Below are 72,089 nucleotides of genomic sequence, written 5' to 3'. Positions count from 1 at the left end.
ACCTGTCTCTGAACTTGCAGCGCTTTTCACCAGATGAACAGACGCTGTGGCATCTTTAGCATTTCTGAGGATGTGAATAAAGCAGAAACACCTTAGGACAAAGCCCAGATCCACTGCAACCAGGAGGATTTGGGTCATTGATTTCAAAGGATCATAAGGCTTCATAGCAACTTGTTAGAATTTAATTTCAGACCTTTAATTAAAGGCTTAGTACCAGACATCCCCTTGCTCAGGGCAGACATTAAAGGTCGTTACTCGCCTAAGGATTTACAGGCTTGTTTGCAGTTCTCCTTCCTTCTGCAGTGAAGGCAAAAGCTCTCCTGATAATGCCAGGAGAGCACATACAGACAGCTCGGCAGGGTCCGGCACCCCATCCCACCCAGACGCATCAGATGGCTGGAGCAAACCAACAGAGGAACGGAGCAAAAGAAAAGGTAACGGCACTGTGGGTTTGCTGAGGTGAGGCGGCGCATGCAGTCAGTGCTTGCTGCAGTTGTGTTTGCTTTGGCAATAGGGACAACTGATCTGGTAAGCTGCGATACTGCGTTTGCCAGCATTAGCTGGCAGCGATCCAGAGGTGTAGCAGGAGGATTAGGGAGTGGTTTTGAGATAAGGGTGGGTTGCTTTTTTTTTTTCCTCCGCTAGAGTGCAAGTGAGAGAAGCTGGCAAAAGGGATAAAATGTTAACTCAAAATCTTTCCACTCTCTTGGCTGCTGGAAATGATTAATACAGTTTCCTGAAAAAAAAGTTTTTTCTAGATCAGCCAAAGGCCTTAGATGTGAAAAAAATAAAGAAATGTTCTGATTTAAAACAAAACAGCTTTTTATGGATGCCACAGTCCACACTTAGAGCTGAACATTAGGGTTTTCTCCGCTAAATTTGCTGAAGGAGAACAGTTCATGGTGAAATACAGCTAAACACCAACACAAGCACCAAAAAGTTTCTGTGCAATCAGTTTCACGTATCCAGATGCATTTTCCCCACACCTCTGTGTGTAAAACACACAAATGATCTAGTCTGAGCAACCACTCGGAAAGTACCAGGAGCACTGAGCGCATGTGGACTACCAAATCTGGGAGTTTCAAAGAAGAGATTGGATCCTTTTTATAAAGGTAACAGGAGAACAGATTGTGCCACCCTTTCTTAATGTACTGGGTAGAGCTGCTAGAAAAGAAAGTGTTTCTGCATTAAGAGAGTTCCTTGGGCAGCGTAAAGTCTTCATCCATTGATTTCAAAAGGCCAACATCAGTTCAGTCAGACAGGGATTGGTACAAGGAATAATGCTGCAGGACCCCCAGGTAAGTGCTTAGTTGGAATTACCCAACCAGGGAGTCAACAGCATTTGGAAAAGTGATAAAAAAGAAATTGTTATTGCTATGACTGGGAAAGAATAGGCGTGACTGCTTTCTTCTCCCAAACTTGTTCATCTGTAGGGACAATCCGTAGCTAAATTTCTGCTGCCCTTGAAAAAACAGTGATTCCTGTACTAATTCATAGGCAAAACCCACTGCAACATAGATGTCTGTTGGCACACTTGGAAAAGGAAAAAACACCAACACAAAACTATCTGTAAACAGCTAACTGTACAAAGTTGTATCAACATGAAGAAAATTTCCCCACCTGCAAATTGTAGAACTTTATCACCAGTTTTGTTGTGATAAAGTTACATTGGTGAAATAAATCTGCAGGGTGAGCACATGCATGTACATGCCTCTCTAACTTTATTGTGATTTTAGGTACCAAGTACCATGGTGGAGAAATGATTGATATCAGTGATGATAACTCAATTCTACATCAGCATAGAGTTGTCAATCTTTTGACACACTAAAAAAAAAAAAAAAGCCTGAGAAATGTTCTATTGATGTTCTGTAGAGCTTCTCCTTTCTGATGTTATGTATTATTGCTGCAGCTTCTTCCAAAATTGTAAGGATTTTTATTGTTTACAAGGTGAATTATGCCTTCATATCTTTTGCCTTACTGTTTTCCCAATTGCTTAGCAACAAGTCTCCACAAAGAAAAAAACCAGAACACTCTTTCTTTTATGTTGTACATCAGCAGCATCTCTGGTACAACAGTGACCTCAGAAAGCTTAACACCCAGGATGCATTTGGTCCATTATGTTAATCCTGATGTTCTGTAAAGAGTCTATACACATTAGTATTTAAATAGTGCCTTTCTGAATCTGTAACTCTTCTAGTCCTGGGGCTACAGCTTTATAAACACTATCATCCACATTCAACATTTTTAAAACTACTACTCATTTCCAGTTTTTCCTTTTCAAGAGAGATCAGCCCAATTCCAGAACTTAAGGTACGTCAGACTTGTGGTAGGTTGAAGAAAACTGTAGTTACCGATCCAACAAGTCGATATGCACAACACTGGAAACAGGCTTCTGTAGCTGTAACCAATATATCATATCTACAAAATTAACGTTACTCTTGTTGTTTTAGACTCAAGACAACCAGAGATGCCCACCATGCAAGAAATATTTATTTGTACCTTGACAGATACATGTTCCTTTGGCTTAGAGTGAGTCCAATGTCCTAAACTGACTATTGATCTTCCATCTAGTGTATAAGGATAGGTATCAAACTCTCCTATGTAGGTATTCTATGCTCCCAAAAGTATCTGAATGGAGAAAGACAGACCAGGTGATAAGTACGTACAAGAAATACAGGGAGCAATCAGAGAAAATCTCCCAATCCCATGTGAAAATGAATTACACCTTCTCAAAACAACACAAAGGGTCAAACTGGAATACCAAGGAGGTGCCAGCCCTGCACTGCCAAGGGAAGAGTGCTGCATTACCTAATATCATTTTCTATCTTTAATTTTAATGAACATCAAGCTGATATATTCAAAGAAATGCATTCCCAAATGGGAAGGATAAATAGGTTTACAGACTTATATTGGTTTTAGAGTGCACGGAGTCAGATGGCTTCCAATAGTGGCTAAGGCAGCTTAATCAATCTTTAATATAATTCAAGAGATACGCCACAAATATGTGGTGTGTATGCACAGGCCAGAACACCTGTGCATTGATTTGGCAAGTTTGCTAGTGTCTGGAAGTTATAACAGTAGCTTGCTATGATATTTTGGTTTAGTGGAGGGCTTCTGCTATTCCAGTGACAAAGACTCTAATTTTTCCATGCTGAAACCTTCTGCCTCTACCACCCTGACTCCTTGGTGTCTATCTTCAACTGCTTCATACACCTCCATGCACTAGGTACAATCCTAAGAGGGGTTCCTCTATTGTGGAGAAATTAATATATTTTATTGAAAACCTATAACCATTTTCAAAGCAGTAAAAGTCCTAGAAGGTTGTGTACATTACTAAGGAGCCCACATTCCCAGCTTATAAACCCCTGTGATTTAGCATTTGGGTGACAGCTATTCCATCCTTGCTAAATTAAGATAGTGGTGCCTTTCCAGCATCTGGCAGACAGCATTTAAATGGCTTTTGGGAGTGAGCACATTTTCCAGATGAGCCGTTACTGTCTCCCTTTGTCCATTTCCACAGCTCACATTTTACATTTCCAGGTATATTTAAATTGTTCATGCAAAGTACAGCTTGCCAAGAAAAGGGGAATGTCCAAATACGCTATTGGAGTTGGGCACCCTTACAGGGAGGTCTGAATATCATCATATGTGCAGGATGGATATTGAGGACCTAGAATGATAAAGTTATTTAAACAGAGGGAAGATCTTTCAGATCCCTTGGGGATTGTTCTGAAAGGTAAACCCCATATTCCTCTACCTTGAAATCTTCATCAGTCTCCTCTGAACTTATTCAATGCACTTAGTGCTTTCAGAGCACAACACATACATTGCGCCACAGCATAAGAGATAGGTAAGCAATAATTATTAGGGGATCTGGTAAGCACAAGATGTACAGCAAGACTCCAGGACATAATTAATTGCCCATAATCAGCCCTACTACCATTGCTTCAGTGCAAGGACAGAGATTTTCCTCTTCTGCCTTTATGACAAATCTTATTAGTCATATTCACACAGTGGTGCATGCTTCAGTTTTGCTACGTGAAACAGCTATCAAGAAGTAACCGTGCTGTTCTGTACAGTTCAATTCCAGGACACTCAATAAAAGTTTGGGCAGAGGAGTAGTTTTGGTATATCCAGCGATGTGGTCACAAGCACTGTTTAAGAAACACCCTCAGGTTCCAACCCTTCAGGAATGGAAAACACATTATTTCCTGCAGTCATCACCCACCTGACTCCACGTATTCCCCTTGTTCATGCACAGAGCATCACTGAGCACCACGTTGAGCAAGAGAAGCTGAGAATTAACCTTTCTCTACTCAAGGCTCACCTGTTCAGAAGTAGGGAGAGCAGAGAACAGAGGTAGCATATGGAAGCTGTGCTCTATACTCTTACAGTCAATGACCATGCAAACCTAGAAACAGATATGGGTAGTCAAGAAGAGCATGGTAGCTCTGTTCTCTGTGTTAGAAAAGACTCCTGACAAGAACCATGAAAGACATTGATTTGTGTCAAGAGAACCAGGCACTGCTGGAGACTAACATTCAAATTACAGTTCAGCTGCATATGGGCTGCACAACATCACATAGATTGCCTGGATCCAACAAGCTTCCCTGGCTGCAAATGGAGATAATCACTGCCCTTCTCTTCCCTGCAGAGCTTAGCAATGCTGAAGTCCAGTGAAGACTACAAGGTGTTACCAGGCAAATGAGGACCACAGAAGCCTCTAGGTGGATGGAGCTCAACACCTTACACATCAAGCAAAAGCATTCACATGTACATTCAGTGCAGCTCACCTCTGTCCATTCTGCCCATTCTAGTCCCTGGAAAAGTGCCTACGTATTTATGGAAAGGTACATGACTCTCAAGGATACCTTTCAGAAGCACACCAGAGCAAGCCAAGGTGAAAAAGCTCTGTCTAATAGCAAAGACATTTCTAAACTAAACCAGACATCCCTTTACACCTCATGTACAAGCTAAAAGAGCATCTGATGCAAACAGTTCATATTCTCTAACCTTTTTCCACATTTGCCAGTGCAGGTAAAGGCCAGAAGGACTTATTCCAATAGCTTGCTTCAGTGCTGTAACAGTCTTTCAACCCAAAAGCTGAAAGAACCACCACCCCAGGCACATACTACAGAGCAACGTTTAAGCAGCAATGTAAAAGCCAATATCCTTATTTGCAAAGCAATCACAGCTAAGGAGAGTATACCTGAAGGGTATGGGCAAGGCAATATGGGAAGATGAATTATTCCCCAAGGGAACATCGCATTCCATGCATATTACTTTTACACAGAGTTGATTATTTTCAGTACCGTGCAAGGAGGCTGGCAAAGAGTACTTCAATGGCTGTTATTAGCGCTGATTTACAAGAAATCTAAAGTAATTTTTTAAGTATTGCAGGTTGGAAGAAATTAAAGTGCAGCAATCTGCACACAAGAATAGACTTAAAAAAAACCAAAACAAACAACAAACTAAAACCAAACATATCAAGTTTCTAGCTGCAGCTCCCATTTGAATTCATTCACCTGATAAACAACTTGGATTTTCCTGCCTTCATTAATCCTGCCCTGCTTTTGCTCACTTCTCCATGTAAGTGCAATGAGTCTGTGTTGACTCTACAGACCAACTGATCAGGCAATGCATATGTACTCAGTTAGGATCATGCCTAGTCCTTTATTCTTCAACTCAAGGGGTCTTTACCCACTTTATTGTTTGTTCAGCACAATAAACCAACCTTAACCTATTACAGAGTAAGGCTTCCTATCCTGAAAGATCAAAAGACACCCCACAAGTTTAATAGAGAGGGGAGGTTCGCATCAAACAAGGCACAGGGGGAGCATTCTGAGGCAACTCTAAAGGCATATCGAGACAGCAGAAAACAGTGTGTCACTGGCAAGGTCTCCTCACCCTTTGAGCCAGTGGGCCACAAGGCAGTTCTGAGCTGGAAGCAGTAGAAAGACTGTAGCAAATGACTACAACAGCTCTAATGAGTCGTATATCTCAGCTGGGCTTCCTAGTCCAGGCAAGACTCCCACTAATTCAGGTACATGGTCTCTGAGCAGAGAATAAGGTCCTGCCAGTTGTGAAGGAGAGGTGTGACTTGGCTACACCTGGGTGTATCTACAGGCTCTCGGTTAGACTTGGGGTGACTCACCCTGGGTGTTTGAGACAGCATCTAGAGTCTTGCAGAACAATTTCTATGGTCATGGTTTTACCACCTCCTTTATTCCTGAAGATGTTGTGGGCCATGCTGACCACAGGGATGCAATACCTAGAGCGCTAGCTCAGTGAGGAGATGCGCTACATATTTCAATGGAGCTTTGCAGGGTAATCACAACATTTCATGCAAGGCTTACACCACTGCAGGGATCAAGCCTGACTCTGCTCGGGTAAAAAAACCTGAGAATAGGAAGCAACAGAAAAAGTATTGCTAACCTGAAGAGCTGCCACTAGATTTTAGGGAACTGGAGAGAAGATGGACAAACCCGGGAGAGGTATTAAGATATACCCTGTCCGAGCAGTACTTTGGACAGCTTGTACTTTAGCCCACTGTAAGGGAGGGAGGGAGGAAACCCATAGCTATTGTCCCCATTCCTTGTCACTGACTGTATGTGACTGTAGGTACTCCAGCTAGGTGAGTCATTCAGAAGAAATCAGTAATTCGATACTGTTGACCCATTTCCCTTTCACAAATCACTTTCACTGTGCTGGGGGTTTTTAACTTTTTTTACAGCAACACTTCCACAACAGTCTTTCTCAACTTCTGTCAGAGTAAAGGCTGCTCATGAATTATTTGTTGTTCAGTACATAAAGCGTACCGATTTGTAATCAAATCTAGAAGGTGATGTGGAGGTTCACAGGTCAACTACAAAATGAAAAGCAAGTCAAATTAATTTTGCTAACTTTTACTTAAATACGTTGCATGAGACTATCAGATACTTCACTGCTTTCATTAAAAGTGTTTTTAACCAAAATATTTTGTTTATCGGTAAATGTAAAAAATAATTTAAAAGGTTATAGAAACCACAATAGCAGGCTCCAAGACATACTTGCTGAAACATACCTTTGTGGGCATTTCTAGTCCACATGTGATTGGTGGTCCTTCTCAATCAGCATTTCTAACACATTCTTTGAAATAAAAATGCACAACAATAATACTACATGTGATTTTGTAATATTTGTATCCAAGATATCCGAGTAATTTGCCAACAATACTGAAAATATATACATCTCATAAGCCTTTATTCTTTACAACCTATAAAGGGTACGGCCATCAGTTTCAGCACTTATTTGGTACATTACTTCTTTGCCATGTTGCTATCATAATCATAAAATGTGATTGATGTACCTTTATCCACTGTGTCTTTGAGACAGCTTTATTGGCTAAACTACAAATGCTCAAACTCAAAGACCATGTTCCTTTTACAGAGGAATATTTTATCAGCACATTTCAAAATGAAAAATCTATTGCAATTCCATTTCTAATCTGAATATGGCTTTAGAGTTAGCCTTCAGACAAAACTTCTACAGCAGTGTATATGCTAAGTGTTGCATCTCAAAGAGTTTCATACTTATCCCTTCTAAAGATCTATCATCTCAGTATTTATTTATTTATTACAGCTCTGCCAAAGTCAGGAATAATCTTTCACAAACTGTTTTTTTTATTTTACTGTTGGCAAGACAATAGATCATGTACCCAGTTTTTATTGCATATGTGACTATAACTATATGAGATAATTTGCAGATTTCAAAGCAGAACAGCAAATAATTATGATGATAAAATAATGTTGCGAACGGAATTTATCAAAACTCATTTATTGCTCAAACTATCAGCAAGCACTTTGAATTTGGAATAAAGCAATAGTGGTCTAACTGCTTATGCTAATAGTTATGCCCTGATATTATCGCTATTCGTGTAAATGTCAGTATAGACAGCAACTGGGAGCAGAACTAAACCTGACCTTAGGCTCTAAAACTGTGGGTCTCACTATGTACAGAAGATTGCCACCTGAAAATTGCAAAAATATGAAGGTTGGTTTTGGTTATTTTATCCAGAGAAGAACAGGGGTTGATTTTACTTCACCAGCTAAAGACCTGAAATTATCCTTTCCCTTCTTGCAGAGGTAAAAACAAAATGTCCCCATGTCTTTGCGTTGAATTTTGATAAAATCAAGGCTAACATGTAGCAAATCAACACTGTACAAGTTAAAGGTGATCTCATGTTTCACTTTCAGAAAAGCCAGTGTGAAGTTCAGCATGAAATTAGCCCATGGAAGTACAATTTCAGTTTAGAGCAATCACGAGTGACTGACTGAGAAGGTCAACTGCCTTTCATCCAGTTCATCTGCAAGATGAGCTGGAGAGCAGAACACATGGTGCCAGGCGGAAGAGGATGTTGTGATGTGATGGGGGCATAAGAATTTCAGCAAGTCTCACACGGAGGATGAAAAGGAGGAATTTTCCATGGGACAGGAACTGGGAGAAAAAGCTAAAGTGGCACAGTGTGAACTGACAGGAGGCGCAGCATTTCTGAAGCACAAGGGGAACTGGAGAAGAGTGGTACTTCACCTGTGATGACATGAGACTGGGATCAAAGATGCACAATCCCAAATTCTCTATTTTAAACCACTGGCAAACTCCCCAGAAAGCATGAGACAGTTTAGGTGTTAAAACCTCGGTGTGACTGAATCAGCCCTATACCTAAACAGTAATCAGCTGTGCCACCAGAAAAAGCTGGTGTTGCCTTAGGGATCACAGGAACACTTTCCTATTTTGCTCTAGCTGGGAATCTGAACACCAACGCCTATTAGTTTATGCCAAAGAAAACCAACCTCATCTGCTGATCAAAGCTTTAGAAGCTTGAGCTCAATTTAAACCTCATCTTCACATTTTTTGTGGCCCATGAGTGCTACCAAAAGGATCAGAAGAGGCCAGAGGAGAATTAACCACTGATTATTAAATGAGAGAGACTACTCAATACATTTCAATCTCTCCAGTTAATGCTGAGCAGAAGCATGTGGGAAAAGGTGCATCTTTCATTAAAAACACTACACTACAGTAAGGCTTGATCTATTATTCAATCGATGCTTTTTTGAAGCAAACGGTCGTTTTACATCAAACCCTTTTTCTTTTTTGTTTTCTGTTTAATGTCATGTCTACAGAGCAAGAGGGGGCACTAAATATCCCTGGACAGCATTTATTCAGCTTCAATGAGAAAGCAGGGAAAGGAAAAGGACAGTCTATTTATAAGGCTATAGAAGACACAGAAGTGGAGCCTTCTGCACTTTCTGTGGGTGCAGAAAGATAAAAGGGCTTTGTTTAAATTTATTTTTTGGACAAGACCACAAGGAAGTTATTTATACTTCTGGCCACATTGAAAGTCCATTTTTGCTGACAATAGAGACCTCATAGGTATACCTACTTGCACCTTTATGCAAGGAGAAGAGAAAAGCTGCAAGAAGTAAACAGAGCCAGAGACCCTGACAGTGTGGAGACTGAGCAGGGAGAGCTGACAAGACAAATCAATAGAGTTATCAGGTGTCTGGAAGAAAAAGGCTGCTGCAAAAGAATCCTCTGTTGGAAAGGAAAGGCATAGGGTACATGGTTACGTATTAAATGAAAAGGCAGAGAGCTCTTAAGGCACTTCCCATGATGGTGAAGATGGAAGAGTGGGATGAAAAAGTGAAGCAGCTTGAAGTGGGAGAAGAGCTCCCTGCCTATGAAAGGGAGAGATGGCATCAGTGAGAGACGCATGTGAGCAAAGGCAGGAAAGCAGGAGACAAAACAGAAGGCAGCTTTGCAAAAATAGCTGCCAGTCAGAGAAGATGGACTGCCAGGGAAGCGTGTGTGCATGTGCACATGCGGTGGGGAGCTGCATGGAGTGACAGCATAGCAGTAGTTTCTGCAGACAAATCATTTTGGAGGGTGATTAATGTGTGTATCCCAAGCAGTACCACCAGCTGCCTCAAAACAGAGGAGTTTCAGGTTCTTCCTTTACAGAGACCAAGTACAGAAATTTACATCAGACCCTGTCCTAGAATAGCCCAGGCAGCAGCATGAGACTCAGTCATTAATCAGGAAAATGCCTCCTCTTTACAATCCTGCTTTGCTACCAGCAGAGAACAAAACTAGATTAGGAACTGAAGCCCTGTCTGCCAAAGTCAGTGGGAAACAACATAAGGACTTTAGATGGCTTTGGATCAGGTCATTGTAAAGGACAGAACATACTGGGATACCGGGAAGTGGGACACAGGGGTCAATAGTGCTAGCTAAAGGACAGACACAGAAGTATCTGGCAGAAAAGGATGCTTGATGCATATAATATTGCAGGTTATATGTGTGTGCTGTGTTTGGCTCGCTACCTTTCCCCATCCACAGGGCATCAGACCAGTGGCAGCACACAGAGCAGACTGGCCATTTCTGGTCTGGGAAAGTTTCTGGTCACAGAATGTCTGAGGCTGAAAGGGACCTCTGGAGATGGTCTAGTCCAAGCCCCATGCTCAAAGAATTTCCAGAGAGAGCAGGTTCCTCAGGTCTGCATCCAGTCAGGTTTTGAATAGCTCCACGGATGGAGACTTCACAACTTCTGTGGACAACCTGTCTTACCCTTCAGCTAGATTCACAGTAAAAAAGTTCTCATATGTTTAAACAGGATTTCCTGCACATTTGTGCCCATAAGGCAAGGGCAGGATGCATCTAAAAGTGCATTCACATCAGGATGGCCCATGCTACACTGACCTCTTGTCTTCCTCAGGATCACAGAAAGAAGAGTTGAACAAATGCAGATTATGTGCTCCCACTAGGAAAGGCTTAGTACTCAGCTAGGAGAATGGAAGACATCCTTATGGTCAGACCACACTGTTGATGTTTTAAATAACATGAGATGAGAAGAGATCTCTGTCCATCTCTTTTGAGAGAGGATCAGCTGCCCACAGCCATCCCTGAGCAACTGTCCCTTATCTTCTGTCATGGGGAGTGGTAACCATTGTGCTTCATAAACAAACACATCCCATCCCAGAGCCCAGCTCACAGAGGAGACCAGGGAGATAAGGCCACAGCACTACATATCATATATTTAATTATAGCAGCATTTCCAGATTCCTTTGTCCAGGTTTCCAGGAGAAAGGGGAGGAAAATCACACATGAAAAAAATTGGGTCACTCTTATTTGGGACTTACTGTGCCACTTTGGTCAGATTTTCCTCTATGCTGGATTCAGAAATATCACCGGAGCCTCCAAATTTGACCATACAATGTTTGATTTCTTGCAAGAAACCTGTTTGTACAATGAAACCATGGATACACACAGAACAAGCAAGCTGCAGGGAACACGATTTCAAGGGGAACCATACTTTGGTTCATACTACCACCCTGCACAATGGAGGGACATACTCAACACAGCTACAGTTTGCCTAACTTATTCTTTTGCTTTGCAGTGAGGTTAACTGCATCACATCTTAAGTCTCCTGTTAAGCACTGGAAATTCGTGGCATCAGATGCACGTGTATTGTGCTGTATTTAGCAGGACTCTAAAATGGATATGCGAACTAAAAGGTATAATTTCTGTCACTCAAAGGATTATTTAGCACAACTTATTTGGGCAAAATGGGAACAAAATATTGAAGACATACCGAAGTATTTAATTTCTACCACACATTATATGTAATTCTGTCTCCTGTACTTCAGCGTTGGATTGATTGATTTACGTATTCAGGTATACTAAATGTGCTTTTGATTTCTAAACCTAAATAAGCAGAGTTTTCTTCACGGGATAGGAAATGCTTCAAGACACCATGGAACCTTTTCCACCAATATTGCCTCACTCTCCAGGTGAGCTTTCTTTGTTTCCACATCTGTTACAGTCCAGATTCCTGCAGTCAATGACTAGCCAAATTTGTTTATTTTGGAGAGCAGTAACATTTGCAGAAAGCTGGTGTTCTAAAGCTTGCAGAATCTGTTCCCACCAGAAAGCATCTTTTCCTCATTTTTATTCAAGTCTGCCCCATTCTGCTTGTGTAGGTGGGACAAGGACACATAGAAGAGGAGAAGGGAAAGTTTTGCAAAACTCTGGTGAAGCAATAGTACTAAGGACAATCCACCCAAGGGAAGAGCTCTAGCATTTTCCCACATGCTGTGAAAGCCTCTTCCCAGCCTGCGCCAACTTGTTCCAGATACATAAGCAAGCTGTTAAGCAGCTCTTGTGGACTTTATTTCCCTAAATTTAATAATGTTTTAATATAGCATTGACAAGTTTGTGCCTAGCAATTATTTAGAAGCTGCCTCATGGTCAGGTTTTGTAGCTTATTGTTGCTGTACAATTTTCAATTGTGAACAATTGATAAAGGGCCAGTATTAAAATTACCTCACCTGAAGTATCTTCTCTTATCATGCATTGTGGTATGAAAAGAACTGGGAAGAAATAACATTTTCATTGAGTATTTATGCCTTTCAAATTCTCAGATTATTGAAGAACAGGAGGAACAAAATGGCATTCTCATTGTGCTGGTTCCTTTTATCATCTGGATGTTCAAATCAGACAGTAAGATGCATACATACATTTCTCTTCTAATAAATGGCTGCTCATTGTGTTTTACCGCATTACGTAGTGTCTTCTTTAGAATACTGGCACTTTGCACCTATTGTAACATTTCTGGGGGCAAGATTTCAGATACAGTGCAGTGCATAACTAGAACTAGAAGCACTACAAGATTCAAGGACTGGAAGCTGAAGTTAAAATGTATTCAGGCAAAGAGAAATGAGCAAAACATGAGGTGTATTTAACCAAGCCCAAGGTAAAGTATGCCAGGTGTTACCATCTTTCATTTGAGAACTTTCAACCAAGACTGGGTATCCTATAAAAGATATGTTTTTCTTTAGAGCTTTAGCAGAAAAAGGCAGAAGAACATTTGAGAAATAACCCAAGTCACATTCTTAAAAGCCTTAGAAATGTCCTAGCTGAACTCCAGCATTGCACCAGTCAGAGCTTTAACATTTTAAGGCCAGAATCCAAAAGGACACAGGCATGACGTCAAGGTCTGCAGTATGTAAAAATACTGTTCAAAGAATAAAATTCACACTACTTAGTTACACATTGCACAAGGATTCACACTTCAGTGCGCTGAATAAGTGATACTTAAAAGTCAACCATTGCTGAAGTTGAAAGGGCATGTATCCAACTGCCACACTCTTGGACGTAGGTCTACATCTTGGGACTGCAGGAAAAAAAATTAGGGAAAAGAAAATTCAAGTTGAAGCTTTCTGCACTTAGCAGCTGACATGCCAGTCATGATTTCTGTCTTCTGTACAACAGTACACAAATTGAAAAAACAGTCTTTTTGTAGCCAAGAACCTAAGAATTGTAAGGTCAGAAGAAGAGCAAAGAGGACAAAGACCCATTCATTAGGTGCCAGGGAGTCAAGGGACAACAGGTAGATCTGCATACCAATTTCTGCCTCCTTGGGGAACATCATTACTTCAAAGATATGCCGGACTGAATTATAAGAGACATAGTTCAATGCTTTTTCTCAGTGTTTTCTCAAACAAATGTCACAAATCATGTTCTTCTGTATTCAGAGCTCCCCGGAATTACGGCTTAAAGGTGAAAACCTGATGAATGCATGATCTATTGAGCTGAAGTCCAGCCTCTTCTTCTTTGATGTTTCTCCTCCCTCTTTTTAGGGTGTTTCTTCCCAGACCTCTGTGCCCACCAGTTGGAGCATTTTCCCTTCCCTGTTTTTTCCTTTATTGGAGCTCATTTGTGATGCTTTCTGGTACCATGCCAAGTAACCTGACCAACACTGTCAATAGTTTATTCTCACTTGTTTCTCCCAGGAAAGACATACAATTCAAGGAACATCTTGTTTTAAATAAACAGCAGCAACAAAATCCTTGCTCTTGGAACAGACGTAACATTAAAGATTAAAACGGCTTTGGCAACATTCTGGCTGAGAGCAGCCTTCCTGTTACTGCTCTTTGGTCTCAGCCACATCAGTGGTGGTGGTGGTCATCCCCTGCATCTGTTCCTCAGTATGTTCCCACAACCCAGAGAGCAGCTTTACTTCTACTGTGTCATTTCAGGAAATGAACAACTTTGTTTTACAGCTGCTTTTGCACTGGAAATGTACCAACCATTATACCAAGCACTGCTCTAGTCTGTCATCCTGATTTTGGAAGTCAAATTATTCTCACTACTCTCTGACTCCTACTCCTGTTACAAAGCCCAGATTTAACATTAAATTCCCCCATTGCTAAGCAGAATGGAGAGCAACTCTCCCACTTTGAAATCTGCAAGCAACATTACTACATACCCAAACATCTTATACTTCAGTTTTCCTCCTAAAACACTTTTTGTCAGCAATAAGCCAGTAGCATCTCTTTTCTCCAAGGAGTTCATGCTTATCATCAGCATATTTAGCACCTGCACAGCTTTTGTTGCTACAGCAACCCCTCTTCTTTCATTCCCCACCCCATACTTACTTTAATCACAAGTTTTACTAATTAGTACAGGCTTCTCTCACAGTTCTCTCTCAGATGTGAAAGTCTGTCACCAAAACTCACCATTTCCATTCATTATAGACTTCACTAGCCCAGTAGGGTACAGGCCCAAGGAAGATTTGTGCTGTTGACCAAGATTCAGATCTGGAAAGGCAAGTGATTACAGCACAGGGAGGAAAAAAAAAGGAATAAAGATGTTCTTTTGCTGAAGTTTGAGATGAACATGAATGTTCATAAAGATTTTAATAGCATTGCAGGTGAGTTGGAATGGGGAAGTGATAACAAACATGAAAAACCAAAAAGATTTTCTGTTTGTAATCAAGAAATAAAGACACTAATTCCTATTTGCACTTCTTGTTAGCCTGATCTCCACCCACTGCCATGTCTAGAGTGCATTGCTTCCATGTACTGGTCCCAGTGGGCCAGATCACAGAGATGCACCAGAAGTAAAAGATGGTGAAGGAGGAATCCTATTCACTCGCCAGATGAAGTCTGTGAACACAAAGTCCCAGTACGCTCCCAGCCAGAACCACAGTTTTGTGAGGGTCCAGAGGTAAGCTCTGACCTACAAAAACCTGCATGAAATAAGACCTGCATACTTGAGGGATTGCTTCATTCCCCAAGCACAGCACAGTTGGCAGATTTCCTCTGCCAAAACCAGCCCGTTGCTGGCCAGAGCCTCCCAAGGTCCCCACACCTCTGCGAGCCTTCCTTCCCTGGTGTCAGAAACGGGTCCCACACAAAGTCTGACTGCCTGTGGCAAGCAAAGCCAACCTTGTCGAGCAGGCATTCACTCAAGGCTGGAGCCTGACCTTTCTTTGGGGAAACAAAGATCTGAGAAGTTTTTACAGTAACGAGAAATGTGTTAGATAGCTTTCTAACACAGGAGAGCAGACGCTGCTATTTCTGTCTTATAACCTTAGAGAGTAGCCAAGATTTTTCCAAGGCTGAGCAGAGATTTGGAATGCCTCTGGTTTGGAAGACCTGTTAAAGAAACGCAATCTTAAGAAACGATGTGGTAAGCAATCCTTCACAGGGAGGCAACAGCACTCATCTCGATGCACCTGGGAGGCATCCCAGAAACCAGGGCACTTTGATTTGCATTTTAAATGGTACAATAAAAGGAAAAATTTGGATGTATAGATCCATACCCTGAATGAAAATATTCCAAGAACATCATTTCATCTTTCCGTCACTTTAAAGGGTTGGCTTTCTGGAAAGAATACTGATACGTTTGATAGAAAAAGACAATTACTTCACAATAATTTACTAATCTTTTATGGTGAATATCCCTTCAGTTATCCTAACTGCTCCACATACAAGTGTAACTGCAAGGAAAATTCCCTCAAATATTCAGTACTTCATATAGCACATTACCGTGTTGAACATCCCTCATGTTTTTTAAACATATTTTCAGAGATGTGTCGTCTAACAGAGTACAATTAGCTTGATGAGATTTAAATTACACCAACAGACCTCATTAGGAGAAAAAGTTTATAAAGTCTTCAGTGGTTATTCAAAGGCTCATGTTAACATAAGGACACAAGGCTCCTGAGCTCCTCCATAGTCAGTAAAGAGAAATTATGTTCCTGTAGAGAGCAAGAGTCAGTCCAGGGACCTAAGTCAGATGTCCTGATTCAGCCTCAGAAGATCACATCTCTCACCATCAACTCTGAACAAACCCCGAAGTTGCCACCTTCACAGAAAGAGAAAACCCTTTGTGGTGGCCCACAACCCTCCATAGCTACTGATGTATTTTAGGTTCTTCGCTATTATTTCAAAACCTGGTACAGAAAGAGGCACTGTGATAAACTGGATGAAATTCATAGATATAGTTATCTTCCATAGAACAGTCATGATCAAAGCAATTAAAAATGTCATTTCCCATATTTCATAAGTAGACTGTGAGCCCTGTGATATCCAGTAATGGAACTCCTGGTAAAACAAAAGACTGAGTCTTGAGCCAGATTGCTTCATGAATCTATTTGGTTAAAGCATAAGGTGAGTCCATTATACCTGGTCAATAACAGGATTAGCAAAAGGCAGAGAATAGGAATCACTGCTCTGAACTGAAAGCCTTCTCTTACATTCTGAGTTATTTTAAGAAGGAAAAGATTTTTTTTTCTATTTTCTCTTCTTTATAGCCATTATAGAACATTTCAGAAGCGAGTAGGGAATTATTTCAACGATTGAAAGGTTTGATAAGCTGTTCTACAATGAGGAATTTGCTACTATATAGAGAACAAAACACGACAAAGATTGTAAATGGGTGAAGTTTGGTATTTAAAGCTCTAACATCATGTTATTATACATCTATCAGTGCTTGAAGTCTCCTGAATTCACACAGAATATAGTTTCTTATGGCTACAAATGACAGCTACGAAGGGTTAAACGTTCTTATGTTTCTTTCTCAGCCTTTTACCCCACTTTGAGCCTCATCTAATGGCCAAGAGCATTCTGTGGATTAGGAACAACTGTCTTATCCTTTCCTTTGGGAAGTAGCATTTTTGAGCCCTTATTCCACATTTTTCATGGTTTGCCCCCTGCCCCCTCTGTGGTCTGGCTTGCAGTCTGCTGCCTTCTATCAAGGCAAAGACAAAAGCACCCAGTACCATGTCATCTGTCATTCAGCAGACACATCCAAAATCCTCATGGCTGCATTGATGAATGCTTTTTCTGCACAGCCCTTCTTCTGACCATTCCACTACCAGCAAGTTCTTGCAAGCAAGTGGCCAATATCTCATTTTAAAGGCCAATATATTGCCCTTCTCCATTTAGCAATAAGAAAATTGGTATCAGTTCTTTGGTACTGTTTAGGTGTTTCCAACCCAGTTTGTACTTCACTTCGGTTACACCAAGGTGGACAGGAAATCTTTCTGTCTTCTCGTCCATTGGTAGTGTTGCCTCTAAACTTTCCTATGGCACTCTCACAGCTTATGTCCTCCGATGAACTTGGCATACCCAAGTCCAGTACAAATGCCAATGTCTTTCTGCTGCAGTTCTAGTAGTTAGTGCGTTTGCTCAATCAGTCCATATGCTCTTCCTTGCCTTCCAACACCAGACCTAGCTCCTAAAAATGATGAGCTTAAACAGCTTAACTTTTGAAGGGAGGTGTCATAACCCTGAAATTTTTAAATTTATTTTTCTTTTAAACAACACACCAGTATTCTGTTGGGCTTGATGCTTAGGATCCCACTGATAGCTTTATCAGGCTTTATATCATGGGAAAAATGTTGCTACAGCAAGGGTTCCCTATAGAGGAAAAAACAAGCTTTATACTAGTTTTTGTTTGGGTTTGGGTTTTTTTGTTGTTTTTCATTGGGCTGGGTTGGGTTTGGGGGTTTTGGGGGGGTTCTTTAGTTTTTGTGGGTTTTTTTCTTTAATTATTAGATGAAACAATCTAATTGGAAAAACAGACAAGGTTTTTGACATTCTTAGTATCAAAGGACATGACCCTGCCATCTGTCTGCTTAGTAAGATCTAATTATTTCCTCAGTTTATTAGCTTATTTCTCAGACTGATAACCCCTTGACTGTTAAGAATGGCCAAAGCTATAAGAGAAATGTGTTCACATAAACCAAACAGCGTTAATCATCATCACAAGAATTTGTTTAAACTAACTCCAGCCTAAACCCCAGTGTGTTAGAAACAAGATTAGCAGCAGGCAAAATGCCACATCATCTTTAGGAACATCTCCAAAACCTCTTTTAATCTTCACATATACATATTATCCATGTATTGTGCACATAATCTGACAAATATGGAATAGTTGATTTATTAAGATAAATGCATCGCTTTGTGTCACAGTAATATTAAATTATGTTTGCTTTATTACAGCAATATTCTATAATTAAAAAATATTGCACAACATCTTGTATATTACCAAGTTTCTTCATCTAGCGAGAAAGGACCCCAGTTTAATCAAACTGGTCCTTTGCAAAAATTGTCTGCGTTTCAGACCCATCACTTCATGATCTCTACTATTTTATTCCCTAATTAATAAATCAGACATTAAATAATTAACTAGATATTAGCCATGTCAAGGGCAACTTCCTTTTGCTATTTATTCCATGTCCTACCAATATTCAACCTCTGCTTTTCTTTACTCTGCAAAGATTTTTGGTTAAAATCAGTTAAGTTATCCATAACTTCTTGTTTCTCGCCTGCAAATTCACTTGTCTCCTGAGAGAAACAGTTACAGTTCTAATTTGTTCATCACATGTTTTGCCAGTTTTCAATTACATATACCAACCTCCAGTGAGTAAGACTAGCCTTAAGACATTTTAAGAAACAATCCCTTCTTCACTTATTTCCCCACATCAACCTGAAACTTCAAGATCAGCTTTTGATTTCTTCTTGGTGAGAAAAAAGCTATATGCTCCCAAGTTTTAAAACTATTCTGGTTTAAAAAAACAAACAAACAAAAAACCCACAAAAAAACCCCAACACTGATTTTCCCCAATATCTATCATTTGTATACAACAAAGGATGAACAGGAAAAAACCCAACAAATACTCTCAGACAACAATACCATGGAGGCATCTCCACTGTGTGAGAAATCTGAATTGCTCTCCTGAACCAAGGTGTCTGCATCTGTCTTGGGTGTTAGAGCAGACAGTATGTCAGAGATGTCCAATTAAAAGAAACTAGAAGGGACTTCAATTGAAAATGGCCCATACGAGCCTGGAAAGGCTGATCTTCAGACTAGATCTAGAGCATAGACCTAAAACTTCAACGGGAGGAAAGAAACCTTTACAGCACTTGCATAGCACGTTTGGCAAATCTGGCGATGACAAATGCATACAAAGTAAATTAAAAGAACACTGAAAAATGCAGAAACAAGAGCATGGAAGACAAAGTGTAACCTGTATGGAACAAAAAAAGCACCACCTGAAAAGCTTTCGGTTTTTCCGGGTTTTAAAACAGAAGATTTGTAGAGCAGAAGAGCATTTGCAACAGAAACAGTAGTATCTTTTCACCTGAAGAAATGCAAGTTTCCAAAATGTTATTTCTGGTTCGAATCATTACCTTTTTATCTGCAACACTGTGAAGCTGTAAAATGGAGAGAATTTTACTAATGTCAGAAGTTGCATAAGTGTGAAGAATAAAAAGATCCAGTCCCCTTCAAGCTTTTAATGCCACAACAGTTTAGTCAAGAGATTCCCCATAAGCAGAAAACAAAACAGTTTGGAGACCCAAAGTGCATCACATCATCTGGAAATTTGTCAAGATGTTGACCAGAGAGTCAGAAAACAGATGCAAATTGTCCCAGGAATTTAAATAGATGGCAAAGGAAGAGCAAGAATCAGGTATCTGAGAACAGCATCATGAGAAAGGTGGTTGTTTTCAGTGACAACTCTGCATCTGAGATGTGTTTGGCTGAAGGTTCAGACATCAGTTTGAACGCCACGGCTGAAGGAGTTAACACACAGTGGGTGTAATACTTCAAGAACACTTTATTTTGTGTTTATTTGGAGCATGAGCTGTTCTTGAATTAGATCTAGATCCTACTGATAACTTGAGACAGACTTTTTGTCTGTATGGCACCAAGCACAAAGGAAGGTCCCAGAAGGACTAAAGCCAATTAAGCACTGTAGAGCGTGATGTCAACAGAGCACCTGTGCACAGACAAAGCCATCCTCATTAGAGGTTTGTTTGAACAGGTTGAACAGACATCTTCAGAAAATGGTCAGAGTTAGTTGTCCAGAGGGTCTTCAAAGCTCTAGGGTTTATTGTATTTATACAGTATTTACGGTATAAATTTATACAAAACTATTGTATAATATTTATGGAGTATGAAGTCAATGCTAAACTGTTGTTGCCATCTTGTTCATTCCTCCCCAAGGGTCATGCTAGCAATTTCTCAGCGCATGCTTGTTTTATGCTACCAGACTAGAGACCAGAAGAATTCTCTCTGAAACAGAGCCAAGCCTGGGAAGGGTTGGACTGCAACATGAGTCAGAGGTGGCTCCATGCATACAAGGTCTAGGGGAAGACACAAGGAAGGAGAGGTGGCAGAGGTAAAGTGATCTTCATGTAAGATGAGACCCAAGACAAAGACATGGAACATCAGCTGCCCAGCTTGAGAGACCTCTTCCCTCATTGTCTTTTAGCACTAAGACAATTCCAGGGATGTTCCAGGAACATGAAGGCTTTTTGGCTAACCAAGATAGCAATCAAACGCAGTCACATTAAGGAGCGTAAGTGACAGAGCTGCTAACTGGCAGCTCCCCGTAGCTTGTTATGCTAACAGGAGTTCAGCTATTGCTATAACAAGGATAGCATTACTGACAGATCCCCCACACACAGGATACTGAAATCCTGACCCTTGTGAAGTCGGTGGGTGTCTGTCATTAAGTTAAGCAGGGACGTGACTCCGTCAGAACGTGCTAAAGTTTCTTTTTTTATTCTCCACACACACGCATATGCACCCCTTCCTTCAGGAGTACTCATCTCAACAAAATCATCCTTTTCTGGATCAGTCACGCGTAGAGTACTGAGAGCAAGAAGTGTCCTTCAGCAACTCGCTTTCTATGTAGGGCTTACAGAAATAGGGCAGCCCCGTCTCTTCTGATAGCAGCACATACATCCCCAAGGTTTGCTGAAGGGCTTTTCAGCCAGGAAACTCCTAAACAAGCTGCAGTCTCCTCTGACAGCTGGGGCAGGTAACATGCACAGAGATGAGGAACAACTCCAGCACACTGAGCAGATGACAGACTGGGCCATCTTGCAGGAGAAATCTCTCTGCCAGGCTCTGTTAATCCAAAGCTCCTATCCATGGCATATCTCTGCTGGTAGGGTCACTCTTCCTACTTCTCAAACCATACAGACCAACTCAAGTGATGATAATCACACACAATACTTCACGAGAAGCTGTAATACCAGGCCATGAATCCATGAAACACAAAGCTAACACAGGGGAATTCAGAGTATCTACAAGACTCAGGATTTAGGTTCGTGGCCTGACATGTTTCTTTGGGTGCTCCAAGTAGTGCCCAGTTTCATTGCTCCTTTCCCCTCCCCTGAAGCCACCGATGCATTGGCTCTCACTACCAGGGCTCTGGCTTTCCCCAGGAGCTGCTGCTCCACCAAGTAACACCCCGTGTGCCCTTAGCATCACCAGTGCCGACTTTCTCAGGAGATCTTCTGGGCAGGACCACAATGTGGGCAGCAAAGCAAAACTCACTGTGTTTACTGAAACGTATGCATTTCCTACTCTTGGCTCTGTCAGGACCACTACTGGGAATCAGTTAAATAAGACACAAAAGTACCTGCCATCACAGCAGAGAACCCACGGGTAAACTTCTGCTCATTGTACCTGCATGAGCCTCTCTCTGCTCTTTGTGCTTTTAAGCTAAAGCTTGCATAAAAGCAACGTGCAGAAAAAATGCCTGCTCTTCAAGCTGTGCTGCAATCAGCAATTCTGAAGCATTTGAAGTCAGTGGGGGGAAAAAAAGGATGTTTTTATTTCTGTCATTCCCATGCTGAGGGATGCCAGAAAGGCCGTTCCAGAAGTATAGTCATGCCTAAGTGGACTATAAATCTGAAAAACAACTCTGAATGCAGCACCCCAAAGCTGAGCTGGAGACAGCCGCCCTCTAAAACTACTTTTCAGATGTATAAGCCATCGTTTACACCACAGGAAGTTACTACTAAAAAGCTTAGCATTTTGGTTTGGCAGACTCCAGGAGGAGCATTTATTATTGACATGGTGGTCGTTATTATGTGAACCATATAAAGAAGTGGCTTAAATATTACACAATTCTAACATTAAGGCAATGAATGATCTGAAGAGTCTGTTGTGAGCTCAGATCAGATCCTGAGCAGCTTTCTGGTAAAACACTAATTATTGATTTGGAAAATTAAATTTAAGCATAGATCCTCCCATGCTCACTCAACGTAACAGGTGAATCAATTTTTCCCTCCATCCCTGCAAGGGACCTGTGTGTGTAGAGTATTGTATTCATCACTAAACCTGATCATCTGCCTTTTGAAGTCAAAGAGAAGCTTTCCGTTACTTATAGACTCTGTATCATAACAGTTCTAATAAAGAGCCACACCAGGCAACTGATTATCTGATTTTATCATCCTGCCGCTTTCCAAAAGTATGACACAGACCACATAGCACTAAAGGTTATCACCAAACATGTCAGCTAACATGAGGGGAGGAAATCTCTTACCTATGGAATTTAAACTTATTACATCTAGGCACAACTGTTTTTATAAATCAATGTTTCCAATGAAAAAACACATGATTTTTCTCTTTGCTTGGCAGAAAATACATTTAAGAACACAGCAGCACTTAACCCGTGTGCTTGTCAGCAGACCAGGATCCTGTGCTGTTCCTTCTCTGATCTCAAAGAGTTTTTTATCACCCACAAAGCACATCCTGTAAGAATTCAATCCATCTATAATAGACTGGCTTTGTTAACACAAACCAGGGATTCACAAAACCTGCCAAATTTTCTCTAGACATGGTCCCAAAGCATATGCTTTTGACAGCAATGTCTTCTCTACTCCAGCAATGATTTAATTTTCCTATTGAAAATTCAAACCTCATCATTCATTTAATCTCTTTTGGAAAATAAGCATTTCTCCGTCACCATTGCCCTATTTTGCCTTCATTTCCAAACAGAATTAAACTTACACAACAGATGCCACTCGACAGCATGAGTTACATACATAGCTCCCCCAAAAGTTTTGAACCCCTCAGCTGATTTGTCACAGGAGTAAGATATCTCAAAAAAATATTAAGACTTCTACAGTTTCAATAATTACATATTTCAATAACAGAGAGGAAAGATCCCCAAACAGTACTGCCTTAACACGAGCTACCTTCTCATGAGATACCAGGAAACTTAGAGACACCCTGATTTGGGAGAATATCAGAAATATTTCCTAAAACATTAAATACTTCACCTGCTGTTTCTATCTTGTTAGCCACCAAAGTACTCTCCGTAGGACAACAGGCTTTAATGTATAGGGATAAGGAGCAAGGGAGAAGCTGTCTACCCATCCATTCATCACTGCCTGCCAATTCCTCTCATTATTGTTGTGATTCTTTACCTGTGATACTTTATCCACACCAGAAGTACACAGAGTACAATTGATAAAAATCACTATGCATCAGTTTGAATCATCCCTGTATTTGGACATCAGCATAGGAAGAAAATTCAGAAATACTTCTGGAATACAGGAGTATTCTCATCACTGTCTGCATGTTAACCAGCCCGTGCCCAGCTGGGTTCAGTCTTGCAAAAGGCTGTCCTAAAATCCAGAGCTTCTCCACTGTTAGGTCATAACCTAAACAAAGAGGAAACTGGTTCTCTATCTGCTGTGGATCTCTGGTGTTTTCTCAGCTCTGATGCCACCCAGAAGGCAGCAAGGTATGCAGGCAGAGTAACTTGCATAAAATAAAACCTGACATTAACTAGGGCACAGACCCAAATCCAGAGATCTTCCTCTGCCCCACTGGTACCCAGACTTTCCTCTGAAACCGCAGGCTAATGTGAGACTTGGCCAACTGATATTTAATTCTTCTGCACAAATGGGGACAATTTCATGGTAAGTCAGTAAGAAATCTAACTCAGAATAGCCTTTTAGCTCTGTATTTGCCCTTCATATCATTTTGAAGAAACAGGTCTAAATTTCTCTTTGGCAGAAGATTTAAAGAAAGTGAAGGTGAGCACCTCCTGGACACTGGCTTTAGTTACAGACCTATTTGAAAAGGTAGGACTGGTGCTATCAATGCATCTACACACACAGAAGGAAATGCCTTTGCTCCTGCTGACATCCACACCACATCCGACTTTGACTTGTGAGTGGAGACTGGCGTCTATTTGCAACAGAGAGTAAAACCCCAGCATTGCTGAGAGCAGCGAGGTGTTTGCTGGCAGGAAACAGTAAGGAGGCTCTGCTTTAGACCACACTCTGTACAACTACAAGCAGCACAGAGAAGACAAGCACTGCTCATCACCTCTCTCAATCCAATAGCCAAAGGGCATCAGATGAACCTTGTCAGCATCAGGCAAGCAAGCAAACAGAAGCAGTTCTCAAAACAGATTAATTTTAAGCCATGTAATGCCCTGCTGCTGGAGCTACAGGCATCAGAAGGATGCACAAAGTTTAAAAAGCTGCTAGAAATTTTCATGGAAGGAAAATCCACCTTGGGCTATTAAAGATGAAGGTATCACTGGTGGCTAAGGAGCAGTAAGGACCCAGGACAACTTTCCCCTGAGCACCTGCTGTCAGAGGCAGGATGGTGAGCTAGACAGGCCTTTGGTCCAGCACGGCCACCCTCTTCTTTTTTCCTTGGCTTTTAATTTTTAAGTTTCTGCCTTCCTTCCTAGTTGAATACAGAGGATGTGCGAATACATGTTGAGGCACCTGCCTCAGCTGCTGACTAGGCAACAGGACATCTTAAGTTAGGCATCACACTGATGACCTCAAGGCCTTGAGGAAATGTAGGGCTGAGGTTTAAATCTCACACCCTACAAGCAATCAGAAGAAATGGTGTGTCCAAATACCTTCCCACATGCTGGTCCCAGCCACTGATCTTGCTGCTTGCTAGTAATGTTTGCAAACCACAGTGACCACCTCTAACATAAGGAGCCGGGTGGTGCCTTTTGTCAAAGAAAGGTATTCTGGGTCCATCTAGGCTCATAAGTTGCTCTCCCTTTTCCATCAGCAGCCTGAACAAAAATTAAAATTGCTGCTCTCTCCCACTGGATTAATTGCTACTCTAACTGTAAGGCAGTGAAAGAACATCAGAGCTGAAACATGTAGCTTTCACAGCTAAAACAGGCAGGCAGGAGTGGGGAAAGGCAGTGAATGTATCTCAACAAAGCAACGAAAGAGCATAGAAACTGCCAGGACAGAGAGACAGGCAGCCTGGCTGCAACAGGTTGTCACTGGCAGAGACTGCTGTGACAATAAAGCCACGCTTCTTCCTGACTGCAGCACAAATACCGAGACACAGCCAAAATGTTCACTGGAAGGCATCGGTTCCCGGAGGATGAGTTACTACAACTTCATTTCAGATTAGTTATAACACACTGGTAGGGACATGCATGGGGCAGAGGGTCCCTGCAGAGGTTCTTGTTAACCCACATTCAAGCTCTGACATGGAGACAGGATGCTTATTTTGTAGGGCCAAGCTATGTTAACATAGGCCAAGAGGGCACTGGAATTCTCACTGCTACTGTGTCAGCATCAAGCACTGCCTTGCTTTCTCTGTCATAACCTCCTGGTTTTTCAAATAAACAGTCTCCCCTTCTCAGTAGCTGGAATTAATCTGCCAAAGCAAAGTCTAAACAGGAATAAAGGCAAACTGAAGTGTCTCGTGATTTCAGGTATTGTCTGTCAATTGGACCCAGACACTAAAATTCCCCGGACAAACTAGTGCCTCTCCTCCACAACACCAAGTTCAGCTCTCAGAAGCACAACTGGAAAACAAAGGCTACTCCAAAGTGCAGAAACAATACCCAATGGAGGGCTGCAAATAACCTTATTTGGCTTAAAAATATGGCATCTAAAACTCAAAGCAAAAACTTCACATCCAGCTCCTGCCAAACGTTTCCGTATCAGATCACTGGAACAAACAGACCTTGCACAAGGACTACATTGTATAAAGAAGTCCCATCCTCTAGTTCCTGCCTCTTGCAGATGCCCATTTCTTTCCAAACGAGAAGGCAGAATATGGGAGGGCATTTAGAAGGAAGAAATCACCTAACAGGTTTCTCTATTCAATATTGTGGTTTCTGTAATGCTGCTCAACAGAATATCCCAGACTAAATACCACCAGCCCTGAGCTTTGTTTGACGCCAGTCCATATTCACTGGATACGGATCTGTTTTATTTTTCTAAAAAGCTATTCAACTAAAACAGTAATCCTTTTCTGTTCTGTTTGATCTTGCTCAAATATTTATAACATTCCTGAGCAAAACCACATACCAATAGTATACATTCTTTAGATTTCCACAGTGACAAGAGACCGTCAGATGCAGGAAATCTCTTCTGTATCTAGGGCCTTCCCCTTAATACAAACACAGCGTCTTCAAGTCCTCTCCCTTAATGAAGCCTATTATTATGTAAGGTATTTCATGCTGAATGTGAAATAAATAATTTCATTGTAGCTTTTCTTAAATGTTATATCTGGGTATCAAAAAAACCTGCTTTTGGCAGATAATTTTTTATGCTATTATGAAACAAAAGCAAATTGAACTAGGATTAAGGTACCAGCCTATATTTCTTTTAAAGTCTTAATTACAAGTTCATTGATTTTTCTATAATGATACAGAATTGTACAATAAAAAGGTTTTGCAAGCAATGCATTTCATATTGATGTTGCAAATACCAGGAGTGTGACTGTGATGCATGTTCTATTATGCTAAGTGGAAATTAATAGATGAGGTCTTGTTGACATAAAACATTTTAAACAAAGGTAAGCAAAAGATGGGCAAAAGCAAAAAAAAAAAAAAAAAAAAAAAAAAAGAGAGATCATTATGTCTGTTTCATGAGCAAGAACCTGACACAAGTTTAGACCCAGGTTATCTTCCGTACCTCACCAAATACAAATCATCTTCATCTGTCCTCATTTTCAAAGCCACCCACATCGTTGCTCTCCTCATTATCTCTCAGATCAAACAAAAGCCCAGAACTACCCAGGAGCCAGTCTACAGTAGTTCTGATTTCAAACCCCAGCCCCTCTTACATCCTCCCTCCACCATGCTGCCTACTCATTACTATCAGAAGCTGCCTGCAGTCTTCCAGAGAACCCCTGCAGGCCTCTCCTCCCTCTTTCTCCATGCTGCTTCACCTGGGGAGGGTCACAGAAAACAGCCACAAGCACCACCAGCCTGGCTTTCTGTAACCAGTCAGCACCTCAGCTCAGTCCACAGAGGCTCTAAGGCAGGAATGTTCTTTTTGCTCCATGTCACAGCGAACAGTGAGCCACGTTGTCAAGTTTAGTGGCTATCCAAGTCTGGTAGTGAGCCTTCCCCCTCCCCCCACTATGCAGTAAAGCAACATAAAGGGAGTTTAGACTTGTAGACTAAAGTTCCTTCTCTAATTTGCAGCACATTTAGCAGGAGAGGATAGCTATGCCTTGTACCTTTCTTTTCCATACATCAGCTGGTGATTCAGCCTGGCAGTCCCACAAAAAGCATCTCAGGCTAAAAGTTAACGCTCTAGCAGAGAGCTTTGCACTGGGTTGCAATTTATACTAATTATGATACAAACTGGCCAAAGTTGTGGCTCTCAGGGAGCCTCCAGGTGTACATTCACATTCATGTGAGTCAGTATCGGGTTCCTAACGGAGAGGTGTTGTCTCCCCCACCAAATAAGAAATGGCCCGTAGGGGCTGCATTTCCTTTGCTCGCTCTGTACATTTTCTAAGCCCAGCACCTAGCTTCGCAGACTTTGTGTATTAAAAGAGTAAAGCTCACACAACATTTTCCATGCAGAATTGGGATAGGTTTTGGAGTGACCTAGCACACGCTGAGGGGGTTTTTAGTAGCATACGGGAATATTTATTTCCTAGCACACCTTCCATATCAGAACTAAGTACCATGCATAACCTACGCAGCAATCAGCTGAAAAGGAGAGGCAGTCTTCACAGAATCGTTTAAATTGAAAAAGACCTTAAAGATCATCAGTTCCAACCACTAACTAGCACTGCCAAGCCCGCCACTAAACCATGTCCTTAAGCACCACATCTACATGTCTTTTAAATACCTGTTACTTCAGAGAAGAGAGCGACACCTTTCTTGCTACAGCCCCTGCCAGGCAGCTGCAGAGCCAGAAGGTCCCCCCCCAGCCTCCTCTTCTCCAGGCTCAACCCCCCCAGCTCCCCCAGCCGCCCCCCATCAGCCTGGTGCCCCAGCCCCTTCCCCAGCCCCTGCCCGGCTCCGGACACGCTCCAGCCCCTCCATGGCTCTCCCGCAGTGAGGGGCCCAACGCTGAACCCGCCATTCGAGGTGCAGCCCCACCGGTGCCCAGCGCAGGGGGACGGGCACTGCCCCGGCCCTGCCGGCCACGCCGCTTCAGACACAAGCCACGATGCTGCTGGCCCCCTCGGCCACCCGGGCACGCTGGGGGCTCATGCCCAGCCGGCCACTGACCGGCCCCCCCAGGCCCTTTCCCCCCAGGCAGCTCCCAGCCCCCTGCCCCAGCTGCCGGGGGCTGGTGTGACCCAGGGGCAGGGCCCGGCGCGGGGCCGGGGTGACCCTCACACCACTGGCCCGGGCCCCTCGCACGGCCTGCCCATCCACTCCCACCAACTCTGGGGATTCATACAGAATAGAAAAGAAATGTGAGTCACAAACCAAGACCCAAGGGCTGCGGCTGAATAAATAAAAAATGATAAAAAACCTGGAAATGAAACCCAGAGTTTTATCACATCTCCTGAACTCAAGTAAGCATAGAAGATATAGATGAGCTCTTTCATCAGTTAATTTAGGCAGATAAGCTCATTGGCTCCCACCGTCCCAAAATGCTTGTGCTGTTTGAAAATAGTAAGAAGCTGTCCATTTGAGAAACCATCAAACTGAGCATGGCACTGCTCTCCCCTCAATGATTTTGGAGAGTACAGACATAATGGCAAACAGCGCTCTTGCTAGAGCTATTAGTTTATTCTCCTTCTGGTCACAGTGCAAGCAGGCTTCATCATGGCTCTTCTAGGTATTACAGTACTGCACGTTGCAAAATTAATTCAACTTTTGGGTCAGGCTCAGCTAGACTTTTCCCCAAATTTGCATTCAACCCAAAGAGTCATGATCTGGAAAGACAGAGCTAGTAGAGGAAAGAGGTGAAGTCAGATGCCTCCAGTTGCAGAAAGGAGAGAGGCATAGGCTGGTGGAGAAGTGTTTAGGAACAGCCACTATGGATGATCTGGGATGACTTCAGGCAGTAAGAAGCCAGTAAGAGCAGAAAGGAATTGTCCAACAGGCTACGTTTGCAAATCTTGTGCACTGGTAATTGGGTAAAGATTACAAACCAATAAATAAAACACAAGTCACCCCAGCATAGAAGAAAAATAAAAATATCTGCTACCAAAGAATTATGACCTAAGGAAACATCCCCACCTCTGCAGACTGACATAGCCAGGACAGACATCAGTCACAGCACAGAGTCAGTAGCACTTCACAACACAAGGGCACTAACCACTCAACTCTGCATTGGCAGGCTGCACCCTGCCAAAGTTCCTGGCAGCTGCCTGAGATTACGGTGGTGACCAGACCTGCATTGGCACCAGGAGAGGTGAACACTGGGGCCTGTGATGCTTCCATGTACATAGGGAGTCCTATAATGTCTCCTAACTGCTATGAGAACATCAGAATAACATATATAATCACGTATTTGGTTAAATATAAACTGTTGACCTGAATACCAACAGGAGTGTGTTATATGCACAGTTCATGGAGGATGCGAGGCTGGCACTGGTCCACTACTGTTTAATCACAGCCCACTAGAGAGAATTCACAGCAAACATGAAGGTGCATGAGCTCAGTTCCTGAACAGTTTTATTTCTGCCTCCCATATCAGCTTTTGCAAGTCTTCTGCCTCCATTTCTGACTATTCCTTATTTGGCAGGGGGGGAGTGTCATAAATGTGCTAGTTCTCATCAACACTGGCACCCCTGTGATGCCTCACATTTGAAAACCCTCCTGCCATTAGGAGATTAACCCTTCATGAAATATTAAAGTGCTCACTTACTGCATGCACAGTCCTCCCATGCAAAGTAAAAGTGCCTTCACCCTTCATATCTGAGTATCCTTCAAAGCAACACATTTGTTGTTTGGTGGAAGGTGGAATAGAGTGGCACTACTGAGCATACACTTGACTTCATTTGGACTACAGAAACTCCTGTTCTGTTCTGGGTCCCATCAGTAGAAACTGATTTGTGGCAGACAGAATTGCTTCAGTCTCACCTTCCCAAGGGGAGTTAGTCTTGCAGAGAAGGAATGAATGAGCTAAGGGAAGATTCAGCAGGCACAGGTCTGACTGCTGTCAGCTGAGCTTTGCATAGGGAAGGAGGATCTCTTCATCCATTACTCAATGGACACTAGTACATACCTTGGGATAGGCACATCCCTAGTGCTGACCAGCATCTTGCTAATCCAGCCAGGAAAAGAACAACCCCTCTCCACCACACATCTCTCAGCTGCATGTGCCTGCAGGTCATTTTAACCTGACAATTACACCAAAGTAAACATCTGAGCTCTCTTGATGTTGCTACTGTAAGCACAGAATTTAAGGTTGCATTGTTCTTCTTTTGCCCATGACCAGCAGAGAAGCACAACCACCTCTAAGATGGCTGCTGTACCACTGTGCTCTGCCCTCCCAAGGACAAGCAAGTGATGCTGCCATGTTCACATTGTGCCACAGCTGTTCCCAGCACAAGAATGTTCTGTCAGGAGGGTACATGTAGCCCAGCTATTCATTTATATTCATTTACATTTGTATTTAAAATTTTTAAACCTGAGCATACTTAAGAAGTTTGACTAAAAAGAAGATGAAGCAAACAGAGCTTAAAAAAGAGGAGGGGTGAAAATTACAGATACCCTCAGAGCTGATGTGGAGACAGAGTCTTTGGGCATGAAGGTGAGGCCCATGCTATGGTTGGGTCAACATATTTCTTGCTTCTTCAGCTGTAGCAGGTAATTGACAGCTATACCCGGGAAAATGTTGACTCCAGGGCAGAAAAATTAAATAAAAACCTGACAGCTTTTGTCTAGGATATTACAGTTGAGCTCTTCCCCTCCATGCCTCATGGGAAGCACATTTTGGACCCTACATAACTGACTCACATTCCTACATGGCCTGGACTTCTCAGTTACACTCTCAAAATAGATAAGCTACAGCCCCTTTGACTCTAGTATTTTTGACTCATTCATATCTCTGCAAGTCCCAGATCACAATCTCTGGAGAAGTAGTGGAATGATTATTTTTTTATTCTATATAAATTAAAGGGGAGCAGGGAGGGCAGCTTTCCACAGAAAAAGCCTCGTTTCTTCTGTCAAAGCCAGTTTTAATGGAAATATTTTAACAGGCTTTAGAGTAGCATAATGCACCTCTTGCCAGCAACCTTCTGCCTTTGCATTTACGGGAGTGCTTTGTCTGTGTTTGCTCCAATACAGAGAGCATCTTCAGCTTCCAATCCTTGAAGTCCAAGACTTAAGGCAAAATGTCCTCTCCCATGCAGAGTGGACACTTTGTGAAGTTTTCTGTGGCAAATTTCTAACAGTTACAACCACATTCTGCACAAAAAAAAAAAGTTAGAGGTCAAGTCAGATTTAAAATAACTCGCTATCCTTCCTTTTCTAGAAAGATACTTTTACATGGATCATTTCTGTAACACAGAATAGCTCCAAAAGACCATATTGGTACAACTGAGGAAACAGGAAGAAGCAACATGGGAGAGAGACAAGAAAGTCTTAAGCTGGCTCCAGTCCTCACAGCCAAGACCTAAAGAATCTCCACTGAGAAATTTCACCTGACTTTGAAAGATAAATTATTTCTAGTAACTTGAGTCCTCCCAGGAAGAAGCAGAGTGGAAAAAATAATATATTGAACCGCCCTAAGTGTCCTCCACCCAGATTACTGCTCAACGAAAGAACAATATTTCTATTTACAACCATTAAAAATCAATCTGAACACATTTAATATTAAAGATCACTTCTAAATATTTCTTTGAGCAGCCAGGCAATTCTTACCTCCATGCATATGCCAAACAGCAGGAAGCAGTTACTTTCCCAGCTTTCAGAATTCTCACTGGACAGCAGATTCAATTGACATTGTCACTGTGATACAGTTGATGTCAGCAAGCTGAAAACCCGAAGAAACCATGCCTGTATATAATAATATCATAAATATAAAAAAATAAATAATAAAAGCACTAAGATGCTTATAGCACTGCTGAAAGACGTGCATGACATGAGGTATCTGGCATCTCATGGCTACTTCTAGGAAGCATAGCTTTGAATGAAGGTCCAGAAGGGAAAAGAGATCCACCCATGCACAGAATCAAACCTCCTTACATTCCTACTCCAAGCATAGCTGTGTAAAATTAGCTGAAGCATAAATCTAAAGCCTCCGAGAAGTGTAGTGATGTTGGCACTATGTGGAAACAAGAGAGCAATGGACAACACTACAGTGTCCAAATATCAGAGCTCATATCAAGAGGTGAGGAAAAGCCTGTCTACTTTACCAAAGGAGGGGTGGGGAAAGAAGAAGAAAAAAAAAAAAACAGAAGACAAATTTATGGTTTGACTCTAAGGTCCTGCACAGAGCAGCAAGGACACAACACCCCAGCTCCCTGTGCTACCCTCCCCAGAATGGAACTGAAGGCAAAGGGGAACTGAAACTATTCTTCGACTCCTATTTTTGCTTGTAGCTGAGGGAAAACTCCCTGTTTTTCAAGGTGTCACTTGCAATAGGCTTTATTAAAGGAAAAAAAAGGAAAACCCACACATAACACCTGGCTGTTGTATCTTCCGCCCTGTTATTGAGCACAGAGACTGCCCATTTCGTCTTACTTTTCCTGTGCTCCGATCTTCCCTTGAACTCCAAGAAAGGACTTTAACAAAGAATGAGTCACTGATTTTTCATGGACATTCTAACTTTTATCTCAAATGGTGCTAAATTATCAGTGACACATTTGACTTCCCCTCCCCTCCATTAAGTACTTTGGAGAGCTGCAGGTTTCAGCTGCTGTGTGTGGTGTGGGCAGTGGGAAACATCTCTCGTCTGCAGGTTCAACGCAGTTTTGCATAGCAGCCTAGGCACTGGAGATGAAGTACAAAAATGCAAGGGGCTTGAGGAAAGAGCTAAACTGAGGTCACTGGAGAGAGGAGAAAAACAGGAGGATTTCACTGAAAGATGTAAGGATCAATTACCATCACACCAGGCTTGGAGAATATTTTCCCTCTACATATTCACCCTATGTAATGCAATGAACATGTGGCACATTCTCCAGATAGCTCATCATGCAAATCCGTGCTACCTGCCAAAACTGGCTCAAGGTTTTCAGATGGAAGAGATTTCAGTCAGAAGAATGATCCTACAGGAGGATCAAGAGTGTTGCACAGGAGAGTGTTGATGCCACCGAAGCTTTGATGGGCAGCAGGCAGCTTCCTCAAGAGCTCCAGCTACACAGAAGCCCTCCTGCAGACACAGCCAGCCCAGCCAGCCCACCCACCAAGCAAACTTCTGAGGTGCAAGGCAGCCAAACATCTCAGTTTCTGAAACTATTTGTTTCTGGAGCAAGCAAGAAGGTTTGAGGAGTGAGCTGGATCTTTGTACTTTCTTAACCTGATGTTTTTGGTGGTTTTGGGTTTTTTTTTTTGAGGAAAGGCATGCTCTATTTCTTAACAAACACTAAAGCTGGCCAAAGGTTGAGATCTTCCGATCACTTCTTTTTGGTTACTTAATTTCCACAGGAATCTCAAGGGACTTTCAGGGGCTCAGCTGGTCTACACAAATATTCACATGCAAGCCAGTGTCTCTCTATCACCAGAATAGTTAAGGGCAGTTCATTCAGAGCAAGAATCTGTGGCCAGCAAATTTTGTCCCAAAAGCAACAAAAGAGCAGCAGCTTATCCATGGTTAGGTATTAGCCTCTTTTGAACAAAATATCGCTTAGAGAAATAAAAATATGAATTTCAAAGTTTGTATTCAACTGAGCAAAATTTAAACAGGCAAATAAAAAGTTATTAGTCCAGACTCCTTTCTGACCAATAAAGAAACTTCCAAGATTCAGTGCGTCTGATTTTGGACAGCTGACATGGGACAAATCATGGAGAGGTTTGAGCTGGAAGGGACCTTGAAGATCATCTAGTTCCAATCCCCCTGCCGTGGGCAGGGACACCTTCCACTATATCAGGCTGCTCCAGTCCCCATCCAACCTGGCCTTGAACACTTCCAGGTAAGGGGCATCCACAGCTTCTGTGGGAAACTTGTTCTAATGCCGCAACACGCTCACAGTGAAGAATTTCTTCCTAATATCTTATCTAAATCTATCCTCATTCAGTTTAAAGCCATTATTCCTTGTCCTGTCACTACATGCCCTTGTAAGAAGTCCCTCTCCAGCTTTCTTGTTGGCCCCTTTAGGTACTGGGTGGCTGCTGTAAGGTCTCCCTGGAGCCTCCTCTTCTCCACGCTGAACAATCCCAACTCTCTCAGGCTGTCTTCACAGGAGAGGTGCTCCAGCCCTTTGATCATCTTTGTGACCTCCTCTGGGCTCACACCAACAGGTACACGTCCTTCTTCTGTTGGGTATCCCAGAGTCTGACACAGTAGTTCAGGTGGGGTCTCCCAAGAGCAGAGGGGGTGGATCACCTCCCTTGACCCTTAAGTCACACTGTGTGATGCAGCCCAAGATACAGTTGACTGCTGCAAGTGTGCATTGCCAAGGGAGGTCTGGGCTGCAAGTGTACATTGCCAGGTCACGTTGAAATAAACCACCTCCTAAAAATATCCATTCCTCTTCATCAGCTTTGAAGGGAATCTCGACAAGTCAGATCAGCTGCTTTCAGTGCAGATGTCTACTAGTTGATGGATTCCAGCTCAAAACGCTATTCCAACCCTAGGCAGACTCTACAGTACTGGAGGTGAAAACTCCGCTAAAGACTGGAGAGCATTTGTTACACTTGCAGCCTGAAGACAAAGAATGCCTCCAGTCAACTGTAGTTGTTGTTTCCAGTAACAAAGCAGGAAAAGCAGTCTCTCGGTTGGCAGCTTATTTCTTTGTGAAGCTTAGGAGCTTTTTTGCAGACAAGATATCAGGTAAAGTAAACTTTTACTCAGCTTCAGCACTGTTGATGTTTTGTTCTCCCAAGAGACACAACTCTTTACTGCTACTGCCAGAAGAAAGAACACTATGATTTCTTTAAGTCCTCTAGGATAGCAAAATCATTGCACGTGCCAAAGAAAACCCCACATGAGTGAGATACACATGCCATAGACAGTAAGTAACACAGTAATATCCACCAAGGGGCAGCTGTTATTAGTCTCCTGCCAAATCAAGTAAGGATGCCAGAGACAGTTGAAGGATGATGTCCTCACCACGCTGAATGTATCAGGTGGCCTAAACCAGCAGTGCTCAGACTGGATGCTCAAGGATGCACAAGCCTTGAAGCCACCGTCTCACGCTGCTTGCATGCCCATCATTTTTCTCAAAGCCCCTCTCTTTTGCAAAAGTGCTCCCTGACAAGCCCAGGCATCCTACCCAAGCCTCAGTCTTCTGACTTCTCCCTCATTCCCTACCCTAACTCACCCCCTACACACTTGCAGTGGAACCCCACAGCCCTCAGGGAAGAGAAGGTGGGCCAGGTAAAGGATGTTGTGTGGGAGCAGATGCAGGCATGTTCCCTAGTAAGGAGCCACTCTCAGGAAGCCCTACTGATTACGAGGCCCAGGAGCATGAACCCGCATGCTCCAGCAGCTATGTGGCAGCCTTTCCCATCACAGGTCCAAGTACAACCCTCACACAGCCTGCTGCTGAGTTATTAACAGCCATGCACATGACCACCTACAGCCCATCTTCCTTCCCACCCACGCAAAGGCTTAAGAAGGTCAATAGGTCTCAAGAGATGAATATAAAAACCAGTAAGTCTCCATCAGTCCCATGAACCAGAAGAGAATGAGACGAGGCTCAGTTTATAGTCAGAAAAATCTCTTACATAGACTTCACTGCTTTGGGGCTGTGTAAGTTTTCTATCCCACACATTAACTCCAGGTAATTAAAACCAGCTATGTAGTAGCTGCTTTCAGATTTTTGTTATGTAGATTTTTTCCCTTTATGTTACATTTTCAATGAGAAATATGAGAGCTGAAAAACTGCAAGAATTCCCCCAGCAACAGCCTCATTGAAAGAAAGCGATATGCTTAAAACACTATTGATTTAACCTCTAAGGGAGCTATACATCAAAGAAAGCTGACACTCTTGACTCACTGCCAAATTGAAATGAAACTCAGCAAGCCACATAATGATAGAAGGACAAGGGCAATAAACTCCAGAAGAGTTCCTTAGCCTCCAACGAATTCAAAGTCTCCATAAGACACGTCCCTGGAGAAGAAGGAAAGCCCCAATGGATGTCCACCCATTAAATAAATACATCTAAGTACTTAAACCTGAAGACTTGTGCATTTGCTTGTTGATTTTCACCATTGCCCAAGGATACAGCACATACGAAGGGCACATCAACAGAAGTTTTGATGCCTCATTTCAATGCAACATTGAAATGCAGTTAACGGTCATCAAAATACATAAATAAAATTTTCCTGCCTGAATGCAATGTAAAGCCATCATGAGGAGCACATTCACCGCCTGTTGTTGTTTAAGCACCACAGGCAAGTGTATCCTGCTCTAAGGACCTTGGGCACCATGTTCCCGGCAAGATACAGGTGTACAGATTGCTCCAGAGCATTCACTTCTATGCAAACATTTTCAAAGAGAGATGATTAGAAGAAAAATCTCACTTTGAACTGATATTTACTATACCCACTAGATAGTCACTGAACAGATGGTAAGTATACAAACAACAGTAATAACTATCAGCAGCAGCAGAAATATAGAAGCAGATATCAGCACCACTGGTACTTCAAGGCTGTGTCCAGGAACATACATAGTCAATTTTTTAAATAATATATTAACCATACAGCCTCACAAATGCTCCCAACAATTTACATGCTTCAATCTTTTGTCTGGATGTATTTAAAAAAAAAATAAAAAAATCAAAGTTACTATTGGATTTTGGGATGTGCATTCTAATTGCTATAAATAAATCATGCATGATTGGCTCAATATATTTTTCCATGGCAACTCCTGCGTCACACACAGCGTTACATTTTTGAAAGAGAGCTATGCTCTTTGAAAGAAAGGCAGAGATTCACACTTGGGATGGGCCTCAGACCAATTTTACAGTTTCTGTTTGAGTAGAACATATATTAGCAATAAAACAGAACAGTCTTCAACTATTTGCAAATTACTTCGGCACCAAAGCATATATAGTGCCCTCCACCAGTGCATGGCAAATTCCCATGCAAAATGCAAGGCTTCTGGGTTGTTTGTGCACAGATCATCTGCAACAGCAAAATTCTATTCCATTTCTGTCTCACATTTAAGCCCTAAGAAACCTGCCTCCTGAAGTTGCCAGCAAGGAGAGGGAAGAAATTACTTTCCTGAGGTCTGTGATCTGGTCTAAAACAGAAAGCTGACTTCTGTGCATAGTACACTGGGCCAAGGAAAACAAAGAGCTCTTTGCAACACAGAACATTAGTAAACTAAAACAAGCAAAATATGAGTTGCAGGACATATATCCCCCCCACACCAACCCCCGTGCCCACCCCACCCCCCTACAAAAGAAAAAAAAAAAAAAAAAAACCACCAAAACCACACAAACAGTTCTATATTACCTGAAGTCACCCATCCACATTAGAAAGGAAAATTCCCAAAGGGCAGATTTCCAACTGTTTTCTGAAAGGAGCACGTGTAATCTTCAGTAATTTACAGAACCAACATCACTTTTCCATTTATTTGTAAACCAATTTAGAAGTTTTGGTATCTGAAGCCCAGAAACCCTCCATCACTAACTGAAATAAATCAGATCTAAAGAATCAGTTTATAAAACTTTCACAAGCTTGCCCCAAATCCCATGTGTAGCATAAACCAAGTTCTATAGGTCAGACAAAAAATTTCAGATGCATGTCCTGAGAGAAAAAAAGCAAATAGTTTTAACTTCAAAACTTCAGAACCATGTACTCCAGTTCCAGGGCTGGATAAAGGCTTTGAGAGGAACCATTCCCATCAGACTGTGTCTAACCAAGAGTTCATGAATACACCCGATCCCAGACATCCTTCCACTTCTTAAGCTTCAGCCAGAAACTCCCAAGCACCTAAGTGTTCAACAGGACTCTAATCCAAACTGTGATTTGGCCTTAGTTTCAGCTTATGCAGATACACATACTGATATTTTAGAGCACCACTAAAAGCTTGCATTAAATAGAATCCAGAGAAACCTAATTTGAAAATTAATTGGCAAGACTCTCTCAATCAAGAAGCTCAAGTGCTTCCTATTTCATGGTCTTCATATTGTTTGCCTCTGAACAAAGGTTTTAACGTCAGTTATTTACTCTGCGTTTTGTCATGCATTGTATATTTGTGACATCCACTGCCTACATTACACAGTTTAATTTCCATTTATTCAGCAGCATTCATGTTTACATTCAGTAACCTGCAGGAGTCTACACATACCTTTGTTAAACAGCCATTTGTGAAATAAAATTTACAGTGATGCGCAAACAGGTTCTCTTATTTCGAGTTCATAGTGAGCGTCAGGAGAGTAAGTTATCCACACAGGGCAAAAATTCTGGCTAAACTTTTTTCGTAGGAGGAAGCTGAGTTTTTACTCATGTGAACATATCTTAGTGTCTGTTTTCCAGAGAAAATGTTGACCCATTTTTAAATTTTAGTCAAAACCTTAATTTTTAAATATTTTTACTTGTTCCATGAAGAGATCTATACTTTCTGTGCGTATCTGTTTTCATCAGCTGTTTCCAAAGTGGAAAGAAAAAGCTCTGAAACTGCACTGGACAGCATGTTCTCCTTGGTGTCATCAGTTAAAAAAACAAAAGAGCCCATTTGACAAGAGAGATTTTTTCATTATAATAACCTACCTCTTTTCAAGAACTAAAATGCTGGAATCTCTCAACTGTTCAATCTAAACTAAGCCAAAGTAACCATGTGGTTCCAGGGATGGGTAAACGTGAAGTCCTGCATAGATTATGTAAAGTCTTTTAATAATTACAAATGATCATTAACAGCAACAAAGCTATCTGAATAATAACAATCTGGTTTATGTTAATTATTACAGCTCTCCCACTAAGGTACCCTACTGTCCCAGAGCTTCTAGACATAAGGCCAAATGAGAATGGCTTGTACTTCATCACACCCATAAATCAAAATCACTTTAATTATTCTCCAGTGGGACTCCGAAGACTTCAAGTCAGCATGGCATGAGCCATATGTTTCTTTCTGTTTGGGCAACGCTGCTAATAAACAAAGTTGGGGAAATCTTATTTCAAAGTGATAAAGCACAAATCTCAGTGTATGTTTACCCAAGAAGAGGTAATTTTAATTGCAGTAAGAACAATTACTGCTGTATCAACAAGGAGGCTTTGAGGCTAAAGTATGAAACAACCTGGTTACATCCTCAGCTGGTGCAAGTCAATGTTGCTTCACAAAGCAGCTACACTGAATGAGACTACTCCAGGCTTCAGCTGGTTGTGTTGCTTCATTAATTGCTTACAACCATGTAAAAACCTCAGGGGATAACACACTCCCTCGCATGGGACAGCCCAAAGAAAGACTTTGCAAGAGGAAGAGTGTCGCCTTTCGAGGCCTGAAGATGTCTGCATTCTTTGACCTGGAGTTTCCCTTCTTTTGAAGGCAAAAGGAACAGTTTTATAAGCCAGAAGATCCCCATCATGAGCACTAGTGAAAAGGTCATTCCCTGCAGCAAACCTTAGGACAAAATTTGTTGCCAGCTAGTTGACTACAGATGGCCACAGAAGGGTTAAAAAGCAAAGTGTTGACACCAAACCTTCTAACTTCATACTAGTTCAAATAGTCTTGAACCTTCCCTGACACTTTCATCTTGTGATTAGTACAGCTTCAACCAGCAAGGAGATAAATCTATTTGAAGTGAACCATGTCTGGATTTTTCCAGCTACTTGCAACACACTGAACAAAGCCTTGAATAAATTCAGCTTCAAGATAGTCTTTAAAAAGCACCAAGAGAATGGTCAATCCCCACTAAAGCTGTGAAGCCAAACATGAAGACTGCAAATCAACCCAACGCCACAGCATTTGTTCATGCTACTGTGCAAAGGAAAGGGAAAGCAGGCAGGAAAACCCACCAGCAGGTTTCTCCTGGCATTCTCTTGCCTGGTTTATTCTCTCAATCCCAACCTCATGCCTCAAGTGCCACAACAGAGGCTCTGAAATTCCATCTCCTTTGGTTCTACTTAAGCACAAACACCAGAAGAGATTAAATAAAAGGGGGGGTGAGGGAACTTCACTAATAGCCTGTTGCTTCAGCAACTTGAGAAAAGGGTGCACTCATGATTGCAGTCATCAGAAACACTTAGAATGACCTCCTTAATTTCTTACCTTTGCAGTCAATTCCACTTTGAACACATCCAGATACATACAATTTCCCACACAGCTGCCATTTCTTTGTCTTAATCTCCCTCTGACATCTCCTATAACTGGTTAGGATAATTTTTACCTGTAATCTTTCTTGAAACTTTTCCAAGTACATATCTCATGTCCCACATCTTCCCCAGAATTTTGCTGCAAATCCCCCATTTTTATCAAGCTTCACTTACAAGTTAGTCAAAGGGGAAGAGAAAGTGATTTTAGGGGGAAAAAAAGGAAGAAAAATCCTTCAGTTGTTCAGAGTTATGAACGTTACATTAGCCAAATCAGTAACTTCCACTAAGAGTACACTGAAATTACATACCAATATATAGTGGATGTTGTACATAGGTTTCTCAAATGATCCAGTACTTCCCAGACTTCAAGCATTTCAGTTTTAAAATGATAACCTCAAAAGTCTCTGTGAGTAAGAAGGTACCTATCTAAGGCTGACACATTTTGAAATAGAATAAACCCCTGATATCTCAGCAGCCGCTGTTAGGGGAAGTAAAAATGCATTTGAAAGGCTAGCTTTCCACCACATTTTATCTTTGTTTTGTTAACAAAGCAGCATGGCACGATCCTGTATCTATAGGCATTCACAGGGCATTAATTTCTCCGAGTTTTCTGAAGTATAACACAACTTGACTCTGATACCACATTCAGGAATTTACTGGGGAAGAGAAGTAAACCAAGGAGAAGCTGCCACTGCTCCTACTACTGCTTGGTCATGACCAGATTTCTAGATGTTTCCACACTTAAAATTACAGGTGACCTCTAGAAGATAAGTTGCTCACTGTAGTAGTGTTCAGAAATGCAAACATCTTGTTACCAGCAAGATTTAGAGCCAGATTTTTCTTGGAGGTGCATAGTGATAGGACAATAAAAAATGGACACAGTGGTAATTCCAGTTAGAGACTGGGGACATAAACCACCACTTCCACACACACCCCACCACCCCCCTAAAAAAAAATAAAATCCTCTCTGTGAGGTTATTGAAACTCTGAAATGGGTTGCTCAAACTGGAGCGTCCATACTTGGAGATATTCAGAACTGGATTTGACAGAGCCCTCAGCAATCTGAAATAACCTGTCTTTAATTACAGGAGAGAGTTGGACTTCCAGAGGTCATTTCCAGCCTAAATCACCATCATATGTTATATTTCATGAAGCACCTACAAGTTCCAATGATGACTACAATCTGGTCTAAGGTTCTTTTGAAACTCACCCCACCCCCACCCCCCAAATAACGTTTGGCACAGTAAGGTAGTGGAAGAAGTTAAATAAACTGCAACATTCAGTGAGGATGCACACTCCTTCAGACAACGTTGGAGAGGACATTATTACAAGCATGTTGACCAAAACTAGGACTGAAGCACTCCTAACAATACCACTTTGAGGCAAACACCAATATCAAAGAGGAAACACAAAATAACCCCCCAAGAAACTAAAACACCCCACAAAAAGCAACACAAAGAGAAGTAGAAAAAAAGACAAGGTGTTTCAGAGAAACCCCAAACCATAACTGTACCTTGTTTGTGCTGAACGTTGTTGAAGATATGATGTAAGGCCCTTGTAGTTAGCTAGGAAATCTTCAGCACAGTATAAAAGCATTTTCCACGTACTTAGAAGGCAGTGCAATGTGAATGTTTAATCATTTTCCCAGGGTCTTAGCAGTCTACTCCAAACAAGTGAGAGAAAAATTCATGAGTTGCCCATCCCTTTGTTTCAAAGGCTTTTCTAGCGAGTATCAGTGTAGCAAAGGTATTTTGATCTGCATTTAAATATGCAGTAACAAGTCTACACAATATCCCCTTTCACCCTTTTTTCCAGAGACCTATCAGAAAGACTTTTAAAAGCAATTTTATGGGCTCTATACAATTTTTTCTATTTTTTTTCACTCTTTTAAATCACTTCTTCTGTTTGTGGTCAATCTCCATGTTTAGTAACCCATTCAATCTCTTTATAAGCCTTGCTTTCCTTCATAACTTGCATGCATAATTTCTTTATTAGGCACAGTCGTTCCTGCCCCTCTAAATATTTATTTCCAGAAAGAACAGGTTTTTCTGAGCCATTATTAGTTGCAGCCTTACCTTCATGCTAACCTCCCTGCCTCCACCATGACCCTACAATAACAACATCCAATTATATATGCCCATCAATTCCCTCATTCTGGGGAAATTGGGTCTTTTAAATTCAGAAGCCTAGCTCTTGCCTTCACCTCCACAGCTTAATATACAAGGTCAAATCTAAGAGTTATGTGAATTCTGTTCTCAAAAGTCTATGGCCTTTACTACCTCTATGCTTCAGTACCTGTCATCTCCAGGATTGCCTCATATCCAGTTGTTTCTTTTTGTAGCTTCCATCTGGATATCTAATATCCCCAATTTATTAAAATCCTTCATTTTCTATCCAATTATAACCTGATAAAGCAAGATATTAGTTCTCTTAATTTCTTTACTACTCCATGAAAAGCATATGTACCTTGCTTTAAAAGGGTGTATTTCAGGATAAGTGAAATTCCTTCTCAATGTGAAGCTACAGTAATTCAATAATTAGTTGTGTAGTCTCATTCAAGTCAAGATAAAGAGCACCAAAGAGATGCTGCTCTTCCAAGCTTATCACTCTCACTCCAGGTAAACAACCTGTAGTGATAACCACAGGTGGAGCCTATTGCTGTTGTAATTTAACTCCTCCCACAAGCTTGAGACAAACAGGTAGGGATGGGTGCAGTGCTTCCATAGCAGCTAGTTAAGTGCTTTGCCACATTCCCCATGATACACAGAGAAATTGAAAATGTGTTCCCAATTTTCTCAAACAATATTTTCATACCCAAAATAGTTTGCAAGAAAAATAATCACCGGTTGTCAGCTAGCCAACTCTCCAGATAATGGACTTTTTCATACTTTCAGACTGAACTACCACAGCCATTGCTGAAAGGTCAGCATTTAAACAGTTGCAACAATGTTATTTAAAAGTGCTTTTTTGCACTTTGAATAGTAATTAATTACTGTAATGTTGTTGGTTAGCTGCCACCCTCAGAGACCACCTGATTTATTGCTTTACCAGCAAAGCTGTGGTCTTAATAAAATACTCTCAAATTCTTTGGAAAGTCTCAGATTTATACATCACACAGCCTGGCTTGGAATGGCAGGATGCTTGTCTCCTGTCCCTAAGTGTCTTCTTGATCTCCTCGGTGACTTGAGACAAGCTGCTTCACTCTGCACTGGTTCTGTCTTCTCTATTTGTAATCAGGGCACAGACCATGTCACTGGGAGGTGTCTGTGCAGTGCCTACCACAAACAAGGCTCTAAGTCTTAGTATCCATGAAAGTAGGTGACAAAATGGTATGACATCTCAAATAAAATGTCATACACCACTGTTTTATGGAGTATAAAAACTTCCACCACTTACTATAAAGGAAAACAATGACAATCGTTTTAAGTCCCATTAAAAAATAGGGAAAAGCTTTCTCCTACACAATTAGCATTAACAGTATATTTTAAATGTGCAGTGGTTATTATGTTTAAAATCCAAATACAAATTTTGTGTAAGCAATGCACCTATACATCATCTTACAGATATGTACAGGATGTGAATACATATTTCTTTTCAGCAAGGTAGACTATATTCCAATTCCACAATGCATTTAGTACAGGGATCAGACTCAAACCAAACAAAAGACCACATGTTGATTCTTTGTCTCCATAAACAAAACAACTGAATACCGACTTCAGTATTTTACAGCAATGAAAAGGTGTAGATAATTGTTTCTATAGAAATAGAAAATTTGAAGAGCTTTAATATTTTTGGCATTTATATTCACTTTGCAATACTTCTACATCAATCACCACCCACGCATGCTTTGAAGACTGAAACTAGATAGTAAGTCTAGAAGAACTTCATGGTGGGAGTTGCAGGTTTTTTTCTATCAGACCTCAAAAGTAGGCTTGTAAAAGGTAGCTTTAAAAACCTGGTTCAATCCCAAGGATGTTAAAATTTGGCACCAACTACTTATCTCTCAAGCCTTAAATCAGAGGTTTCACCATTTTAAGCCATTTTTAACTGAGGATTGGAGTATTTAATTCTATTTTTAAAAATAATGGGTTCCTTTAGTTCATGTAAATATTTAGATTGGGAAGTGTTATTGACTTTATTATGGAGGAGGTCAGAATAGACAGTCAGGAAACTCTCCTTTCTGGCCCTGCAGATTTACAAAACCACCACTGAATTTAGAGCAGGGAGATAGGATGGAAAAAATGGTTCTCATGAGACCTTGGAGAGAGCCCCAGATAAAGCAAAGGCTGACCTTTCAGCCTAGTCTAACTTCTAACCACCTGGTGATGCTTCATAGAAGTTCACCCCATCATTCACATGACAACCACAAGGCTTCTGCTTGACCCAACACACAGCTTTCAGAAAAGTTTTCCGTCCTGATGTTTCACCTTCAAACGAGAGAGAACGCAACATATGCAGTCACTGGTTGCACACATTTGCACCTGGGTAGAATGTAGCCATATGAAAAGTTAATCCTGCAAGTCATCTCAATAGAGCTAAGGAAAAAGGAAAAAAACCCCAGAAGAATACCGCAAGGGCTTTATTTTGATTGATCTGAATTTTAGAACAAGACAAGCATCGGTTCTTTTTCTACATGGACCAGTGCACTAACACCAAATACAAAAGCTTATATAGCTAAAAAAGCCCAGGTCCTAAATAAATTGTCTCCACATGAATACCATTGGGGCAAGCAAAGATTCGAGATAGGCACTTTTGCTGACATATCTGAGCATCCAAGCCTGAAGACAGGGCGTTTAGCAATCAATTCAATGGCCATCTACCCAATATTTTCATTTCGCTGTTGCGTATTTCCTTCTCAGAGCAACATTGCAAGAAGCCTGGCCTCTGACTGATACAGAACTAATCAAGGCAGCCAGCTCCCTTGTGAAGGAGTCCAAGATGATAAATTCACCCGTATTAATGCAATTTGACTCCATTACTGCTACAGACTACAGCAAAAGCTCACAGCTGCAGGCAGCAGTGGGGGATCTTTGTTCTTCTTCTTATGGAACTCTTCTGCCTGGGGATACCTTTAAAGAAGATTGTCCCTGTTCACAGTCAGTGGTTATCCCCTGTCAAATAGCAAATAACTCTAATCCCCAAAGTTGGTGGGTTGAAGGGCTACAAATGGAGCACTATCCTCTACCTTGAAACAGCTCTGCACCAGCAGCAATATGTCCATCCAGGCCCTCAGCCCTGACCTTATTGTGGCTGTCAGGCACACTTGAAAGCTGGTCTGCAGTTTCGTCATGAGGGGCTGCCACTGATGCGGTCACTGCTAGCCTTTTCCCCAACTCACACAGTCCCTAAAACCAACATAGAGGGTGCAAGAGCAGGTCTTGTGACCACACTGCACTGTAGATTACCAGCTTGGGTCTTGAGCATGTGGCGGCACCACCTAATAATAATTCTGCCTGCAGAGGTGATTCAAAGGTCAGGAGCTTTTTAAAAGACATACTAGACTGGTACTCTGTGGCATCCAGGGTCATGCCATGCTGCTTCCCACAATACCTGTTGACAGACCAAGACTACAGAACTGGAGGTCCTGCAGAACATAAGTGGGACCCCTCGGAGATGCTCTAAGTGTCCTGAGCTTGTCCCCAGCCTTCCCAGGGGAGGCACCTGGGAGGGTATGCCAAAGGATTCATGACACAGACAGCCTGAGATCTTAGTTTTTGGGACACAGATGGGCGCTTGTGGCAGAACAGCATGAACACAAACAGCAAGTGTACAGAAACTTGCTTGTGCTACACATTATTGCTGCTTTCTCAGAGCTTTTAAAAGGACAAAATACTGTAAGAGGCATGCTTGAACTACTGCTGGCAGTAAGTCCTTCCCTAGCACCAAGCACACCGGTGCAGGGGCAGACACTCAGTGCACTCTGGTCTCTTCCTTTCAGACACATTCTTCAGCCCTGCACAGGCGGAGGTGACTGCTGGAAGTGACTTCACTGTCATGCTTCCCTCCAAACACCCCTTCACAAGCCTCTTCCCAGCACTGGCTCTGCAGGGAATTTAGCTTAGACTTAACAAGTGCCTGGAGTTTTACATTCTGGGTTTAGGTTTTGGCTTTTGTTTTTATTGAGATTTTTAGTTTCAAGGTGCACATATACATACACACAAATACTGCCAAGGCATTGTCATAATAATCTTACAGGAAATAATGCTTCAGAAACTGGTAGGTATTCTTCCTACTCTCCTACACATTCTGCTTTTAAAAAGCAAGGGAAGAAAGAAGCGAGCAAAATACCAGCCACATTCTCTGTTGGGCACAGATTATATAGGAGAAGCCACAGACTGAAGTGTGTAAAATGACTGGTTATAAACTCATTTGTTTGAGAAGTTTACCATAAAAAACTTGAACTAGCCCTCCCTATTGTTGAACTGACCCATTTTACTTTTGAGCAAATTAAATTCATCAAACGTGATGAGCTTTTGCTTAGATTTTACCAGTTTATGTCCCACAGAAGGTGTGAGAGTATATTGCTGCCTTCTGCAGGCTTTGCATAGCAATATAATGTTGTTTTCTCTTTCTAATCTCCAATATATTTCTCTGAAACTGCAGACACACTGAATCATCAAGCTTTGTGTTTGTTTGCAGAGAATAACAAAAAAATTTCAAGCACCAGTAACTTTGCAGTACTTTCCTTGTATTTTCAGTGTTTCTGAATTATACAGTTTTAATCTACTTCATTGATTCTCAATGAAATTAACAGGCAACATTTCTAGTCCTAAATTATTTACTTATCCTAAATATGCAAGACTGTTGGAAGCAGGAGCAAGACAAGTTGTTTCTCATCTCTGATATTAGAATGTGGAGGGATGACTCTGCACCAGTCCATCCCTCCCTAAAAAATTTTCATCAGCCTGGGAATGGCTCCAGCTCCAGCTCTGAGCTAGGCAGCTCACTGACAAGCTTCAAGACAGCAATAAAAATAATCAACAACCTTCTGGAGCGTACATCACATCCAGTAATTATGTTCACAGAAGCAAGATGAAATACCAGTAACATATTCAGCAGAGTCTTGACTCGGTGGGCACAAGAGGAATGGTAAGGTGACAAAACCATACCAAAGAACATTTTAAAGAAAAAAAAAGTTGTTAATTTCTGTCTTTAAAACCTCGATCTAACAGACTATTTCAAAATGGAAAACACTTTTTATAGCAGTCATACCACAAGAGGAAAGCCTCTGCAACGGTAAAACCCTAACAGGTATTAAAAGCTGTGAAGTTTATCTGCTATGGAACAGAAGGACAAAGACAAGGTCATTCACCGTGTGCAAGTGAAAGAATAACGCTCCAAAATCCCCAAATAAACAGGGGTAGAAAATAATCTCCTTGGCAAAGTTTTGCAGTATTTGAGCATCAGGAGAAAGTCTGAAGAAAGATTATTGACTAACCAAGCTGACATTTGGCTACTGAACTATTTAATTCTTATAGTTCCTACTAGAGGAAAGGACACCATGTCCATCTCCAAGTGATGGCTTGGCACAGTCAACCAGAGAATACAGAATATCAGCATGTTTTTCTTAGTGGGTTGAGAAAGAGAGGATCATCCTAAATGTTTCTCATTTGCCTGTTGCCCTTTATCTTGCTTGACTAGCTGAATTTCAGCAGCACCTGAAGGCAGGTTCTGCTAACCAACCATTCCCATCTTCCTTCAGTCTTTCCTGTGGGGAGGTGGGTGCAGAGGAGGACTCCCAGAAGAACATGTATGCTGGATGCTACCACCAGTGCTGATGGCAGGTGGATCAAGCCACAGCATCCACACAAGTGGGACTGATAAGATGGAAGAAAATCTCCCTCCTGGGGTAAGGAGCGTGCATGACACAATGCGCTGAGCAGGAGGCTGCAATGGTGGCTGAACACAGCCTGGAAGGTGGTATATCCATCCTTCAGCAAGGTTCAAGTCAGACCAGGTCTTCTGATCTGGAATAAAATGATGCAGCACATCTCAGTCTCATGGCAGAAGCTGCTGAGAGAACAGCAGACAGGTGTATACCCCTTATACAGAGGTAACACTAAAAATTAATAATTGCAGGATATCTTTGTTGATGTGATCAGGGTCCAAAGACTAAAGAATCTGAATAATTCTATCTGTTTTCTGAGAAAGCTCCAGCTGGGCAGCAGTTTATACTCAGCTATCTGTATTTTATTGGCAAAGTTGCAGCAGTCTTTTATAATGTTCAGCCACAGAAAACATACTACATCCCAGTGGATATTCCATAGTAAACTGCTCAAGTCATTCTCCACCCCCCTTCTCTTCCTGTTTGCAAGCTACCTACAAGCAGAGTACAGATTTTTTTCCATTTTACTCAAAGGGCTTTTGTTAAGATTTCCATGCTCAATCTTTGATCTCTGGATTGCTGCACATATTTTAAGTTCAAAATCTGATCTGCATCAATTGCTGACAGGGAAATTTCAGCTATAGGACTGAATGCTAATGATTAAATGCAATGACTAAAAATGTAACTCTCAGGATCAGATTTATGGTGCAAATATTGAAAGGGTAGTATACATCTAAGAAATAGTAATAACTTTGGAAAATCATGGCATAAACGTCCCTAGATATACTCTGCAGACTCAGTTATCAAAAATCAGTAACTTCTGTGGGACAATTCATTCTGGTTCTCATTTTTTTGTTCATTAGCTTTCTGCTCCACCTAGTATCCCCTTTTATTAATTAAGGAAATAGAAAATCTTGATCAATTTTCTTATGACTTAGGACTTGATGCCTCCTTTCCCTGTTCTCTTTTCTTAAAACCCCCTCTCTTCTCTGTGCTAAACAACCTCTCTCCAGGCCACCTCCCCCACAAGAAGCTTCCTCGCCTGTAGTACGGCCACATTGCCCTGCACTGAACCCCTCCTAATTTCCCTTAATTCATCCTTTGCGCTGGCCCAGGCTTCGGAAGGGGCAGCTGACTTAGTCCCTCTGCCTGGGGACGAGTGCCCACATTACAAGGCATGCTGGCCGTTTCCCTAATGAACACCCAAGGTGCTGCTCTAATCCTCAGGACCATCCTGACTCAGGTTCGGGGGGGGGGAGATGACAGGTACACAGCAGCCAGCTACATCCCCACTGGTCCTCTGCCTTCACCAGACTGCAGTCCCTGGGCTGTCAGGCTCAGCATCTTTCAGGAAAACTAAATTTGCACCCACACACTTGCCCCCTCCCTTCCTTTAGACATTATTAAAAAAGCTTCATTCCCTGATGATTCACCAACACCTGGGAGCAAATTCTGCTTTTTGTTCATCTCAGACTAAAATCTTTTCTTTCCCTTAGCAACCAAACGGCAAGCCTTCAAGATTTAAAAGAAATGAGAATGAGTGTGTAAGTGTACGCTCGCTTCCTTGGAGTGCATGAAAGGCTAATTACAGAAATTAAATGCTAATTTATCAAGATTAATACAGGCAAGTAAAAGGCTTTTGCATTGTTTGCATAAGAGGCTACTTCAAAAGCTTTCCTCCTTTTGCTCCTCACCTGCAATTTCTACCCTTCCTCCCCATGCTAGGTGCCAGCAGGTCAGGTTTTTAATTGGTGCTCATTAGCCAAGCTGTGGATGCTCCTCTCTGGTCAGTCCCTTTGCCCACAGGTGACTGCTGGCTGCAGCTCTGCAGCACTAGGAAGAGAAAAGCAGACACCCCTCCCAGCGACAGTGGCACTTTGAGCTCTGTCACCAGTGGCTTTCCTGACACCCTGTGGAGAAGTTTAAAGGGGAACAAAATATATACAACAGCAAAATTTCGCAGTTCAGCTCCTTTGTCTGCTAAGAAGACACAAAAACACGAAGACATGCATTCCTGAAACCTGCATTATTTTGTTGTGCTTATTAATGGACACCGACTTCTACAATATATTGTCACTTTTGACCATGAACACTCCAGTTTAACATATCCCGTTAAGCTGTCCCTTAAAGCACAGCACTACAAATGCCTCCATAAATTCAGGGTCCAATAGATATTTATACATACATATATATTTATGTTTTGTCATCTAAACGTTTTCTCTAACACCACAGAGGGCCTTGGCATGTCACGCCAATTACGGGTCAGACTGATGAACACTTGTAAATGAACGTAACTTACACTGTCACTCTCAAGCACAAGAAAAAGTAGTTGAAAATACATTATTTCATTTTGATTTTCTGAGCCAGCTTTCAGCAGGACAGTGACTCAGTGCAACCTACTGTCTAACCGTGTCTAACCACGCTGAGCGGGGCTCTCTGGCAGGGGTGATGACCCTACCGAAAGCAGCAAGCCCACCTCACAGCACAAGCTCTCTCTGAAGCAAGAAAGGAGAGAACCCAAACACATCAGGGCCCCACTCCATCGTGTGCCAATGGGAAAAAAAGAAGCGGGATGAATGTAAAATGTGTGCGGTGCTGTTCCTAAAACGCCTGGGGTTTTGATGCAGCCATCAGGAAAATCACTATTAGGTTTATGCTGGTGGTCCTCACCCAAGGAAAGCTACACAACTACTCCCAGGGACTTCACCAAAGAAAGAATAACAGAACTGTCCCTATTCAAGAGCTATAATAAGGTAAGGAAAGAAAAGGAAGTAATTTGGCATACCTACGTGCACATATTAATTAAAGATAACAAGAATAATTATACATTTGGGAAAGGCAAAGACAGGCCCTCAGAATATCAAGAGGCCTAAAAAATTCTGGTGAAAGGTACCAAAACCTAAATAAAAAGGGGTGTAATTACTCCCCACCACCCACCTCTGCTGAGTGTGGGAAGGGACAAGAATCACAGTGAGAGAACAGAAATGTCACAGATGGGTAGTAGTGACAACTGCGAAACACTTGGTAAGTTCTCCTCAGCAGAGAGCAGCTGAACCGGGAGGGTCCAGCAACAGGATTTACTTGCAGGACTCAGACGAAATGAAGGGGCATTTCACACCTCTCCCTCACTGGTGGGAAATGAATAGGCAACTCCTGAAAAATAATTGGAAAGGGTTAAGTTGATCAAAAACTGGAACGGGTTTTTAGCAGGTTGGTGATGTCTGCATTTCACCTCCTTCAAGGTCAGGACATGAAAACGAAGAGAATCTCCTACATTCCCCACCTTGTTTAAAAGCATGATACTTCTTCACTGCAGTACTTCTGCAGCGACATTCTATAGACATCAGAACAGGAAAATATCATTTACAGTAAGAGGACTGCATGCAAACATCTTTTACCTCCAGCATAAATGCATGAAACTAAGTAGACCCTAGCTAGCAAGGTACACACCAAGAATAGGTTTATTGAGCTGATATCCTACACATGCCTCTGTACATTAATTGTCCAGTAACTGCAGCTGACTCCATAGGGAGGGTGAGTTAGCTGACATCATTAAGAAAGCAGAAAGAAGAGGCTTGTAAGAAGATGTCCTTTGAGGACCAGGTACAGAAGCATTTCAGCAGTAATTTTGAACTCAACCAGATGTCTACATTGGGTTTAAGGCGTGAATAACATACATCAGCACAAAAGTAGGCCCTCCCTCATTTGATGTATATAGTGCATAGCTGCTCATAACATTCCACAGAGCAAGAAGAGGTGGCACAGCTCAATAAGCGAGTCTCAGGGACTCCTGTCGTTGCAGAGCAGACAATATACTACAGCAGTTTTAAAGCACAATGCCTTGAGCGATCAAAGCCTTCACTAATATGTGTATCCAGTCCTATACACTTACACCTCTGGTGTGAGCAAAAGGCAACCAACACTTAGGTTATGAACCTGGGATGTTGCATGACTCTAACCAAATTTCAGAATCTTTATTACATTAACCTCGGCACCGAATCTACGTGCAAGTAATAGATCAAAAAGTAATAGAGCACCACTATTTTAATCTAGCTGAAATACCAGAATATGGTTTATAAATCACAGTTTAACTGGAGAATAGTCACAACCAAACCTCATTTCTCCAGAATGTTGCAAGGAAGGTCTAAATCCGGAATGAAGACTGCTAGCTCCAGCAAAAAAAAGACATCCATGTATGTTTCTGCTGTTAGCCAACCTCCAGTTAGTAACCACAAGAGTTTCACTGCAGCCTTTGGATTACACTAATAGGAAGAACAGAGAAAAAAAAATCCATAGGTGATGGGGCCTGGGCAGGACAGGTGCAGGTCAGCTGGAGGATTCTAAATAACTTCTTCACTCTTGTTCAAAAGACTCACTAACTAAGCTAATACACCACTAATGATTCCCTCACTTTCCAAGCTTTCTGTTTAGTTTTCTTGTGTTAGGCACAAGTATCCATCAAGTAGTGCTACAGACATTACGCACAGAGGTTTGTCAGATCCAGTAAGTGTCTGGCCAAAGCTGTGGCCCAACAGTCACTTTACTAAGAGAAGCTGTTTGGTAATAAACATCCTAAGAAATTTTCAGGTGCAGGTCACCATACTGACATGCTATCTGTTCACATGAGAGACAATAATCCAAATTCTTTTTAAAGATTAGTATCTGCACAAATAAATAGTAGTATCTAATATAAAAAGTGTTCTGCCACCCAACAGAAGACTCGTGATATAATTGTGTAATAAATGTGCATTTTTCAAAAAAAAGCATGCCAGAGGATTCTCACACTCTACAACTCTCTCAGTGGCATCAACCACAGATACTTCCAACCAGCTGAGCAACACTTAAGGAACTGAATTCTGCATTACAAAGTATTTACTCCTGGGTTTCCATAGGACCTATTTCAAGACAAAAGGCAGAATATGGTACTGATATCCGATTGCTCAGGAACTGTGTAAAACATAAGAGTTCTGGAAAGGTTTTTTGCCAGATTACTGAATTGCTTTGCTTTAGATAGTAACTTAGAATCCTTTCTGGCAGCAATTATATGGCATAACGTACAGACGAGATGTGGCACGCATTTCACCATATGGGCTAGAAAAAAGCAGATGTCTGGGGAATATCTTCAACTAAAAATATTGTGTCTTATCTGACTAAGAGAATTGTAAATATTTTAAACGATAGTCAGAATATTTAATTGCACTCTTTGAAATAATGGAATTTACATGCAACATAAACTGACAATTAGATACAATACCTTGAAAAAGTACTTTCCAGCCTTTTTCTGTGATTGCATTACAATAAAGATATATTCAATGTGTAAAAAAAGAGCAGAGATCTTCTGGACAATCTTTCAGTAAGAACTGAGGCAAAGGGAAATTCTAACTTCTCCTAAGATAGATTTTGTTGTCTTCTGGAACACAGTGAGAAAGACCTGATGACCCAGAAGACCTCTTCCCAGCATTCACAAGTGTCTGAGTTAAAATTAGTTTACTTTGAAAGCCAGCTGCAGAATATTTGAGATTCTGTGACTTAGCGCACATCACCCATATGCTAATTTCGCAGACAAGAAAGATTGTCATGGAGGATATCAGGGTGAGTCACGCTAGAAACTCAAAATCACTTTCTACATGATGGTGCCTTGCAGAAACTGACTTCTGCCACTCCACTGCCCGGGGAGACAAGGCTCAGTATACATTATGCAATTCTAAATTTTTCACATGCCAAGTGGTATTTGTGCAAACAAGAGAATTAGGAATCTTAGTCATTATTTGCTCAGGCAATGATCTGATTTGCATGTGAAAGCTAATGCTAGCAGATAAAGACATAGGACCGAAGATATTTGTAGAGTTCAAATAAGCAAAAGCAATTGTAAATGTTTCTATTATTTCAACAACTAAGCTGGTTGAGAGGGACATTAAGATACAAATAAAAATCCAGCACTAACTGAACACAACACGGCCCAAACCCTACCCTTCCTTTGTTAAGCGGTATTGGGCTTGTTTCAACTAGAGATCAAATAAAATGTTCCCAGCTGTCCCATTGTGGGGTGGGCATGGGTGGGAAGGGGATGCTGTGTTGTCAGAGGGCTGCAGCACTACTACCCAGCATGCCACAACCCTTTACATCTTCTGGAGAGAGGAGATGCTGCTCTACGTATCTTCTGCACCAGCCTCCCTTCTCTCCAGTGAAGCACTGCAGGACAAACACCTATACATTCTTACCTGAGCTTTTTCAGTTCACTGTAATGGCCTTAATGGCATTTGTCACTTTGGGGCTCAAAAGCACCAAAAAAAAAAAAAAAAAGCACACAAAAACCCCCACAAAAAAAAACAAAACCCCCCCACTGCTTCTCTCGTCTGTATTTTATCCTCTGCACAGCTAGGCAAAGGAAAGCAGAAAAGACTGGCTTTGAGATGCTGCTGTATTTCCAGATGTGACCTGATACTCTGCTGTGCATCCTGCAGCTGTGAGAGTCCCTCCCTGCAGCCAAGTCCCCCCGTCCACTGGTGTCTTGGCTTCAGTACCTCTGCTTCACATCTGGGGAGCAACAGCAAGGCCACGGTGGCAGCTTTCTGCATGAGTAGATCCACTCCTGATGAATCAAAGCATCCCAGCACCAAGTAACCAGATCCCAGCCACACTACTCCATAAGTTTATGGGTGAGGTAAGACAATTCCTAGCAATAGGGATGTAATTAATCACCACAAACCCTTAGTATATACAGTCAGCAGTTTGCAAACCTGTCTCAATCCCAGACTCAAGTGTCCACGGCTCAGAAGATGCTCAGGGAACAAAGTTTGGTAGAGGCAACTTTACCAACAGTTACTCCTTGCTTAAATATACGGCTCCTTTACCAGTGGAAGGAGCCAGATGGAGAGTAGTCTCCATGGTATTATTTTAGCCAGATGACTTTGTCCGTGTGGAAATCCCTACTAAAGAGCTCACTGTTGAGTACCTGGCTCAGATATATGCAGGCTGAGAAGACTCCTTCCAGTTTCTTCACCTTTCTTCAAATCAGACTCCTCATCAGGGAATCCCAACTACAGGTTTCATTGTTTTGAAGTTGCAGATAGGTGAAGCTACTGCTGCTTCAACATGTTGTAAAAATACTCTACAAACAAAAAAAAAGTGTATTGGCCAGAAGAATATAACAGTTCGTGACTGCAGTTTGACATGCTATCATAAAAATGCAGCAGCAGCGTAAAATATCCAATCAGTAGCACAACTTCAGGACAGTAAAAAGCAGGATTTAACATGAAACTCAGCCCCTTATTAGAGGGGGAGATTCCTGAATCAGTTATGCTTTCTGTCCATCCACCAGAATTCCCCTGGCTTGTTTGATTAAAGAACAGAGACAAAATTTAACGTTGCACTGTTGTTAAGCTGGTACTCACACCTTCCTGAGATGTAGCAGGTTCAGCTGGTCGAGCTCCAACCGAGGATTTTGTGAAGTATTTCCTTCCCCTCTCCCTCACCCTCAGACACAAGCATTTCCCGGCCCCCCCGCACCCCCCCCCCCCCCCCCCCCCCCCCCGGGCAAACAGCCAGTCTGGGGGCAACCAAACCACATTCTTCCTCAACTTTATGGAAAGGCATGCAGATCATCACCAGAAAAGGTGAAGCATAAGACACAGGAAAGCCATTTTAGTCCCTCTCTCTTTCCCCTGCATTGCATGATAACGAAGCTGGTGAACACTCATATTTTCTTCACGAAAATACGCAGAAACACACACTTCAACATTTAGAGATGACCCCACAATTTCATCTTAAAATTCAGGGCAGATTGGCAGGGCTGTCTGGAGACAGCTCACCCCAGACTCAGGAAATGCACTGCTGGCAGTAACCCACCCAGTGAGTGCAAACCCTGGGAGTCAGCCCTCTGCTCCTGCAGAAAGTGAAGCCAGCTTTCAGCATCACTGTGGACCTGCTCGTGCATCTAAATGGGAATGGAGAATGGGACAGCATCCACAAGAAGAGTCATTGTACACCCCCCCTCGGTGCTCTAAATCATGATGCACTTTGCTGGTGTGTTCAGCACCTTGTCAGTGGCGGACTAGATTATTTTATCAGGAGTAACATCCAGTCTGGTCAATAATACCAATAAATCCATGGCCCGTGCTCATCAATGGAAAATTTAAATCCAATGGCTGGCATACAAATCCCCAGTAATACCTCACAATACTCTGTGTAACAGGCAGACAAGGATGAAATTCAGTACTGCTAAAAAAAAAAATCATAATTAGGAACTTTCTTTCCATCTTGATTAATGGAGTATAGACCACTTCTAAAGAAAGAGGAGGAATAGTCAGAAATAGATAGAAATAGATAGAAAACAGAGCCTTTCTAATCAGATTCAATGGGACAGGAACAACAACAAAAAAGTTCTTGGAGAATAAAAGCATAAGACAGAAACTACAGGAAACTAAAATAAATCTCAGAAAAATACCTGAAATATAAACTAAAGAGTTGTCAAAACTCTTAGGAATCTTGAGGAGCAAAATTAAATCTATAGGATTTCATTAATGACTCTGTTTTTCATTAAACTGATTCTTACTTGAAAAGGCACTGTTATTAAAAAATCATCTGTTCCAGAGGAGGCTTTTCAGCTACTAAGATGAAGACCAGACCTTTCTGTACCTCACACATGCTAGTTTCACCTTGGACCTATCTCAGTGTTGCGTGATGCAGCAAGCAGTGTCATCCTGTACAGAAAAAAAAAAAAAAAAAGTTTAATCTCTTTCGATTTCCACTGCAGATCACTGAGTCATTACTGTTCTATTATATTTTCAGGGCAGTAAATTAATACAGCTTAAAGCCATTATATATAACGTTCATGAAAACAAGCCTGCTGCTTATGTCATTTCTTTCTGTGTTGAAAAATTTCGAAAAGTAACTGAAAGATCAGCTCAAACGGAAAAAAAGAAAACAGTCCGCATCTCTTGAAGCATTAATTTGTTTCCTTAGCCCTGCTTCTGAGTTTTCAGTGGCTTTTCTGTATTTGGGGTGGAAGCAAGTGGTGGGATGCACTGTGTAGCTCAGGTCCTCTGCTGTTACAGAGCCACAGGATCACAGTAGGGTGAGGCTGGAAGGCACCTCTGGAGACCATCTCATCCAATGCCCCTGCTCAGACAGGGTCAGCTCAAGCAGATTCAGGTGTTCTTTTTATTTCAGCAAGTCCCTACACCCGTCTTAAACAAATACAATTAAAATAGTTCTTGAATAATTAAGAGTAAGAGATTTTAACACAGGACTCTAAACACTTGCTATCTCCCACCACCCATCACTGAAATCCTTCCTAACCTGTTCTGGGCCTTCTCTTTCCTTTCAGGAGACCTGTCTGATCCTGATGTCCAGGAGTGCTGCAGAACCGAACTCTCTCTGCAACAGTAGCTGCCTCTGTCAGTGCATACCACATGAAGAAAATGTGACCTTAGAGCATCACTGGTGCTAGCCTTCCTTAAGGCTAGCAGGAGGATAAGCTTTAGCATCCATAAATTCTCAGCCAGGAGTAAGAAGTATATTTTGTCTGGAACAAACTGTGCTCATACCTTACTGGCTTTCCCAAAACGCTCAGCTTCTCTTTGTGAGGTAAAATAAAAGGCTCACATTGACTTATTACTTTCATAGTAACTTCAGAACCTTTTAAAAAAAGAAGTGCATCAACTTTCTTGGAAATGGATTAGGCAGACTTTGAACAATCTGCTCTCTTTAAGAAACTCTTTACCATTGGTAAGAAGCCAAATACTCTCACCCAGAAATTCCTTTACCTAGACCACTTTTTCCACTAAACAAGAAGTTTTACACATCATTACCTTTCATCTCAGTTGTCTGGCAAACTGAAACCTTCCTTTAAAAGCCACTTGCTCAGGAAGTTCCTAACAGAACTGCAGTGCTGTATATGAATAAAACACGAGTGACTGAAAATAACAGAGCTGAAGGATGGATCATACTACTCCTGCCCAAGAGCATCCTGCACCACTATGCTGCTCCATGGCAACCAACACAGCATTTATGTGCTGGCCATCAATGAAGTGAAAAATCACTACGGGTCTGTCTACCACAAGCAATCTGACCTTTTGTAACCACAGAGCTGGCTTCTCTTCCCAGCATACTGGGTCACAGAATTAGACCAAAAATCTGCACCCAGATTTGAGACACTGCAGGTCTTTTCAGAGCTGGCAGTCAGCTTCTCCTTGCTGTACAGACAGGAGCCATTTGTCAAATACAGAAGAGTTAATGTCTGTCGGTGTTTGAACTTCAAGTGCAGTTGAAGCTTGAAGGTGTTCATAGCCAAAGGAATGACTTTATTTTCAGTGAACCGTTAGCCCAGCATTTGTAAAGATCTGCTTGATGGAGTAAGGTGCGCACATATGCAGTCACTTCTGCTGCCTGCAAGTTCTGAATTACTGACACCGCTTTCCCATGCTTGATGCATTACAGATGTAGGCTTGAAGGGTGTTGCCACTGGGCTAGAGAGGAAGAAAGAGGTTTTGATCCCTTTACCATAACTGATCCTCCTTCAGCTGGGAACCTTGTTTCAAAATTCCTGGTGGGAATCAGGCAAGGAAAGTCCTCAATCCTTCTCCATTCCTTAATCACTTAGGCAAGGTGTATGAAGTCTTGCCCTTCCCATCCACCTGCTATGCAAAAGCTACATTAGACCATCGTATCTACCACTTCCCCAGTGCTTTTCTATCAACCATATCCCACAAATCAGTAAATTTGGCCCCAGCTCTGGTCCCAGCACACTACAAACTAGGGCCGGGGGCAAAAGGGAAGGGATGAGGTGTATGGCTTTTTCCACGGTCATCCATTTTTTTTCCTGCAGTTCTCATTGCAGCAGGAAAGGTATCAAGAGCTTTAATCATTACATCTCGAAATACACAAGTTAGTACTTTTCTGTGCTTCCAGACAGTAGATTAGTGTAGCCTGGCTGCCAAACATGATTAATAACTCTGCAAGGGCCTTTGTACTGTATGCACTATTTGCCAAAAATGGCAGAAATCAGAAGAGAGGAGGGTGCGCTGCAATGACAGCTATTGCAGAACCAGATGACTGGTTTTTTGTGATTAAAGAACAAACCCAATTACATGAAGAAAACTCGGTGACATAAGCTCTCCTCTAGCTCCCTCCTCCCCAGGCCCCATCACCCCTCCTTCTTTAAAGTGTTGCTTGGCATTCCTGAGATTAATTTCAGGGCTCTAAAATAAACACTTCCAAAAATAGTAAGAGGAAATGGTAATCTTGCAAAGTGGAGTTTGTTAGCTTATTTTCCAGAAACCAGAAGCCCTGTCTGCTTGAAACCCTCATTGCTCTGCACAGCAAGTCACAAGAAGATAAATGACTTTCTGTATCAGCAAAGACCAAACACACTGCTGTTCTGGTGCAGAGAGGCTCAAGCTTCAGTGTATGTGAAAAGCAAGTGAGCAACACAGGGCTGGGCGGGCTGGGGCAAACCCCAACAGAGAAGACAATCTCTAGTCTATCAAAACTCTGTTCTTTTTGATGAACAGGTTGGGTATTGCAAGCCTAATCTGTTCCTCACAGCCATAGATGTTTCTGACAGCATCAGCACCAGCTTCGCTAGAAACATCTCCAGGAAGTCTTTAAGCTTAGTCTGCAAACACCATACAGGTCAATACCCGTAGTCATATGCAAGTGTTTGTTCCCTACAACTTCTGAACATTTAAACTCTGACTCTGCCTGTAAATCGCCATCCTAGCACTGCCGGTCACCCCCAGTATGAGTACATTATATCTAATGTGGGAAAAAGACTTAGCCTGTGATGCCAGTTGCCCCATCCTCCAGGATCTCCAGCAACAAGGCAGCAATCACTGCAACAAATGTGAAGGGTGGTGTCGAAAAATGTGTGGTGATGCTCTCTGGGAGAAGTGCAGCTCCCTGACTCCTCTAGCCAGCTGCAGCAGCCACTGTCCACCACACAGTTACTTCAACTAGAATAACATGAGTCAAAAAAAACCCCAAAACCCCAAAACAACCAACCCCAAAAAACCCACCAAGTGTTCCTCCAGACCGCAATTTCTAAATTGTCCTGTTTCTGCCTCAAAGTACACACACAGCAGAGGTCAGAGAAGCTGGTTGGTAAGCATCAGAGTCTTTGGGATGGGGGTTTACATTTTTGTCTGAAGTCTAAATAACTGTAAATTGAATCTATGTCACATTTTGAGGCTGTAGGATCTGTTCTGTCAATGGAGCATCCCCATCTACTGTTGGAGAGCAGAAAGGGAGCAGCACATCCCCCACAAAGAAGCAAGATGCAGAAGAGGGTTCTGCCACCCAGCATGATTGCCCGGAGCCTGTGTCAAAAGGTTGGAGGAACAAGTGTAACTTATACAGAAACTTTACTTCCCAGTTCTGCTGTGGCCTTTACCAAAGCTGTTTTCCAGTGGCTATTCCCAAAATAAGACTTTGGAAGCCACTGTTTAAAAATGCAAAATTTTAGAGAACAAACTTGCATGTAAGGCAAGAAAAAGCATTGCTTTCCTAGTCTTGCAAACAGCCTCAAATAATTATCTAAGGAAATTTGAAGTCTCTAAGAAGGATAGAATGGTGACAGTTTAGACACTAAAATACATTTAATTTTTTTTACTTCTGCTGATGACAAGAAACCTGCAATAGCTAATAAATTATGGCCATTTTTTTACAATACTCATGAAGTTCCAGACATTTCTAAAATTGAAAAAAAGATATTAAAATCTCTTATTACTTAAGTTCCAAAGGTATTCCAAAATGTGTCTAAATTAAGATAAAGGATTTAAACCTTTCCAGGGTTCTGAAGTCTACTGAATTCACGCTCTTATCTTTGGTCATCACCTAACTGACAAGGAGAACACAATACATGATCAGACTAACTACTGCACAGAAAGGCATGGATTTAGTAAAGGGCGATCACAAAACTGAAATTAAGACATTAATAAACCTGCCTGTCAGAGAAGATGTGGAATGATTCCAGACTAAAAACTTCAACACAGCTTTCTAATTACAGATTATTCTTCATCACAGCAGCATGATGAAAACAATCTTGATAAAGTCACCTATTCATCAGTTACCTCATAATAATAATCCTGCCTCTTACACAGAAAGCAAGAGCTCAAGATCTATCACTGATACAGAAATGAACAGCTCCAGAAACTCAAGAGATGTGTTCTGAAAAAGCAAGCTATTCGTCAGTTTTCTCTGGTCCTTTTCTTCTGTGCATGTGAAGCAGAAGTGAGCTAAAAATTAATGAGACAAGCCTACTCCCATGCTGCAGAAGTTAAGCACCCACTTTAAACAGCATCCAAAGAAGAAACAGAATTACTTGCACACTTGAAAGACTTGCCAAATTCAAGCTTTTAGTGCTGAGGGATGGATGAAAACATCCCCAGAAGATGCCGTATTTTCATGATTGATTTAATTCGGAAAAGAATACTTTCATCTTTAAAGTGATTCACTGTGATACTGAGGTTGCAATAGCTGTGTATGCATACACTGTCACAGCTTGCAAAGGCATGAGAAGGAGAAATCCAAACACTATTTTTACTGTATAGACAGCACTAAACTTGCTCCAAATCCATGTTTGGAAGTCTTTTTGGGAAACATTAACATTTTCTTTCCCCTCTTCCTTATCATGTAACCCCCTCCTACAAAGAAAAAGAAAGAAAAAAAAAAAAAAAAAGAGAGAAGAAAGCAGACCTACATGTAGTTTTCCCAAGGACAGACGATGACAGACATGCGGGCCAGATTCTTCACTCCTTGCTCCCATCTCTCAAAGATGGAGCATTTAACCAACTCCCTCCAAGTGATCAAGGAACTTGGTTGTCACACCTATAGTAAACCACAAAACAACTGGGATCTCCTTCCATGTGTAAAGTAAGGAAATAATTACCTTGTGGCACCCTCAAGAAAAAGCATTGTATAAGTCTGTCTTTGGGCTAAAAAGAACAGGGGCCATCTACCCAGAGCCTGCTCTGGCCTCCCTCCTCTTGAATTCAGGGTGTCAGTGGAAGGAGATCCTTGTGCATGGGCCATGGGTCATCCTATGCCAGCATTCAAGTCCAGGTGTTATAACCCCTTCCTCATCACAACCCCTTTGCCTCTCCTGGTTCATCCTTTGCAACTGCTACCTCTCTATCTTAGGAATCCTCCTTGCTTCAAGATGCTCCCCCAGGTCTCGACAGAGAGCCCTAGCCTCACTCATACATGGCTGCTTCTGCTCCGGGAAGACTTCACCCCCTCTAGGTCCAAATTCCTACCTTCATGCCATGGATCAGCCTCACGGTCCCTCAGGGAATGCAAACACCTTTGCTGCACACCATGCCTGTCAAGCGTCATGCACTGAGCCGGTATTTCCCACAGCAGGCTCCTCGCATGTTTCCTCCTGCTCTTGTAACTTATTGACCAGTAACCCTGGGCTGCAGGAGCCCGATATTAAATCCCATGTTCCTAGGTGGTCACCTGGAGCACCAGCAGGCCACCTCTGCTCCTCAGGGAACGCAAGGCAGAGTCGCTTCAGATGTTCATCCTGTAGCATACTTGAAACAGTCTCTCCTTCCAGACATTACTACACCACCTCACAGCAGAAAGGATTTGCATGAAAGGAAGGAGGCAGCATCAGAAAGTTGGTTAAGGCTTTGATTCCTCAAAAGCTTATGCAGGGACAGTCCCAGTGAAATTAATTTGTAAAATTAAACACATGCATAAATGCTGGCAGAACTTAGGCCTAAGAGACAGCAAGTGCTCGCGTAGCCTGGGAGAAGCATATCCAGCAAAGAGTATCCTACTTCTGAGTCAAAATAGGTTTCAATAAACTTACCAACTCCATATAAACAATCTTACAAGACATACCCTTTTACTGCTGGAAGGACATAAAAGGAACAAAATAGAATTGAAAATTATTGTTATTATTATATCCTTGTGCCTTAAAAATTCCTGTTAAGGGTATCCAGGATGTTGAGAAAATATGAAGCTGTATTTTTTACTAAACCCTGAGGGAAAGTCAGGAGACCAGAAAAGACCAGAACAACGGCACAGAGGCAATGATAAATCTGTAGAAACACAGGGGCTGGAAATGCAAATGAGCGAGTGTTGGGCTAAAATAACCTAAAATAATCTCTCCACTAGCAAATAACGTGGGGCAGGGGGAGAATATCCAAGTTTCCTGAAAACTGAAACCTTTTCTTCCTTTTATTTTGGAAAAAAAAATAGGATAAGCTGGTTTTCTAGATGGGTAAAATGGGACTTTACTGTAGAAGCGGCAAACCTCCAGCGGTGGCAAACTAAGAAAACTAACGTAGATGGTGAAACATCAGAAACTTTTCAATCGAATAAAGGAAAGGAAAGAGAGAAGACCCTGACACTACAGTGGGCAAAAATTGCTAAGTGGTGATCATCTCAGCTCCTGCAAGGGGACTTCAATACCACAGAGCCTACCTCAGCACACTTAGGACAGCGTAGCTTTAAGAAGCAGACACCACCACTTTACCAAGAGATAAGCCATAGTGAAAGCGAGGACCAGGGGGGCTCTAGGCACAAGAATGCATGCAGTGGTGTTACAAAGAGTATCATTAAAACCAGACAACAGATGCTTCTAGCACCGTGAGAGGTGCCTTATGCAGCACAGAAGACTCAGCAAGCAGGAGTTGCCTTGCTCACTTATGAACTCCGCATAAAAGAAAGCCCTGAGCTCTTAAATATTAACCAGTATCAGATGCTTTTTCTTTGTGTGAGCGCAAGACTGGTAAAGCAGAAAGGAGACTTTGTTCTTTGAAGAATACTACTTTACAGGCCATTTAAAACATAAGGTATCAGCAAAGAAGAAGCAGCTGGGATGCAATTACCTCCAGATCACTACAGAAGACTGCACGTGGACAGGTGACGATCTCCTTACTGCAGCAATTTAGCAGATTGTTTAACTGAGAGTGCTGTTTCGATAACTTTGCACATTAATCCAGACCACAAACACTTCCTGAATCTAAGCAATTTTACTAATGAATAATGAATTAATTTTCATCTCATTCTGAATATTCTTATGGGGATTCTTAATAAATCTGTAATTTATTAGACACAGTCTGCATTTCTTGATGAGGAACTCCGTCTCTCAAGGAAAAAAACGGTGGTCCTACTCTCCCTTAAGCCTCATGCAGATCATGAACCGCCCCCACCCATGCCCACCCTCATCCCAACAATTCCCATGTGAATTACAGTCTGGGGCTCATGGAAAAGACTTTCCCTCATTTCAGCAGCAGCCTTATTTGGTAAAGTCTACCGCTTTGAGGGAAGCAATACTTCACTGTGTTACATACTCTTCCCCTATCTCTTAAGAGGTAGAGAAGGAGAGTTTGAGCAATTCCGAGTATGGAGATGTCAGCATGAATTAAGGTCGCCATCAATAACACTTGTCACGTTTGTAATCTTAAAACATTTCCATGTAACTTGAAGTGTACTTCTCCCCTAAAAAAACAGAGCTACTGCTACAGAAGTTTCACATATGAAAATAATGGTCAAAATGGAGCACATTTTTATTTCAAAGTACAGAGTGCTTTTAGGAATGAGAGAAAATTGGATCAAAACTAGAGGATTACTTTTTCCAGCATCCTGTCGCTACCAACAGCAGGTACCAGCTGGTTCAACAGATGATAAAACAGTGCTGAAGTCATAGAATAATCTACCAACAGGAAAAAAAAATACTGTTTGATACATAAACAAGTTCTATTCTATTCTATTTTTGCCCTGTCCACTATAATTCTGGTGGTCTCTACCAATGATGTAGCTGTCCAGCATGACTCAGAAAAAGATTAAGAAATTATCTTGTCTGCATCCAGGGATACGTGGAGTTTGATATATTAGGTGCACTGTGTAATATAACCAGTGTTCTCAATAACTACAGTGTTGTGTCAAACATGATTTCTCTGTAGGTAATGAAAGCCTTGAAAAGCAACAGCTACAGCAGCAGAGCAAGATTGTTTTTCTAAATTGCCAGAAAGAAAAGGCTTTAGATTGTTATGGATTCTGCAGAGTAATTCACTTTTAGGGAGCTCTGCTGGGCACATTAAAATTCACAAACCACACAACCTGTGGCATTACAAACATTAATATTTATTGCTGCAAGAGCAGTAGCAATGCTCATATTTAATACAGTGATAGTGACTACTGTGACCTCTAACAGTTTCCACCGACGTTAATGGGAGTTGGGGCTTTTCTTCCCCACATAGAAACAGGACCAGCTCAGACCTTCCCATGACTTTCAGGGGGAAAGACTTTTATCAGTTATGCTGTGGGCAACGGGGAGTGGAAGTTAGAACAAGACCTAGGCAGGTCCCTACTCATGTTGACGTTAGGTACTCAAATATCAATCTCTTAAAACTGAACTTTATAAGAGAGGCAGATGATGGCTTAAGCTGCATAGCCATGCGAGGCAGCAGGGGATAGAAATCACTCTTCCCTTTCAACATGAAACATCTTTCCCAGCAAGCAGGAGAGCTGGGGGAGCAGGGCAGGTTTGCAAACCTTTCCAGTGCCCACCAATACTGACAATGGCAGAAACCAGCTGGGGACGTGGCATTTAAGCCACAATGTTAATCTGCAGGCCAAAGCAACACCTGCTTCTTCCTTCTCCACCTTCATGCATGCCATGGCAGCATCGATGGCAGGGGTGTGACTTCTGCTGTAGCCTGATAGAGGAAGCCACCCAGAAAGGGACATGGGTTCCCATCAGCCTCATTACTTCTGGATTTCAAGTGGCTTCAGCAGCTCTTAGGAGAGCAAGTTTACAATGCTTGGCAGCTCAGGTTCAGAATGCTTAGTTTATTTAGTGTGTTTTCACAGGCACACCACCAACACATTTTCACTCCAGCTGACTAATATTTTTTTTCTCTTGTCTGATCAGATCATCTTCCTTTTTTAAAGAATATTGCTCCTCAACAGTGAAGGCACCACTCCAGCAAACTTTTTTTTTTTTTTTTTTGCCATTAGATATCTATCTTTCTATCTATCTTTTTCAAGACCATAAATCATCTCCAGTAAGATTTTTAGGAGCCTGTAGGCATGCTTCAACAAAACTATCATTGGTCCAACTTGCACTGCTTAGACGTTTCAAAACAAATTTTCACCTTCCAGGTAAAATTCACCCACAGAGGAAAGAATCCCTGCATTTGAAGAAGCTATAACATCAACCCAAGGTTAGCAAATGTTCTTTAAATCCACTGGGGTTTACCAGCTGAGGAGCTGACTCACTTCACCTACAAACCTGACCTCAAAACCAAACTATGTTTTCATTTCTTCCATTCAGGAATTTCATTGCATACTTTAAGTTCACCAAGTGAGGCACTTTCCATGACCAAACCACAGCTCAGACATGCAGCCAAACCCCCATTTTAAACCACTAGCACATACCAACAGCCTGTTAGGGGCTGATGTTCAGGTCACTCAATTTTATTTCAGAACATGCTCTCCATGACAAACTACAGCCATCCAAATTCATCTCCACAGTGCGCACAACCTCGATGACTCTTCACTGGGTAGCACAGCACTACATTGCATTGTAGTATCCAAATATAGGACTCATATTTTTCCTCAGCTAGCTGCTTTCAGGGGTCCATTTCTCATCACTGGATAAACTCATTCCTGTAAGGGCTTTGAGAGCAACTCCCCACTGGGAGCCTGGCCACTTCCCTGCCACCATGCTGTGAGGCCAAGCCCTGGTGTCCCTTCCCTCGCTGCGGTCAGCCCTGGCAGTCTCCATCCCTGAGCCAGTGCAGGGATGATATATTCATCTTTACAAACCAATGCATGCTGTAAATAATGCAAAATTTTCAAGGCACACGCTTATATCTACAGATAACATTGACATTTCATGAGTATTCACATACATGTGAACATGCTAAGATGGAGTTGCTCGTAGTGCTCTCCTCCCTCATTCACTGTCTAGATTGCAGTTACTATTTCCATTCACTAATTAGAATGTCTTGCAAAGCAGAAACACTCCATAGCTGGTTTTCATTAGTACCAACAAATATAACTGATCACGCACTGTATTAATACCCATATGCAGGAACAAACTCTGGACAGATTTTGCCCCAAGCCCAGCAAAAAGTACATGTGAATAGCAGGTCGGTTTAAAAATCTTTTTTGAGAAGTGTTTAACCAACAGCAAAATTTTCCTTGTACATGCTCCTCTAGATGGCACCCGAAGCTACATTTTCACTGTAATCAGCAAAAAAATTGGGGGATAAATTTTGCAGGAATAAAGACACTTCTCAAATTTGCAAGTGCTCAGTAAGTCGCTTGTTGGGCCAGTGTTTCTGGGCAAGCTTCACATGCAGGCTGCCTTGCAAGCCAGGCTTAGACTGCTGCTGGCATGGGATGTCCCTCGTTATATACCTTACATGCCCCTGGCCTCTGCTTTCCGGGTTTGCTCGTGATTCTCTTCCTTAGTTCTGCTGTCTGCCATTGCTGTCTGACTGGTAATTTTGCATCTATTGAACAATGACATGTAAAGAGGGAAAAACTTTAGAGAAATATTGCACGATCCAATGCCTAATAGGTAGGCAAACAGACCTTTCAGAGAGACTATTGAGGAATGTAGGCTTCCAGCAGTTCTCATTAAAATATTTGGTCCTACCTCAGAGGTGTAGAAATGAGGAATGCATGAAGTTAGAGGTGGTTTGACAACCAAATTCATTCTCTTTATGAGACAAATTCCAAATGTTTTGCTGTGTCTGGTTTTTCTGTATCAAGTAGAAGAATATGGGGAAAGAGTACAGGGTGCAAAAAGAGGCACATCTGCACACGCACATCCATAACACTCACGATTGTAACAGGTGAAAAGTCTCAGATAAGTTTGTAACCATTCCCACTGCACCTAGAAACTGTGCTGTTAGTAAGTGGACATTTTGGCAGATAGTAATGGTGGTTTGTTTCCTTCTGGGCAGGTATGAACAAATTAATATAGTTACTAGTGCAGAGTATAGCACGTTCATATACCTGAGAATTTATATGTGCTAAACGCTGTAACAACAAAGTGTTCGTAAGTGTCAGGTTTAGGTTTTGCTTCATTTTCAGTTCCTAGGAAATTACGAGCACAATATTTTTTTTTCTCTATTGGGTAGATTATTATTATTTTATTTTCATTGGAGATTGAGAAAAGAGAATCCTTTTTTGGTCATATCTCTGGGAATATTTGATTGACTATGCTTTTCTTCCTCCAACAAGATCAGTTCAGATCTTGCTGAAGATGTAACAATAGTTTGAGAAACTGGAACATTAGATGGGGTCCCATCAGCTTTGAACATTTCACTGCCTGTTGTCTCTTTAGGTGATAAGCTTTCCTGTGCTCCCTCTGCTACACATTCTTCCACTCCTGCAGAAACGTCCTTTTCAACACTTTCCACTTGAAATTCTATTTCAGGATCTACTCTAGCACTTTTCACATCCATTTTCACTCCTGAAATGTCTACCATTATACCTTCCAGCTTGGCTGCAACATAAGCAGCGTCTTCTGATCCCTTTCTTGTAGACCACCAAGGTCAATCAACTTCCTTGCCTGTCTTCTAAATTTTTCATTTTGCCCATAAACTTTCCTGTTCTAATCACTGCCTCCTGACTTCAAATGTCCAGCTCTTCCTCTGAAAGACAAACATCTTTATTTTTTGTTTTCCACCTGCATTAATTTCAGCTGATGGTAATTTAAATTCTACTACTGAATTGTCTAACTCAGCAGAGCTTTCTGCTCTGGGGATCTCTATATCCAGTGGTCTGACTTTGTGCTTTTGAAGAGTCAGAGCACACTTAGGGAATTTTTTTGGTAAACTTTTTTTGTCAATTTTTAAAGCACTTATTTCTGGCTTTGACAATTCTGCTGAAGACACAATGAATTCTGAAGTATGCATTTCTGTCCTTCAACACAGTGCTTAACTATATCTGCATACATAGCTATATCTGGGTTTGGAAAATTCACTCTAATCCCTGTTCTCTTTGCAGGTAATGAAATATGTCCTCCCACCTCTGGCAAACTAACACTAGAACTCTTCACACAATCTCTTAATTTTGGAATCCTTCCTTTTGCAAACTTATTTGTGGTGGCTGCATGGGGAAGGTATTTTCAGGAATATTTCTTTCAATTTGTATTTTGGCAGAGGGAATGCCTACCTGAGGCTTTTCCACACTTCTTTAATCATCAGTCTCACTTTTTTTTTTTTCCTTCCTTTTAATAATGTCCAACTTAATGCAGGTATTCTGTATTTTGGCATTTAAAAACATCCCTGGTGTTCCTTGGTCTCAACTTCTTCAGCTTTTCTCTCATGTTCTCCCTTTAATTTGGTTACCTTCTCCTCAGGGCTCTCGACAGCCTCCTCTCCTCCAAGATACAACATATCAAATTTAAGTTCTGGTGCTGGAACTCACACAGAAATGTCAGCAACTCCTGGTGTCAGTTTTAGTTCGACTAGCTCTGGTTCTGGTTTTGGAGAGGTGTTCACAGGCTCCAGCCCTTTCCCTGTTCTTAGGGAGATTCCAAACTTTGGCTCCTGGAATTTGGGCAGTTTGATTGTCCTTTGAAGACCTTCCAATTTCTTCTGTCTTCCATTTACAAAAAATGATCCTTTGATTCTTATTTCAGGGTTCTTCAGTTCAACTGAAGCTTCTCCTTTGGGTAGTTTAGTATGTGATTTTTGAATGGTATCTTCATGAGCAGAACTTGATTTTTTTTTTTCTCTAGGAAGTTTCAGATTCCACTTTAGAATCAATGTCACTTTCTGCAAGTTTTCCCTTACAGCAAGAAATTCTAAATTTTGGCTTTGGGGTTTTATGTCTTTTAACTGTATATTCCGTGTCACCCACAGATATTTCAGGAGCTGGTGTTTTCCCTCCTGGCTTCAGACTTTTTTGCTCCAGAGAACCATCTCCATGTAAAATTTCAATCTGTTGCAGGAAGATTCATATCAGCAGGGGATGGCATTTTTCACTCAGATTCTGGAATATTCATTTGATATTTAGTAAGAGTTCCATCCCGTTTTGGTAATGCAGAATGCTGTTCAGTTTTAGAAGAACCAATATCAACTTTGGACAAACCCAAACCAGAAATTCTAAATACGGTATTTGTAGGGGCTCCATCTCCCTTGCAGACAGAAAGATCTTTAGATCCAACACTCCTTGAAAGAGTAGCAAGAGTTTCCTCTGTTCTGCATAAGAAAGATATTCTGACTGAAAAACTTCAGTTCCTGACCTAGTCTTAGCCATCTTGAAAGGAGATGTGAAACGATGTTGGGCATTCTAAAATGCCTGGTATTTCCAGTTTTCTTAGCAAAGCCGTTATCTGCTATGTAAGCAGGTGTCATATCTTCTGGAACTTCCCCTAAAGATTCCTTCCTAAGTTTGTATAGTTCCACAGACATCAGCCCCACCCCAAATATCCTGAATTTTGTTTTCAGAATTATTAGCATTTGTGTGTTATCTGCTGCTGCTTTTTCTCTTGTTTCCAGCGTGTCAGGTGTTGTGTGTAATTCTGCTCTATCAGTGCCATTTCCAGACCTTCTACTTGGATGGATCCTTGTGCTGTGGGATTCATTGCATCTATCTGAATTCCACCTTCTCCTCCTCTTTTGTCTGTTGTTCATTTCTGTTTATTTTGGGGAGATTTTGATGAGGCTTGTGGATTTTGTTTAGCTGGGCTCTCTTTCAGATCAGGTTTTTTTCTAAACCAGGCTTTGATATCTCTGTTGTTATAGCTGGCATTTCTGGTGCAGTAAACTTTGATGTTGATTCCTCTTCTTTGCTTTTAAATGCTCGTTTCAACTTCAGGGTGGGGGGTTTTTTTGCATGGGTTGCAATGCCGTTTTTAATTTCTTTCAAGTCTTTTGTTGAAGTTTCAGAACACTGCTTGGACTGCTAAACATTTACTTTTCACTGCAGTTCTCAAGGCTAATTACAGTACTGATCCCTGCTAGTTGGAACTAATTTTACAATAGGAAAAGAAAGAAGAAAGAATTACCTAGGAGGATTCTTGGATTGGTTCACTGCTGTTTCTCTTGTTTTATTCTGGTGTAACTTCAGTGACAGCAGTAGACAGTAGTTGTCTAGCTCTGAAGCAACCAAGTGTGGGGGTGCTCTGCTTGCAGGACTCGAGTTCTCCTGTGTAGTTTGTGTGGTTGATTCATCTCAGCATCCAGTGAGGCACATCTTTTGAGTCTAGAATACTGCAGCTGTTCTGTATGTTGTAAGAGAGGTAAAACTTTTTGAAGCAGGTGCTTTAATCAAAAGATAGTTAGAATGATTGGGTGACCAACACTTTTGAAATGTTCCTGCCAGTAAGTCTGGGCAACTCAAAAACCCAAAGCAAATTAGGCACTCCACCATGCCACGCGGTGAGACCTGAAGATGTATTTCCCATCAGGATGACCTTTTAAAACAGCAAATGACACTGCCCAGTCTTGTTCAGCATGTATGTGCAAAGGTAGACCTAGGGCTGATGACATTTTATCTGGGCTTGGATCAGGGGAAGAAGTTTCTAGTCTTCTACCAGCCATTGATCAAGCAAAGCAATGGTGTATGAGGCACAAAGG

This window comes from Falco biarmicus, chromosome 7 (assembly GCF_023638135.1).
Source record: "Falco biarmicus isolate bFalBia1 chromosome 7, bFalBia1.pri, whole genome shotgun sequence".
NCBI lineage: Eukaryota > Metazoa > Chordata > Aves > Falconiformes > Falconidae > Falco > Falco biarmicus.
This window is presented reverse-complemented; position numbering follows the sequence as displayed.